The sequence below is a fragment of the Meriones unguiculatus genome, chromosome 5 (assembly GCF_030254825.1).
Source record: "Meriones unguiculatus strain TT.TT164.6M chromosome 5, Bangor_MerUng_6.1, whole genome shotgun sequence".
NCBI lineage: Eukaryota > Metazoa > Chordata > Mammalia > Rodentia > Muridae > Meriones > Meriones unguiculatus.
This window is the reverse complement of record NC_083353.1, coordinates 116,015,864-116,087,551: the sequence shown is the minus strand read 5'-3', so window position 1 is coordinate 116,087,551 and position 71,688 is coordinate 116,015,864. Positions and strand designations below refer to the sequence as shown.

At 45.7% G+C, this 71,688-nt stretch overlaps 2 protein-coding genes across 2 annotated transcripts in view; both read right to left on the bottom strand.

The window, feature by feature from the left end:
- Positions 1-4,464, bottom strand: part of Fgf23 (fibroblast growth factor 23) — a 6,928-nt gene extending 2,464 nt beyond the window's left edge. Inside the window, exon 1 of the mRNA XM_021637074.2 lies at positions 4,254-4,464. Within this exon, the coding sequence (XP_021492749.1) occupies positions 4,254-4,464 (211 nt within the window). The remainder of the gene's footprint in view (positions 1-4,253) is intronic.
- A 39,838-nt stretch (positions 4,465-44,302) lies between these two features.
- Positions 44,303-53,676, bottom strand: Fgf6 (fibroblast growth factor 6). The gene is made up of 3 exons (XM_021637042.1): positions 53,287-53,676; positions 52,130-52,233; positions 44,303-44,872 (listed from the first exon to the last, which is right to left on the bottom strand). The coding sequence occupies exons 1-3, from the start codon at positions 53,630-53,632 to the stop codon at positions 44,696-44,698; spliced, it is 627 nt and encodes a 208-aa protein (XP_021492717.1). The 5' UTR covers positions 53,633-53,676; the 3' UTR covers positions 44,303-44,695.
- Between the last annotated feature and the right edge of the window lie 18,012 nt (positions 53,677-71,688).

Below are 71,688 nucleotides of genomic sequence, written 5' to 3'. Positions count from 1 at the left end.
CAATCTGCCAATAATCCTACCTCTGTGAAGCATCCACCTGGCTGCCTTTTTCCTCTCTGCCTGGCTTGTATCTCTTAGTGCTTGGGACAGCACGCATGTCCTTCTAAGACGGCTGCTTCTATCATTCCTAAATCTACATTGAAATGCTATGCGACGACCCAGCTTGTAGAGAGCCCAGTTCTCCAGCACCGTCCCAATCTGTACGCTCTCTTCGCTGCCTGTTGAGGTTGCTTAAGCTTCAAGGCCAGCTGTGGCCACCTTACCTTCTTACGTCCTCATCAGAACGGATGGATCTTTGGTACAGTACCCCTGCCATTACTACGGTATGTGTCCCTCGCCTGGCTTTACCATATTTGCTTGCCTAAAACTTCTCCCCAGAGAAGCAACATCCTTCCAGTGTATAATTGATACTGGGGATAGATAGAATTTGCTTTCTGAACCCAGGCTTTTGTGCTTTTCTCACATGGAAATGCTCTTTGTATATGCTGATCCTGGACATCTTTCAATAGGCCTCTTACAAACTTGCCTTTGGCTAAGGCCCGAAGCATATGTGTGTCATCTGTACCCTTAACCAGGGCCAATACCTTTAAGAGGACATTCTGCAAGAAAGGTAAAATTATGCCACCTTGTTTTGTAAAATAAGTGATAATTCAGCCAGACTTGACATGGGTCTTTGAGGATGCTTTCAATGACCTGCTGCAGAACTTCACAGCTCCAAGGAGGCTGCCCGGACAGGGCTTCTAATCCCTCTTGAGAGAACACAGATAACTTCCTGGGGTGATGTGAAGCCTACAGCCTCTTTTCTACCCCATGTAGGCTCAGAAAGAGGTGGGTGGGCAGGCAGAGGTCAGATATGGCTTGACTACAGAGCCTGGTACAGGTTGCAACTGGATGATGTGGTCAGAGGGAATGAAGGTGTACCCGAGCCCAGGACAATGACAGCAGAAAAGGACCAGCAGAAAAGGGGAAATTCACTTGTTTCAAAGTTTGCCTATGAGTTAGCTTTCAGGACAACTGACAAGTGGGGAGACTGTTCTTCCAAAATGATGTTGGCCTGTGTGCTTCAAATATATAGCTCATTTTATGTAAATGCAGACAGACATAAGAAATACAGAATTTATGTCCTGAGGGATTTTCATTTCAATCTGGGGGTGGGGGCAGGGAATTACATTTAGTGCTATTTTCTTTCTTTCTTTCTTTCTTTCTTTCTTTCTTTCTTTCTTTCTTTCTCTCTCTCTCTCTCTCTCTCTCTCTCTCTTTCCTTCAAGTGGCTAGCCTTTGAATTCTCAAAACAACTGTTGTGTTGTTGAAATTAACATAATTATATTTTAGTAGCTGTTGAAACATCTTTAAGAGATAAAACAGGATTCAAACTCAGTTCAAACAGGCATACATGCAAACAAGACAGTCATATAGGTGAAACAAAATAAATGAATAAAACAGATCAATGAAACCATAATTAAACCAAGTTCTGCTGTAAGTATGTAATTAGCAGGGGGAAGAAGGTTATATTAATAATATGTAAGAATAAGAACACGGTCAGTGACATCTTCCCTCCTTGCAGCTGTGGCCTCCAACAGAAAAAAAAAAATGCTTAAATGCAACAAGGACAAGCTTCTGTGCCCACGAGAAATGATAGTGCCAGTTTGGCTTCTTAAGAACCCCGTAGCCATGGGAATCTCATTGCTGCAGCTCCTGCCTCTGGAGCAGTCTGTGAGGTGAGCATCGCATAGCAGTTCCTCAGGGTCACTACCAATCAAGTGGGATAATGACTTAAAAAAAAAAAAAGCAGCCTGCCTGATGTGGAAGCCCTGCAGGCAGTGAGCAAATTACATACCTGCCCTCACTCTAGGGCCAGTCCTAATAGAAAGCACACTGCAGAATGTGTGAGTGGCTTCCAGAGGGGGTACTTGGGCTTTCGAATGAAACCCGACAGAGGCCAGCGGAAATGTTTCACTTGGCCAAGCACATGCTAAGATACGCACCAGAAGAAAGCAGTGGGCAATTAAACAAGGGGGATAGGCAACCCTTTCCCACCGTTTCCAAAAAAGCAAGCGTGATGGGGAATCGGAAGCTGGCCTTGTTCATATTAGAAAAAGCATACTGAGCCTTGGTGAGGTCCCAAGAGCCTTCTGAGCTCAGGGGAGCTTGGGGCGTCCTTGGGGCAGATCAGTCCATCTTGTTAAGACCTGAGCAGGAGTTGGAACTCTTAACTAAGAATTTACTAACTTTTAAGTGGGACAGCAGACACTCTTGTCTCATTTTGTCTTCTTGAAATGTAGTGAGATGTCCTGACCTCCCCTGGCACTGCACTGATGTGGCCCACAGGCATCCATGCAAACAAGACAGTCATGCAGATGAAGTAAAATAAGTGAACAAAATAGATCAATGAGACCATAAGTAAACCAAGTTCTGCTGTAAATATGTAATTAATTAGGGGGAAGATCACATTAATAATACGTAAAGATAAGAACAAGATAAACGATTGTGCTCATGGAGATGCACATGATAACTGAGTGTTACTCCATCAGGATTAGTGTTACTGTCACAAAACCGCACACGGAAACTAAAGTCAGGCCAATTCATTTTACTGCTTCTCAGGCATAGTCATTGCTTCAGGCATCCTCCAGCCCCGATGTCTGTGGTACTGGAGGAAAAACTTCTGCCATTCAAGACTGCTTTTCAAAGTAGGCTGATCTCACACATCCTCCCCACTGCTGGCCTGGACTGTTCTAGACTGACTTCTTGGCCTCTGCAGAGAGGCCACCTTTCAGCAAAGGGATTCTATGATTCTAGGAAAGTTTTATGTGTATTCACTACTTGTAAGCAAATTTCCAATCTCTGGAACCAAAATAGTTTACCCTTAGCCACTGTCCAGCCTTTGAAATCACAGCGGAAGTCAGGGCAGTCTTCCAGGGGAGAAACACAATGACCTTTCCTAGAAGTTTGCTAATGCACTGGGAGATAAGAGGTCTGTGAAGAACTATGTCACTCTTCCAGTGACAGAGGCTTGTGTGGTGTCAGGTACTGTGTAGGGCCTGCTCCACAGAGGACAAGCAGTTCTGGGGACCAGTGAAGTATACCCAGATTTACACCAGATTCTCCCCATCAGGCTCAAACCTGACTCCCACGAGGTAAATCCAAGGCCTTGCTTCATTCCCCTGAGATCGGGAGCATGTGTGATATTTGGAGAAAGCCTTTCTCCTCACATCTGTCCACGTAGCCCTTAGGCAGGTGTAAGCTGCTGGCTTTTCGAGGGCCTATATCTGGTTGCTTGGTTTAAGATATGTTGGTTTCTAGCAGAGAGGATGGCATGTGCACATCAAGGTCACACCCAGAAAATCGGCTCACCAATTGTAGCAGCACAGAGGAGATTGTATGCTGGAAGGGGCTCTCAGTTTAGTATATCTAGTTGACTGACAGCTATGGCTTGTGAGCCAATTTTCCATAGCCTCCATCCTTACGAATGTTCTAATTGTTTCACATCACCAGTGAGTTCACAGCCAGTTCAGATTGTTAGCAAGTAAACACATTTCAGCATACCAAACCATCCTGGATGCCTCTGAAGCATCCAGCGTGCCTGCTGGGTGATGCATTCAGTCAACTTTGCCAAGACAGCACATCTTGGTGATCTGTCTTTAACTCCTGTCTCTTGAGACAGTTTTGTTTTGTTTTGAGACAGAGTCTCACTATGCAGCCCTGACTAGCCTGGAACTCACAATGTAGACCAGGCTGGCCTTGAACTATATTAAGGGTGTGCCTGGCTCCTGGGAGTTTTTACAAATCCAGAACACTAGGAATGTGAAGTTGAAAAGAGCCCCTTATTTGATCTATTCTAAATCTTGGGATACTGGAATCTTTCCAACAATTTCCCCCAGTTAAGTTTTATTCTCTTTGGTTCTGTCTGGGTTATTCTCCTCTTTGAGTCCCTGTCTTTCTACCCATCTTTCCAGAAAATTCTTGACCAGAAAGAAAGACAATTGCCTCTCACTATTGGAAATGGATTATGATAGCAATTATTCAGGTAGAGAAAGACCTGTAAATTTAATTAAAGAGGAGGGGGAAATCTTCCTCTTAGGTTCCTCTCTCTCTCTCTCTCTCTCTCTCTCTCTCTCTCTCTCTCTCTCACACACACACACACACACACACAGACACACAACTATGCACACAAGAAGCAAGAAAATTAGGTCCAACCTCTCGTCTGGCCCAAGGCTTCCCCAACACCCTCTTCCCAACCTGAGACCCATACTCACTGTAGATGGTCTGATGGGGTGTGCCATCTATGTGGCCATCCTTATGGATCTGTAGGTGGTAGCTGTTCCTGGCTGTGGCCGTGTACAGGTGGGTCAGGCTTCCCCAGTTGGAGCTAAGCATTGGGGAGGAGTCCGGGTAGGCTCTAACAGTGTCCAAGCTGCAGACGCTGCACAGAGCACCCACCAGCAGTCTGAGGCAGGTCCCCAGCATTGCACTGCTCTCTGAGTGGCTGGTGCTGAGTTTGAAATCTGACACTCCCAGAGAGGCTGGGACCTTGCCGGCCTTTCTTTCTTCCTAGGAAGGAACTGAGAACTGAGGTGGGGATCCTGGGCTGGATTCCCTCCTTTTTTTCTCTGGGACTTTTAAAGGGTAGTGGAGTGACATCAAACAGGAAAAACAACGATGCCACATCCTCTGTGTTGTAATCATTCATTGGAAGAAAAATCCCAGACTTCTTAGGCTTGCGGAAGGCATGCAGGTTCCAGGCACACACATACATACATGCACGCACACACCCCTCAATTTCAAGCCAGTGTTCCCAAAAGTGAACAACGCGTGGGCAAAAGTTATCTGTGACCCTGGGTCATCCGTTGACCTGCCCCACTTCCATCAGGAAATGTGAAGGCAGCCAGCAGTCCTAAAAAAAACCCAAAAATCTCAACGCCTCCTCAGCTACTCATCTCCCTTCAGTGCACTCATTTTGTTTTGCTCAGGACTTTTGTCTCCAATTGCCAAGCATGTTCCCAGAGCTGGCATTAGGCAGGCATTGTGATTGATATGGAAATGTGTGATGCCATCAGGTAAATGAGATCCCCCCACATACACAGCTCAGGAAGGGTGTATTAGGTGGGAGCAAAAGCTCAATACCCCCCTGCTCCCCATTACCAGTTGCAAAGACTTCAAGACAAGAAGAAAGAAAACAAGGTCTTGAGGTCAGCAAAAATGGCAAGATCTGGTTTCTCAGTTTCCCTCTTTTGGATGATGCAGGGAGCTAAACTGGCAATTATGGCTTTGCCAATAGGAAGGAGACTCATTCGGAGGATTGGAATGGCACTGTTGGGCCATGAGCAGAAGTGCCAGAGGGCAGGAAGCATCCAGAAGCTACGGGACAGGGCATCTCCACAGCCAGTGTCCACACGCTGGGATCTGGTTGTGTGAGTGGATGTCTCATTACAGAAACTGCTCTCTGCATGCTCTCTTCGGAGGTGCAACTAATGCAGGGTGGGGTGGTGGTGGTGGGAAGGAGTGGGGCTAAAACTAACACATACATCCCATTGGACACCAGGCTGCTGTAATGGACATCAGAAATACATGGCCGCACGGAGAGCGCTGCTCGTCCAGAGTTGCAGTTTCCTGAGTCTCTACCATGGATGGGTATCCCACAAGCCAGATGTCAAAGATGAAAGAGTGAGATGGGATAAATCCAATAGAGGAAGCAGATAAAGACGAGTAGCAGCCACCACATGATGCACTGGTTGAGGCAAGCAGAGATGCCAATTCCACCTTCAATCGGGTCCGGGCTTGTGGAGTTTTCAGTGGGTTTCTCCTCAGCTAATTCTTTGAATGTTACTGCAGCTCTGTGTAAGACAGGTGCACCATGATGTTATGATGTTGGTGTTTTTTTTTAATTTACTTGTTTGTGAAGACAGGGACTCATTATGTAGCCGTGGCTGGCCTCAAACTCACAGAGATCTGCCTGCTTCTGTCTTCTGCCTGATTGCTGGGATTAAAGATGTGTTTGCCATGGCTGGCCTTTTTAAAAAAAATTAGTGTGTGTGTGTGTGTGTGTGTGTGTGTGTGCGTGTTGCCATGTGTGGAGGTGTTCATGTGTGTATGTATGTGCAGTCAAGTAATGGTCAGCAGACAACCTCATGGTTGCTCCCCAGGCACTCTCCGCCTTATTTCTTGAGACCGGGTCTCTGACTGGGATCTAGTATTTATTTGCTAGCTAGGCTTAGGCTGTCTGGCCAGCAGATCCCTGGGATCCTCTAGTTTCTTCTTCTCCAGCCCTGGAATTACAAGCTTGTAGGTGGGTCCTGGGCATCAAACTGCAGTCTTCATGCTGACGTGGCAAGTGCTTTGCCAACTGAGCCATCTCCCCAGCTTTAGCATATTAATGTTAGACATGGAGAAATGGAGAGCTGGGGTGTGTAATTCCAAAGCCACTAAGTGATACCTAGTAGAGCTAGAACAAAGTCTACTGATGCCCCAGGATGCTTCTTCAGGAGGAATCACAGCCACAGCTAACGCTCACCGAGAGACCACGAGTCCACTCAATATCCTGTTTATTTTCACGTGTACTAACTCATTTAATAATCCTCCAAAGAGACAGAGATTTCCTATCTATACATAAGGAAACCATTGGGAAGGGTATAAATAACTCGCCCAAATACAGGCAGCCATTGCACAGGGAGACCAGGCTGGACTCTGGATCTCCCAAACTCTTTGAATGATGCATGAACTCCCACAAGCCATCAAATCCAGACTTGTGTGACCTACCCCTTCGTGAGAAAGAGCAGGCAGCAAAGAGATGACTTTTTTATTAGTAAACCAAGATTTCTCCCTGGATATATCTTTAGGGAATATGTGCTTGTCACTCCAAGGTTAGATAGAAGTTGCCTGACATTAATTGTTTATTTCTGAGCCTTATTAAATGGACTATTAACTAACATTCAATATTTATCGGTCATAAGAAAGAGTTGTAGCCAACATGGGTAATCCCAGCATTTTGGAAATAGAGGCAGGGGAAGCAGAAGTTCAAAGTCATTATCAGCCATAGAGGAAGTTGGAGGCAGGCCTGGGCTACCTGAGCCCCTGTATCCAAAACTTAATAGATGCTTTCAGCTCCTGGTGCTCTCAGACTTGGGATGCTCTTGGTGTTGGTTAGAAAAGCTTCAATTGGCAGTGAAATGCAAAGACTGATGCAGAAAAGTATCTGAGCAAAGCACCGACAATGAGAGACCAAGTGTTCAGTCCTAAACTGGACATCTATATTAACACCCACCCGCATCGAGGCATAGAGGAAACCACAGAGGAAAAGGAGGAGAAAGGGCGAGGGCTGGAGGATGGGGAGGAACACAGTGAGCTGCTTATGTCTAGACCAGACACCACGCTTGCTCTCACAAACTCAGAGCAACTGTAGCTGCCTGCACAAGGTCAAACCAACCAACCCCCTTATCCTCCCACCATAGAGGGAATAGAAGATTTCCAGGCTTCACTCTTTCCTGAGGAGCTGCTAGTTGCTGGGGGAAGGGGAGACATGCTTTTCTTTTTCTTTTTCTGTGGATGTAGTCACTGGTAGGTTTCCCATGTTCCAGTGGATGGTCCCACACCCATACTCACATGGGCAACACTGACTGGACTTGGTGGATTATCAAGAGAAAAGATAAGGTATTAAGTTGGGAGGCTGTATACTGAGAGATATTTGGAGAGCTGAGGGGGTTGATGTAGATACGATCAAAGCCTGTTACCTATCAGGCTTTTGATAATTTTTGTATGAAATTATCAAAAATGAAGAAAAAATTAAAAACAAAAACCCACCACCGACAATACCAGCAGCCGCAAAGTAGTCTATAAATATAGTGGAATACTTTAGCTAATGGAAGGAATAGCTTGGCTCTCAGGCTGAAAAGCAAATTTCTCAGAAGCATTTGCTAATTGGTAACCCCAAATTTCCTCTTCTGGTTAAGAATGGCAAAGGGCTGCAAAGTTCCCAAGAGCCAGTCCATGGCTTCCAAGAACCTTCTCTGAGAAGAGAGGTGAGAAGGAGGGTGTTTTAGGAATAAAGAACAGAACAAATATTCTTCCAGGCTGCCAATACCACCGAGAAGGGCTTTGCTCACTCCCAGGCTCTGTAGAAGGACCAAATTAGTGAGATGTAAGAAATGTTAAGGGCATTCACAGAGGCAAGGCCACCAGAGGGGAAATGCAGCCCTCCAGCTTTGAAGGAAAGGGAGAGTTGAATAAGCTTTGCCAGAAGGACAGGAAAGTTTGAACCCACTGGCTGGGTTCTTGGAGAGACTGTTGTGACAACCCTCTGGACCTTTCCTCTTGTCTTAGGAGGAAATGGATGAGCCTTGGGAGCAGCCCTTCAGGCACGTTGATTTTGAGTCCTTGCATCTAGAGGGCACTGCACTGTCACAGTTCAGAGTCCGAGAACTGGTATGAGCTTCTGACTTCAAAGTGAAGCTCGCAGACACCAGATGTGAGGGAACTTCCGTGTTGTAGGTTTCTTTTTTTTTTTTTTTTACACGATTCCCAGTGGATGCCTGGATGTGGCAGAAAGGTCAGTCCTGTGTCTACCCTGTCCTGGAAGCCCTGGGCCTGGCCTCAGGAGCATTTGCTGGGGAGCTGTGTGGCGGCCTTTGTTGTAGTCCCTGCCATTATACTCACAGATCCAGGCTTCAAATATGGATGGAGACAAAGAGGCTGTCTTCAGTTTTCTTTTTTCTCATCCATCATGATTATTAGAAATAGTCTTAACATTAAACTTAAAGCAGTTTATTTTTATTTTAAATGTGGTACCTGGGTCTTCGTATGTGTAACACATGCATGTAGCTGTCTGTGGAGGCCAAAGAGGGTGTCACATACCTTGGATTTCAAGTTCCAGGCAGCTTTGAGCTGCCTAACACGGACCCTGGGCACTGAACCGGGGTCCTCTGAAAGAGCAGCAAGTGTTCTTAAAGGCTGAGCCATCTTTCCAGCCCGACATGAGACATTTTTTAAGGGAATTAAAGAAATAGTAAACAAACAACTCACTTCTGCTGTTCTAGCCAGCTATTCTAGTCAGCTCTAAAGGCACAGAGTTTAGCTGCAAATGGTTAAACAAGAATTCCAAAGCTGCCACAGCCCCAAGAAGAGCAGAGAACTGCCAGCCACAATTAAACTGCCAAGATAGTTTAATACAGAATGGCTCTGAATGACCTCATGTGAGCCCAGGTAATTCAAAAGAAAAGAGTTACAAATATCTTATGAAAAAAAAATAAACTCTATCAAAACTATTTAAAATATTTAAATGCAGAAGTCTCAGTTTTCCTGCCAGGTCAGAAACCATCACACACAAGAATCATAGCCACAGTCACAAATAGAATGAAGGGAATGTTTGTGTTTAGGCCAAACAAAAACACTCCATGTTAGAAATAGTCCCTGTTCCCCTTACTAGGGAAACCCTCTTGGTTATTGAGCTACCATGGGCTACATCCGAGCAGAGGTTCTAGGTTATATCCATACACGGTCCTTGGTTGGAGAAACAGTCTCAACTAATAATAAAAATAAATAATAAAAAAAAAAATTCTGTGTATCTTTTCAGTATAATCTTTTGCTCAGATACACTGCAGATGAGAGTGGGCAACACTGGAAGCACCGATAAATTTGAAAGTGAAATTTTTAGAAGTTGACTGAATCAATCCCGTCCCATACTGTGGATGCAAAAGGACAGACAGTCGTGATGCACTTGAGAGTTCCGGTCATCTTCAGCCTCATGGCTCTGCAAGGTGCTCACTCTTGCTGCCGGAGGATGCTGCCCATTCTGTGGACCGATGGGCTAAGGAGGGACTGGATCCTCTTATATTAGGAGGTCCCAGGGAAAGCAAAGTCACTGCCAGAACCATCCAGGTCTTTGAAGACAAGACTGACGCTGTTGTCACCAGGGGGTCTGGCTAATCTGCAGGCATTCTGGGTGCAGCTACTAGGGTGGGGACCAGCATGGCGGAGGGATCAGCCATCTCATCCCACAAGAGCAAACCCGTGCACAGGAATTCACCCATCTCCTCTCACAGTTATCGGGCTTGATGGCATTTGATTGTTTAAACTGAGCACGCACAGCGTGCCAGCCACCTCTGAAATAACATCTTAGAATAAAAAAAATATGTCGTTATGATGTCCTCATTCTTCTCTTATTGCCTTTGATCGTAGTCAGTCTCCCATACCCACCCCCAACCTCCTAGTTGTTTGTTTTTGTCAACTTGATACAAGTCACAGTTATTTGGGAAGAGGAACCACAGTTGAGAAAATGCCTTCATCAGATTGCCTGTAGGCAAGTCATTTTCTTGAATAATGATTAGTGGGGGAGGGCCCAACCAACAAGCAAGGAATTCCTCTCCTTGGGCAGGTGGCTCCAAGGTGTCTATGAAAACAGGCCGAGCAAGTCATGAGGAGCAAGGCAGTTTCTCCATGGCTTCTGCTTCAGTTCCTGCCTCCAGATTCCTTACTTGAGTCCCTGCCCTGACTTTGTTTGATGATGGAGTGTGATGTGTCCATGTAAGATGAAATAAATTCTTTCCTCCTCAAGAAACAGTTTCTTTTATGATAGCTGTAGAAACCCTAACTAAGACATCTCTCATGATGTTCTCTCTTTGGTCCTCACTTCCCTTCATCTTCAACTTTTTTTTTTCTCAGACTGTCTTGTTCTCTCAATGTAAAGACTCTACAACGATTTAAACAATGACAGCATTCGCTTGACTGTCAATAGGCCGTGATGGAAGATGCTAGAAGAATCAAGATGACATAAATCCTGAGAGAGAGAGAGAGTGTCATACCCAGTTCTCGAGCCCCCAAAAGATCTCCAGGAATCGACTCTGTTGCAAAACACATGAGGGTCTTTTTATTGTAAATTACAAGCTGCAGCTTGGGCCTACACAGCCCCACCACCAAAGCGGTGGGAGCTGAGCGCGCCGTCCCCTGGTTAGTTGGGTGATATATAGATTCTGGTCCATCCCAGCATGCCCAAGGCAGGGGCAATTCCTGCCTGGCAGGCATCTATTGGTCAAAATGCTACACTTTGAATCGATTGGCTATAGGAAGGTTCCCAGACCATTAATGACCAGGTGTCCCTCCCCAGGGGGATGGTCCAGTTTCCTAGCAACTGTATCTCTAGTGGGTGGGGAAAGAATGCAGCGAGGTAGCTCTCTCTCTCAGGGCATTTACTAACTACTTTACCGCACCTACTCTACATCTTAACGATCGCTGCTACTCGCTGCTACTTTATCTTTTGGTCTCTCAAGAGGAGGTGGTCCATGGTGGATCTCAGTCTTCTTTCCTTCTCCATGCACTGATAATAGGACCCGATACTTCCTGTTGATTCTTTTTCCATCATAAACTTCATGACACCCCACTGCTTTGGTGGTTAGCACACGCAGTCCCTCAATCCAGGCAAATGGACGTCTTAGCCATCCTGGACAAATGCTTGTTCCTCGGGTCTTCGAAGTTCTCAAGGGAGATGCCAGCTCCTTCCTGAAGATGCCAATATGTCCACTTGACAGTAAATTCAGGCTAAGGGGGCAGCTTCAGAGGCAGAGTACACACCTAGCACTTGCAAGAACTGGAGTCTCACTTCTAATACCACAGGATCCCAACCAACTAAACTGTCTCAAGACATGGGTCTTTCTAGCCAAGCAGAGTCACACTTAAGGCCTCAGTCAGCACTTTCAGAGAGTTCTGCAAATGAAGGGCACAGCCTCAATCCACCGAGGAGCTTGCAGCTCTCCAGATGGAATATATTATGCATTTCCCGTGCTTCTTGCTGATAATGCCTAGTTATTGATCATCTGTTTATGGTCAATACAGCCCCATGAGCTGGGCTGGAGGGGCCGTGGCATTTGCGGGAGCTCCTTAAGAGCTTCCTGGCTCCTGATACATGTGTTCTCCATTGTAGGGACCTAAAGGAAAAGAAGAAGAAGAAAGCACTGTTTTCAGTTGGGATTTATTAAAGTGCAAATCAACAAAGAATCTCTGAAATAGAAAGTGAAAAATTTCCCATACTTTCAGGAGATACGGTGTTATTAAAAGTAAGATGAAGATCTAGAGGACAGTGCCATTTCTCCCTATATATTAGGTTATGTGATAAATAGATATATATTCATCCGCAAGCATTTAAAAGCCAATGGCAGGTATGTACTATATTTGATATAAGTTTATTCTGATCATCATCATTCCAGGTCATAATGAATCTCTCCTGCTCCTTTCCCTTCTCTTCCTCTTCTTCCTTTCCTCCCTAAAGTCTTGCTATGTTAGTAAGAGCCTAGCTTTGAACTCACTATGTCTGGCTCTGTCCAGCTTCGAGTGCACAAACCTCTTGCCTCAGCCTACGGAAGGCAGCATTCCAGGCCTGCACCACCAAGCCAAATTACATCTTTTTAATAGCTACAGCAGCATCTATTTATCTTGTGCCTCTTGCCCCTGTAAAGCAAGACATGAATAAGTCACTCACCAAACCCTTTCATGTGTGCTAGCTTTTCTGTCAGTAACCATGCCTCGTTCCCCTGAAACACGTCATGCAATCCTATGCAGACACTTTCAGGATCTCCAGTGGTCAATGGAGGAGGCGGGGATGATGGATGGGAGCCTTTATCAAGGTTCCACCCACTGTAGTGCTCTGGAAATTTCCCTTGTCTTCTGTCCTTTCCGTTGCCCCCATTCATCTATTTGTGTTATCCACTTCCTAGCTTACGTCTCTGTTACTGCAGTAAACACCACAACCAAAAGCACTTGGGGGAGGAAAGGGTTTATCCATGTATCTTCAGTACTGAAGCCACCAGGGCCACTCCATGGCAGGCAGGTGACAATGACAGGGAGATTCAATGTACTGGGGACAAGGTCCCTTTGGGTGAACTTTGGAGGATGGCACAGAATCTTGAGCCCTGGGTGACCAGTCCCTCAGAGTGCTCCCAGCCTGCATTTACTGTCCACCTTCCCCCTCTCTTCCTTTGTCCAACAGCATGGAAGACAAGCATCCTTCCAAGATGGGGTTCTGTGTAGGGAGGCAACAGTAGAAGCTTGGGACTGCAGAGGAACTCTCTCTCTTTCTGTCTCTCTCTCTCTGTGCTCTCACAGCTTATCTCATCAGATCAGTGCTCAGGGGTCACCTGTGGGTCCCAGCCCACCCTTTCAGGATGTCTGGGTTCGTCACGAAGCCCACGTAAGGGAGCAGATATCCTGGTTCCCACTCACTTCTTTGGAACCAGTGACCTGAGCTAGCCTACCCACACTCAGGACGCTACACTTCCGGACCCAGGTTATCACAGGGTCCTGGGACTCCTTGCCTGCCCCACCTCCTCTCCACCCCGTGGACACGTAGCCACTGCATACTTCTCGGAGGACTATTTCTAGTTCAAGGGCCAGTAATTCCCTCCCAGCCTGTCAGTTTGGGCTGTCCATGTTTCAGCTGGGACAGGCAGCTGAATGGGTTGTGGGGTTCAGCAGAGTGCACGATGTTTAGGCTTCCGGAGGCAGGCATCCCTTTAGCCTTAGAGGTCAGGACTGGGGGTGGGGATGGAAAGAGCTGGATTGCAAGGGAGAGTCCAAACCCTCGCTGCTGTGACAGCACCTTCCGTGGTGAGATTTCTTTGTCCTCAGCTGAGAAGAAAGTTAGCATTATCCTGTGGCTGAATGCAGGCTCTGGGGTCAGACAATCTTGATCAGAAATGAAATTCTTCCTGCACCAGGCAAGTCAAACTGCTAAAGCATCCACTTAGGGCTGGAGGGAGGGATGGCTCAGTGGTTATCGTAACATTGAGCACTAACCTCCTGGAAACTGCTCTTTCAAGGAGACCAGAATTGGGTCCTTAGCATCCACGTTTGAACCGATCACAACTTTCCATAAATCCAGTCCAGAGCTTCAACACCCTCTTAATTATATACACATAAATAAAGCTAGAGATGAACGTCTTTAAAAAGAAAAGGCATCCACTAAGTAAAAGGATGAATTCTTCCTTAGCGTGAGACTGAAGAAAAACCGCCAAATTAAAAAAACAAACAAACAAACAAAAAACAAAAACAAAAAAAAGTGAAAAACAGTAAACAAACCCGGGCTCCCATTCTAGCTGCCATGTTTGGCCTGTGCTGCACTGTGACCAAGTGAGCCTTGCTCACGTCTTGTGGCGTATACTAGCTGTGTCTCTTGTTCCTGCAATAAAACACACAAGAGAAGAAACTCAAGAGAGGAGCTGTTCATGAAGATGTAGAGACATGGGTGGATGCCTCTTGGAATCTCAGCAGCTGCACACTTGAGGACAGTTTAAGTGCTGTCTCCAGTGACTTTTTATTTCAGGGATTCTCAGTTCTTCCCGGGTACCATGTTTTTAGCAAGCACTGAGGAGTGCCTTAGCCACGCCATGGCTCTTCCTTCCACTTCTCCCTCAAAACACAGGGCTCTCTGTTTTCCAAACAGAGTCAATTCACTACATAAGGTGAGATTTCTCCTCATGGTATTTCCTAACCCCCTAATCACTGTTTCCACACATTCCTCAGTCGAGGTGGTGGTAGCACACTTTCTTCTCCATTGTCTGTGCCCCATTTCTGAAGGATGCAGCCATCCTCCATAACTTCATGGCAGCTGTGTGGGCGCCTTTCATGTCCTGATTGCTTCCAAATCCAAGTCACCTGATCACACCAAACTTCCCAACAGCTCTGTGAGAAGGTAAGAGCCATGTTTCTACTCCTTTATTTTATTTTTTTAATGCATGAGAACACTGAGATTTAAAACAAGCCGTTGAGTGAATCGAGATCTTGTGGACAACGAGCTGTGTCCTGTTCTCCAGTGTTCTGTGTTTTATAGTTATGTAATCCTGAGGGAGAAAGGTGTGTCAATTTCTCCTGTGACATGATACGGTATGGGTTTCTGGCTCTATAGCTAATCTATCTGAGGATTTCCAACTCAACTTGCTTCTCCTGGGTCAGCTAAAATTTCTTGGTCATTTCAGATTAGGCAATGTGTCTATAAAACAAGGATATGCTAGCTACCACATACGTCAAGTATCTGGCTCATTGTACCTCTTCAGAACTTCCATTCTTTATACTTCCTACAACCATCTGTTTTAGTGTGCTTTCTGTTTGGGTGATAAGACACTCTGTCTAAAAGCAAAGTGTTGTGGGGGGGGCAGTATATTTGGCTTACATCACCAGGCCATCATCTATCACTGAAGGAAATCAGGGCAGGAACTTAAGCAGAAGCAGAAGGAACCATGGAAAACTGCTGCACTAGCAGCACCCAGACTCATGTTCTGCAGGCTCACCTGCCTAGGCATGCTACCTACCATACAGGGCTGGACCCTGCTACATCAATTAGCAAACAAGAAAATGCTGCACAGATACGCCCATAGGCCAATACGATAGAGACAGTTCTTCATTTAACCAAGATTAGCCTCTGTTTAACCAAGATTAGCCATCACAACATCCAACTGTCTCTGCAAAGTGTGTGCACATTAAAACCATGTCCACCTCTAGTCCACAAAAGCCTTTCAGGGTTAAAAAAAAAAACACCCAAATATCCAATTACCTAATGCATGTTTATTGAATTTCTAATATATTCTAGACACTACTAAATTCAGGCATACAAGGGTAAAAGGACAAAGAGAAGAAAGAAAGAAAGAAAGAAAGAAAGAAAGAAAGAAAGAAAGAAAGAAAGAAAGAAAGAAAGAAAGGAAAACACCTCAGCCGCTTTTAACTGATGTGTAAATAGGCCCAGTAAATATGTTTCTATCTGTTGTCCTTGCATATGGCTGTGGAGATGGTGTCTGGAGCATGGAATGACATTGTTTTCACTGAGGTATCTGGGAGCCAGGAGATAAGGACCCAGAAAGAAGGCTGAGATTGTCCCAGCTTTTGAGGCTTCTGTGTGACAGTCTCAAGCGAGCTGTGAAATAAGACCTAACCCTGAGGCCACAAACTTCTGCTGGGGCCGCTTCACGGAGGGTCACTTCATTAATTCTTTATTGATATTTACAGCTGTGTGTGTGTGTGTGTGTGTGTGTGTGTGTGTGTGTGCACGGGTGTGCATGGGGACGAGTGTATGCGTTGTGAGGCTGGACGCCAGAGGTTGACATCTGGTGTCGCCATTGTTCTCCACCGCGTTATTTATATATTCATATCTTGTTTTATTGTTTTTTGTGTTTGAGTGTTTTGCCTACGTGTACATCTGTGTACCATATGCATGCCTGGAGCTTGAGAGGGTCGGGAGAGGACATTGGGGTCTCCTGGGATTACGGTTGGTTGTTAGCCACCATGTGGGTGCTGAGAATCAGACCCTGGTCCTCTGTAAGAGCAACAAGTGCTGTTAGCCAGCGAACCAATTCTCCATCCCCAGCCTCCTTATATTTTGAGAAATGGTCATTCACTGAATTTGGTCCTAGACTGCATCCTCACACAGCTTCTACCTTCTAATACTAGCACACCAGGAATAGGGATCGAAGCATAGAGTTGGGGTCTGGGAGAGCAAGTCAGTCACTCCATATCACCAAGGCCTGATCTCCATCCGAACTCAGTGTAAATGCAAATGCTTCCCAAGACACAGCAACAGGAAAACCTCAGTGGCTTTCTGTGCCTCAGGCATTTACATACATGGTCACTGTTCTAGTTTCCTTTCTGTTTCTGTGATAAAACACCATAACTAAAAGCAACTTGGGGAGGAAAGGGTTTATTTGGTTTACACTTGTGCACCACAGTCCATCGAGGGAAGTCAGAACAGGAACTTAAGCAGGAACCTAGGGGCAGGAACTGAAGCAGAAGGCACAGGGGAGTGATACTTACTGTTTTGTAAGTATCTTATTGGTTTCCTCAGTTTGCGTTCTTAATACAACCAGGACCACTTGCCCTAGAATGATGTCTCCCACAGTGAGCTGGACCTGTGTACATTCATCATTAATCTAGAAAATGCCCCCATAGAGTTGCCTACAGACCAATCTGATAGAGGCATTTCCTCAATGTTTCTCAAAGGTTCCCTCTTTCCAAGTGTCCCAAGCTTGTATCAAGTTGACAAAAACTAACCAGCAAAGTCTCATTTCATGCTCACAATAGCCCTGAAAAATTGATGTCAGGGTTCCAGTTGTAGAGGGGATGAGTTCAGATGGTATAAGAAATCTGCTGGGTTATCTCTAGAACCTAGCTGCTGCAGCCAGCCAGAGTGTGCTGTGTGAGAGATGCCTGCCTGTGTACACTGTGGATATGAGTGGCTTCACTGTGGGCAAAGCTAGCCAAGGATACATAGAAAGACCCTATAATTGCAGCATGTAGCAACACAAAACAATGATTACTATCAGGTAAAACTCAAGTGATGCGTCTTATCTCAAAACAAGCCCACAGCCCAGGCAGTTGTCAGGCAAGCTAACAGCAGGGATGGCTGGGCAGCTGGGAGGGTGCTCCTCCATTCTGACCACCACACATCACGTCCTACAAGTTTCTGACTCTGCTGGCTGTTCCTGGGTGAGGGCCATTCCAATCAATTCCATGCAGCACCCCAAATGACTGTGGGGCATGTAGTGTTGGTCCTGACCTCCATCTTGAGTCTCCAGTAAGGTTCATCTCCAAGACACCTTCCTGATTAACATGGGCCCCTCTGACTCTTGATGGATTTCACGTTCTTCAATGCTTGTACAAGAAAAGAAGCTACTGAAAGGATGTTGGAAGCCCCAGTACGGACAAGGAAAGTTCAGTAAGACGTGATGCACAGAGGTTTCTTTTTGGAGCCCCAGAGTTACCCTGTGACATCTGTCCCTGTTTCTCCCAACAGCTCCGGAAGATGGTTTCTTAGCATGGTTGAGGATGAAGGGACTTAGAAACTTTCCAGATAGATCAACCCTTTGCCCTACAGGTGAAGTACCAAGTATCTGGGGCTCAGAGAGGGTGAGTGACATGTCTGAGTGTTCACAGCAGAGAAGTGAAGACAAAAATTGGGTGAGGACAGACCCCTTTTTTGGCTGCTAGCCTTTCATGCCAACTGATCCCAAACATCTCCAGTATGACAACTCATTCACTGACCTATTGAAATTTGTTTTTAGGCTCATTTGTCAATCTACATCAACATTAGTTATTATACATCTTTTGACTTTACCATGTGTGTTAAACATCTTAGCACTTTGCATTTATTTTCATTTTTTTTTCTAGAACTTTTAAAGACGTTAACAATGGGACTTAAAAGTTTTAAGATTTGGTTAATTTTTAATTGTTTGTGTGTGTGTGTACCGGCATGTGTTTGTGGATGCAGGTACCCCTGAAGGCCAGATGAGGGCGTTGGATCCCCTGGAGCCATGGGAAGAGGCAGTTATAAGCCACCCAACATGGGTGCTGGGAACCAAACTCAGGGCCTCTGCAAGAGCAGTGTGTGTTCTTAACTGCTGAGCCAAGTCTCCAACTCAAAATTCTACTACTTTGAGCTTTGCTATGTAAGCCCAAGATTTAGCCTAATTTTCCTTAGTTTTAGGCTTTGATCAGATTGTATCCCTGCCTTTTTATTGATACTAGTTGTTATCTTTTTTCTTTAGACTTAAGCTACAGACGTGTTGAGTTCAAAGGATCATAAAATGTAAAAGCCAAAAAGGATCATGGGACTTGACAAAACCTTCTATAGCATTGAAGGCATCTTCCTCATAGACTTTAAAAGAGTAATTTACTTAGTATGTTTATAGTGCAATTTTTAATGCACTAATTTTTAAGATTTTTATTTTTACTAAAATTGTTTTGAATGTAGTTTTTATGAAGACAGTTAGCATATAGGATAATGTTTTAAGATTATACATAAGATAACATTAACATATAAGATGATGTTTTTCAGGGCTGAAAAGATGCCTCTGTGCTTAAGAGCACTTGCAAAGGACTTCTCACTTCCCAGCTCCAACACTGCAGCTCACAACCACTTGAAACTCCAGTTCCAGAGGATCTGATGCTCTTGTCTGGCCACTGAGGGCACTGAACACACATGGTGCACAGATATGCATGCAGGTAAAACACTCATGAACATACACTAACAATTTCCTAACTTAAGAATGTATTCTGCTCTAGTTTCTTGGAAGCATCCTCTTATTTACCTTCAAATTCCTTTCCACATGTGCTGTCTTTCTGACATGACTGACCCCCACACCCCACTGAAGGGTGAGGATTTAACCTAAGTGTTGGTAACCATAACCCTCTCTGTCGTACCAATACCTATAAGAGTTCATCAGAAGCAATGTCTAACTGGACAATGGACTAAGCAAGTGCACGCCGTTCCCTGAGGATGATGGGTAAAGAGGAGTGAGGAAGGAGTGACATGCTGATTCCAGCAAGGGCAACAAGGATGCCATTCCTGTAAAGACAAGAGAATGCTTTGTTTCTGGCCAGCATCTGCCAAAGATGGTCCAGGAAGGAGCGCAGGGATGCTGACCATTTCTCAGAAAATGTTTTTGTTCAGGCGTGAATTCATTTGGCCTGGGGGAGCAAAACCATGCAAGGGAGCAGGGTCTTTCTGGTTAATCTCCCTTTCCCTCGCTCTAGCTTCTCCTGCCTTTCCCCACTGTCTTGTTAGTGGTGAACCCCGGGTTTGGATTCTAAGAATCATTGTGACTCAGGAAGACCTTGGATTATGAGGAAAGAGAGGCTACAGCCAAAGGCCTTGACTGTTGCAGAGGGTAGCATTGCTGACTGTAAACTCTCATTTCCTTGTTTAATGAAAAGTGACAAGTATGGCTCATATGGACAAGGAGAAACCAGAAACCACATGAAGAAAAACCCAGGGAGCATTTCAACAATGCTGGAAGTGCTATTTGAAGCATATTGGTTGAGGAAGGGGTCTCTATCAGAAAAATCCAGTTGAGCTGATGTAGTGAGGCCTGATCAGAAGAAAGTCACTTGGGTAGCAGTGTGTCTCCATGACGGCTAGCTTTTATTTTGATTGTTCAGTAAGCTGTCTAGCCCTGAGTGTGTAAGTTCTCTCATGTGTATTTCATCACCTCTGAGTGATTCTGTCATCTTGGTTATTTTAAAAGAGTGCAACCAAGCATAAAAATCATATAACCATTTGCTCTAATTTTAAGAAAAAAATTCAAATACTTGACTAAGCTCCTAAAGACATCCTCAGCCAAAACCTTTGCCTCTGTGGCATAAGATAGAAACTGTTGAACACTTCCAATTTTTATTTTTCAGGATTTATAAAATTATGACAAGTACAATTTTTTTTCCCTTATGTGTACAGAGGGTTGGATGAACTCAAGGGTGACCTGGAGGGGTAAATAGTGGAAAGTCAGGAGCATTCCAGCATTTCCTTGAGCTCAAAGGGAAAGTTGAAATTCATTGTGGTGTAATTACGGTCTGTTCCAATGAAGCCTTGAAGTTCACATGTGGGAGCCAGATGGACCTCCTGCAAGCCCAAAAAACAGCATTGTCCCCTCAAAATTAGAAGTCATATCAGGTGGTGCACACCCCTACCCCAACACACATAGGGCCTCAGTTTTCCTGCCTGTAGAATGAGGCTATTGGTGAAGATTATCAGTTCTGTATGCAAGCTATCCATTGTGTTCCCTGGGCAGGGAGTTACTAAGCCTAATTGAACTCGAGACCGGCATTGAAAAGCCCTGCCATAGTTTGCACCGTGAATGTCTCTAAAGATCCACATGCTAGGAAACTGATCTTCAGATGGTAGAACCTTGTCAGCCCTACGAGTAGCATGCTCTTGAAGGGGACTGTGGGACTCCAGCCTCTTCTTCCCTTCAGGAGCTCAACAGTGAGATGACCTTGCTTCATCACGCAATCCCTGTCATGGTCCACTGCCTCACCATGGTCCCCAGAGCTCTGGGATGGCCAACTACTGACTGAAACCTCTAAACACGAGCCAGATAAACCTTCTCTCTTTATAAGTTGATTGTCCAGGTGTCTGTTACAAGATGGGAAGCCGACTAACACATTCGCAGGGTGACTAACAGGCAGCTGGGGCTGACAGAGTAACCTCCATGGTCTCACACACGAGCAACGTGCTATCACCATGGCTGGTTTACCAGGGATGGAGGAATGTCAGTGCACACATGCAATCCTCTCTCTCCAGTCTGTAAGAGACTGCGGAAGGTATTTCACGATTAATGATTGTTAGTTGCATCAGTTACTCAGTTTGGCGTTGTAGCAAAAATAACTGACAGGAGTAGCTTTAGGTGAGAACAGTTTACTGGGATGCGTGTTTTCAAAGATTTTTATCTGCAGTCTGGTAGATTCATTGGTCCTGGGCCCATGGTGAATCAGACCATCATGGCAGAGGGGAAAAAGTGAAGCGTGAGAGGCAGAGAGAGTCAAAAAGAGGGGCTTGGGAAGAGATTCAGCCCCCAAGGACATGCTCCTAATGACCTACTGTCATTGACTATTCCCCACAGCCTGAATTTCCCCAAATAGTGCCACCACTTAGGGACTGAACTTTCAAACACAAGAGCTCATTGGCGGAGGGGGCATAATATCAATCAAGGATGTTCCTTTCGTTTTATTTCTCTTCCACCAGCTCAATGGGCATGATTGACCCGTCTGACCATTCTGACCACATTTTCTCTTAAAAATTTTTGTGTGTCTCCTTTAGTTTATCTTTGGTTTTCTTGGTTTGAACTGCCTGGTCTAGACTCTTGTTTTTTTTTTTGGGGGGGGGTGTTAGTTTTGAATTTTAGGGAGCAGAGATCTTGGATTCATATTTCTTCATACTCTTTTCAGAGGACAACAATATTAACCCCGACTTATACCTGCAGTTCTTATTTTATGATTGCATTCTTCTCTGAACTTCTAAGCAAACTCCAAATGTGTTTTATCTCCTGTAGTTGTGGACTACACCATGTGAACACAGGTGTGCAAAGCCGACAGCTCCTTCAGATTCTGGTTCTGGAAGGTATTTGCTCTTAACCTACACACAGACACGCGTACATATTCATACACATGCACACACGCATGCACATATGCACACGTGTGCTCCTCTTGCTGCAAGCATAATTCTTTACTGGGCATATATATTTTCTAGCTCCACTTCTCCCTTTCATCAAGCCTTTCTAAATCTGTTCGAAGACTATCCTGCTCTATCTCAGCATCCACATTCAAGATACCCAATGAAGGTCTCTTTGTTCAAGACCATATATGGGCTGGTCTTCTAAAAAAAAGATTGGCAGAGGGGTGGGTCTTGATTTCAACTTGGGCCCACTGTCCATGTGTGTTCTTTCTCATGTGGGGTGTACATGTGAACATTCTTCTGTGACTCTGGAAATTATTTTGGGCAGAAAAAGCATAATCCAATTAAAAAATGTTTGGTAATTTAGTTAATAAGATAAACAAGAGACCTCAAGGAACAACTTTGTAGACCACCCGATTAGCCATCTACCAAAATGGTGGTAACTTACCACTTACTAAATGATTACCCTTTATGTAAGACACTGTGCCAATCACTTTCTTTGGGCATCAAAGAGAGACTTGTGAGCAGAGACAGCCATGTCTCAGGGCTAGCCTAGCTGTCCTGCTCTTTGATGCTGTACCTGCTTTCCAGAGGACGGCACAGGTCCACCTTTGACCCGCACAAGTGTTTCTGCCTGTGCAACATCAGAACAGCAGCAGGTAACTCTCAGACACACTCAGTGTGTGTCTTAGTTAGGTTTACTATTGTTGTGAGGAAACACCATGACCAAAGGCAGCATGGGAGGAAAAGGTTTATTTGGCTTATGCTTTATGTTCTACAAATTTGCATAAAGCTTGATCAGCTGAGCGCCCCACCTCATGACTCTAGCTGTGTCAAGTTAACATAAAACTAGCCACCAAGGTGTGTATCTGTGCTGTGCTTCGCATGAGTTGCCTCTGTGTCTTCCTAATCACTCCAGCAAACAGTCTTAGTTATTGTTCTGAGATGAATGCTTGTACTCCCACCTTTAAGTAACTGTATTAACCTGATCTCCCATGTGATGAGCATCTGAAGACTGGGTTTGGGGAAGGAGATTAGGGTTCAATGAGACCTTTGCAATGGGATTTATGCATTTATGAAAGAAAGAGATGACTCAAGATCTCCCTGAAGGCTTTCTTTTTGGAAAGCCATGTCAAGAACCTCTTAATGGAGTCATCCTCATCCCAGCTCTTCAGCCTCCGAATCTCTGAAAAGACCCCTTATCTGGGGACAGGCCTCTACCTCAGTGACAGGGAAGGAAGAGCATGGCAAAACAGAGTCGAGACAATGCGCCTTGGAGAAGATAAACCATGTCCACCAGATGTTACTGCTGTTTGCCCAGTGATGGAGAAGAACTGCAGTAAGAATGAGAAGCCACGAGTTCAGCCAGGCGGGGAAGGCTCAGCCAGGAGTTCCAGCTAACTGCCTCAACTTCCCTGGTCAGTGTTTTGATAAATCTTAGAAGTGCCCAGCTGGGCAATTTCATCTTGCTGCAGTTGCTTGGTTTTTTCTTTGGAAGGCTTTGTCTGAGGGGTCATTGTTTCAGCACAGTTTACGGACTGGGAGAACCAGCTGGCTGCCTTGAAGGAGCTTCCCCAGGTGATTTCTGCTGGATATTTAAAGCGCAGGATCTGGTATTTTGCATGATCTCCGCCCCCCAGCCTCATCCTGGATGTTTATTCTTCTACTTTGCTTGTTAAACTTTGAACAAACTCACTCATTCAACACCAAGAGTTATGGTAGATCATTCCAAGGCTCACGTAGCATGCAGTGTCATTTGAACGCTCATGTGTGGGAAAATGAGTGTTCTGAAAAGATCCTAAGCATTGTAAGCTTTACCAATTGAGGTTTTTTTTTAAAAAAAAAAAAAACTAGAATATTCCATTTTACGTATATGGATTTTTGCCTGCATGTGTGTCTGTGTACCACATGCAAGAAGAACCCTTAGAACTGGGGTTCTAGACAATTGTGAGCCACCACATTGGTGCTTGGAATCAAACCTGAGAACCAAATCGCTCTGGAAGAGCGATCAGTCTTCTTAACCGTTGAAGCATTTCTCCGGCTCTGTTCACCAGTTGTTTTTACGTGGCTCAGCATGTGTCTCCCCACCTCATGAAACCGCAGGAGCAATAAGAGGCAGATCTGTTTTCTGGAACTTGTAGTTTCTGTCAGAAATAGGATTCGCAAGCTTGACTAGTTACATAAAGACTGAGAGCCAAGGAAGCAACCAAATTGTTCAGAGTCCAACAGCCAATACCTGTCAAGGTCAAGACTATAATTTGGGCCTCTCAACGAAGCTAATGCCTTTAAGACATAAGCATCTCGGCAGAGCAGGGTTTTACTCTATTTGGGGTCTGCACTCTTTCAGTGTCTCCCCAGATGCTGTGTGACAGATAGATAACACTTCACCCAAAGTTTCTACATCCACCAATGAAAGAGCAAGAAAAAAAAAAAAAAAAACACATTTTTTTTTTTTTCAGTGAGATTTTCTTCAGTGTTAGGAATGAACCCAGGGCACACCCTGACAGCCACCTTGCAAGCAAGGAAAGTGCTCTACCACTGAGCTACACGTCCACCCCCATCTGGATGCGCCTCTCTTTTCTTCTGTGGATATGAGCATTCATGTGTGTGCAGTCCTGTACTGCCTGCGTCCTGACAGGGAGACAGGCACTTTGAGGGAGAGTAAGGAACCCGAGGATCAAATCCCAACCTCTATTGTTGCTAAAGTGTGGATGAGAGGAAGATTCTCTCCGCAAAAGCATGGATGTATATGAGGTTCTAAACTTACTCTCAGCTTGAAACAGCTAGCCTTATTGCTTATTCTTCTTAGATGAGACACAGAGGGAAAAATTACCCTGTCGTGTAGGATAGGCATCGTCACACTGGTGTTGTTAGCGACCAGTTTGTACTTATTTGAATTCCACAAAGGGCTGTAATGAGGGCTGACCTGATCTGAAGGATGCTTACGGGCTAAGACCTGTTCTAAGCAATTTAGTGTTAATTCATAGGTCCACAGGGAAGCTATTTCACGATCACATCCATCTTACAGAGAGGGAAACGGAGTCTCGGAATGAAGTGACTTGTCCAAGAGCATATATATCTAAGAAGGGATAGAGCCAGGACTTGGACTCAAGTGGTCTGTGTCTGGCACCTGTGCTCTGTTCTCGTCTCGTTTGGTTTCCCCTTGGCGCTGGGACTGTGTGTGCATTATTCTCTGCCTCCCCTGTCATCACAGGGAGACAGCAACAGAGCCAGATGGAACTGAGTGGGGAAAGGTGCCGGCTTTAAGTGAACTTTTTCCCTTAGAAGCTTCCAGAACAGATGCTTCAAGTCAACTCTCAGCAACGCCCTAAAGACAACTCAGAAGGCTATGGTGTTTGGGGTGGGTTCAGCCTGAAGGGAACATTTCAGCCCATCAGCTCCTGTCAGTCCCCCCCCCCCAAGTAATAAGGATTCATTGTTCCCCTTGATTCCTAGATCTGTTTGTTGGCTGAAAGAGAAAGACTTACCATAAACCACAGCAGAGGAACCAAAGGTGACAGGAACCATGCATTATCTGGTGGCCCAGTCAACAACGGACACCTATTTACTAGCTTTCCACAGCTGTGCAGGGCCCTCCCCCAACCCCCCAGCTTCCTTTTGTATTACTCACAACCACTGTAAGCAGGAGGAAGGGCTTGTGGGGAAGGGATCCATCTGTCCCCGGAGTGCCTCCGTGGCAGAAAGCCAAAGGGGTCTTAGGACCGCTGAACCTTGCTGCCTGGACAAGAACACTTGGCAGTCCACATAGACAGCTCAGAACCCGGAGCTGACTTAGCCATTCGTGGACCACTTGGCTCAACCAATAAGAAGGGTTCTTTCATGTCCTGACTAGGAGCACTGGTTTCTCAGCCATTTTTTCTAGCTAAGTCCTGTGTACTCTCCGTGTATCTGCCTACTCATGTACTCTTCCCATGAGGGTTTGTCAGTGAGCACCTGTCAGTCCTGGTAATGGATTGGGGATATAATGATACGCAGAGGCAAAGTCAAACAGAAGAAAGTGTGGGCAGAGCAAAATCAGGAATGTTGGCCATCTTGATTTAAAATTTAGATTTTTTTTATTGTGCAATATTATACTTTCAGATTTTTAAAAACTTCACACTGAAGTGTATTTATATTGATTATGGAACCTTTGGAGATCCTCTTTAAATGTTTACCCTCGAGGATAAAACTTCTCTCCCTTCATGTCCATCCTGGTCTTGACTCCACAGGACAGGGCTGAAGTAGCATGACCCTGCAGCCTGGGAAAAGGCCCAGATACAAGGTTAGCCCCTCCTTGCAACAGTCAATTACCAAGAGACAATTTCTGTGGGCAGATTGGATGCCTGATGGAGAATGGATACTGATAATGGGGCGTTTCTGGCTTTCCTCTGGTATATCTGGATGTGTACGTACATGATGAATTTCCACACAGAAGTAGGATATTTTTTTCATGTAAGCGCTTGTGCTTATTTGTGGGGAGGGTGGTTAAGGAACTTGTAAGTCTGAGCAAGACTTGCACTCATGTAGTATATTTGGAATCCGGAGATCAGGGTCAGGCCACTCTTCTCATTTACTATGACATGCCTGCACACGTGTCTGCTAGAGTTCCCTCACCTGGGAAAAAGCAAGTGCACGCTTCACCGAGGAGCCTTTGGCTTGAAGCAGACATTCCAGTACTCTGAGGTCCAGAAATCCTCCCAGAACCTCTACCCTTCCAATGGGCTCAGCAGCTCAGCAGCGATGCCAAGAAGCCTGGCATCCTGGAGATGCTGCCAGCAAGCCACCTAGCATCAGGGTGATGACAGAAGTCTCCTCCAGTGCCTCCCTCTGCCAGGGACCTCTATGGGCTGGGTAGGTGCAGACTTAAAGATGCATCCGGGCAATAGAGGGAGGTGCTTGAGGGGATTCTCTGAGTCCTGCCTGACTCTCAAAGGGGGTTCCCATGACTCAAAATTCTGAGTACTAGGCCAGGACGGGATCATTTTAATGGTGTATGAGAAAACCCTCAGACCTCCTTTCTAGCCATCCATTGTCAGCACTCCAAGGCAGCCATCCATACCACGGAAGGGGCAGGAGGCTGCCAGCGTGATTGTCATTCTGGAGCTCTCAGGGGCCTGTCAATCGAGTCTCTCTCCCATCAATCATGCAGCACATAATTTCTGTAAATGCTGGTGACATGAGGGTGGACAGAATCTCCTCTTTCTTTCTTTCTTTCTTTCTTTCTTTCTTTCTTTCTTTCTTTCTTTCTTTCTTTCTTTCTTTCTCTCCTTTGTTCAATCTTTCTGTTTTTGTCTCCGTCTCTCTATTTTTCTCTCTTTCTGCCAGGGTCTCTCTATATAGTCCTGGCTGTCCAAGAATTCACTATGTAGACCAGGCTGGCCTTGAACTCTCAGAGATTCTCCTGCCTCTGCATCTAGAGTGCTGGGATTAAAGGAGTACACCACTACACCTGACTCTTCAAAAATATATTTTTTTTAATTTATGTGTATATAGGTCTGTGTGTGAGTGCAGGTGCCTGTGGGGGTCAAAAGAGGACATTGGATTCCCTGAAACTGAAGTTATGAGCCACCCAGCATGTGTGATGGGAATCAAACTCAGGTTTTCTGCCACAGCATCAGGCACTCGTGACCATGGAGCCACTGTTCCAGACCCATGTTTACCTATTTCATACTGTTTCTCCTTACAGCCTCTCTGGGCAAGCATATCATCATCAAACAAAGTCAATGACATTGAGGGACCAGTTAATTGCTCGCCAGCTGCAAATGGAGCTGAGATTTGCACTGAGGGCCGCCTCCCTTCACAGGGGCATAAGGCTGAAGTTGGGAAAGCAAGCTGAGGGCAAGGGACTGCGGAAGACATGAAGGGACACCGAGATGGGGCTCTCAGGGAAGACACAAGGCATCCAGGTAAATTAGGATTCTGGATAAAGAGGGAGCGATTTCAGGCCATCTAGGTAACTCAGCAGATAAGGACCTGTGCCACCAAGCTTGGTGATCGGAGTTTGGTCCCTGGGAATCACATGGTAGAAGGAAGGAATTGGCTCCTTCAAGATGTCCTTTGACCTCCCCATGTACCCTGTGGCATGTATGTACTCACACCACTACCCACACCCACATAAATAAATAACTAGATAGATAGATGGATAGATAGATAGATAGATAGATAGATAGATAGATAGATAGATAGATAGATGCAATGAAATTTTCTAGAAAAAAAGAACGGCTAATTTATTTCATTATTGATAGTAGTAATAGAGAATAGTAATTGTTATTGTCATAAGTGATACAGTCTCATGTAGCCCAGGCTGGCTTAAATACACAGGAGCAAGCTTACATGGGAAAAGTGGCCTCAAAACCTGGGAGAAACTTGCTGTTGGTCTGAAGCCTGCACTGAGTCTCCCCTTCTCTTTTCTGCATCTAGCAGCCTGACAGGAGGTGCAGGAAAGGCTGCACAGCAGTCGAGACCAGGGACCCTGAAGACAAACTTAATGAGAGTTGAGCTAGTGCGCACCCCACGTCACCTGCGTCATCTGCAAGGAAGGGAGCTATCAGCTGGATGTGGGGTGCTTTCTTTTAGATGTGAGAAGAGGGCTTTGGATTCAGTGTGCAGCTACACTGGCGGATGAGCCTTGACGCCATCACGCTAATGGAAAAGGTCAGATAAAGAAGTACAGATGTAGGATCCTCCCTCCAGGAACTACTTAGAAGAGGCAGGCAGTTCCTAGAGACGGGAAGTGGAGTGGTGGTTGCCAGGAACTGGGAAGAGAGGAGCAATTGGGAATTAGTGTTTTTACAGGGCACAGAATTTAGTGTGTGGCAGCAAAAGAGTCATAAAAAGGAATGGTAAATGATGGTTACACATGATAAGTATTTACCGAATGCCACCAACGTGCTGCATATATCAGTACTGCATTACTACAACAAAGTACCTGAAACAGCTAACTTACATGGATAAAAAGGTTTTGAGGATCACTGCCTTTGAGTTTCAACATCTAAGATTGGGCATGGTTGGAGTCTCTGTTGGTTTTGGCCTCTGGTGAGGACAATGGATTATGGTGGAAGCCTACTGGAGCAAGAGGCCACATATCAAACAAGAGCTTGCAGAAGGAAGATGGGTAGGGCTTCATTCTTTCAGAAAAATCTTCCAAGAAGGTCTACCTCAGGACTTCCTGATAATCCCCCACCCCACCCCACAGGTTCTACTGCCGTCCACAGGATCACCATGCAGACCAAGCCTTCAACGGGCATGGACCCTTGGCAGACGTCCCCAAACCATAGCCGCCCTAAGTACATATTTTTAACCAGGCATGGTGAAGGCATCTAAAGTCCCAGCTATATCCAGTAGGTCAGGGTCAGCCTGGGCAACACAGAAAGATCCAATTTCTTTCTTTCTTTTTTTTTTTTTTAAAGGAATCCTATCCTGTATGTATCTATACGGAGCAATAGAGAAAGCTCCAGATGGGGCCACAGCCAGCTTGCAGCAGGTTGCAGCGACAAGGAGAAATGCAGAGTCACAGAAGCAGCAGATTCTTCCCTGAGGTTGCAGATGCCCGTCCCTGGACCAAGAGCCCAGTGCTAGCCGGGACGAGGGAGGCTGACGCAACTCTGTGAAGGTCACACTGCAGACAGAAGCCAGGGGGGTCTCTAACCTCCACACCAGCTCACTCTTCTGCCTTACAGGGATGGGAGCGCCAGCCTCTGGCTCCCTCACTCCCCTCCACCCCTGCTGCAATGAGCTAATCTCCAAAAAGAGCCTTCAGTCTTCCCAGAAAGATGGTCTATAAATACAGCATCTTCTTGCAAACCAGGACTCCAAGGTGATGGGCAGATCAGCAGACATATCCTGATGGGGAAGGAAGGATCCCAGTGTGCTTAAATTTAGTCCTGGCCATTTAGCTCAGATCCCTGGCTTCCTCAGCTTGATGAAAGAAACCAGTGTGCAGAAGTCTGTACATTGTCTGTGACTCAGGGATCCATCCTCAGTCTCAAGCAGAAGCCTCATAGATTAATGTGGGGTTTATAATGTGAGTAAAAGTTTTTATCTGCACTATTGGTACAACGCCCCCCCTCCCCAGGTCGCTATTTTGGACACTCCATCTCTGCTAAATTCAGGCCAGATATAGTTATCTGCTAATCAGACAAAACCTTACAAGAAAGCATCAGGGCCAGACCAGGTAGGGTGGTGGATCACTTGGTGATGGGTCTCCATCTTCTCTAGTAACAAGGTTCATCAGTTCTCTCCCCCATCATAGCAAAAGCACTTTTAATAACAAAAATTCATAATACCATCTTTACTACGTGCAATGAAGCTCATGCTGCTACAGCACATCTACACATTCATAAAAGCTTCAACTGCAGGAAGGGGAGGGGCAGATAGCTTAACATACTCTGTAGTCAAATGTCCTACATCCAAATGTGAAATGTAGGGGACAGCTACATTTTGGGACACTGCTGTGTGCTGGCACATGCTTCTAATTCCAGTCTAGCAACCGGGGCCTCAAGAGCTGGAGTTCCAGAACAAGGGCTATAGGAAGATCTCCTGTATCAGGCAACAGAGACAAGAAGACCACAGCTTTCACAGATACTCATATGAAGTTACACAGACTCATCTGGAGTTATGAAGGACAAGAAAATTTCATGCTAAAAATTATCTACATTTTTTGACATTTGAAATAGGGGTTAAATAGAAGTGTGTGTGTGTGTGTGTATGAGAGAGAGAGAGCCTCTGTCAGTGTGACACTGTGATTATATTTATATGATTTTTCCAAAATAGTAAATGATTCAAGAGTTTCGAATCAGACCAACGATCGTTTCCCCTCCATTCAAGATCTAGTCAGAAAGTTCAATGCACGGTGACTTGACTTTGAGGCAGATTTGACTCTGTCTCAGATTCACAAGCAAGTGGTTCAGACATGTGACATTCTGAAAGCTGAGCAGAGTGATTCTTCTTCACGAGGACTCGCCCGTCATGCGAAGAGATAGTTGTTTTCCCTGTCTGTCACTGACCATCATTGTCCCCAGTCACTGTGACAAACACACACCTTGCCCAGAGTGCCTGAGGACTCCTTTGAGAACCTAGTGTAACCTGTCTGCAAGCATCTGGCCCTCGCAGAGTGATCTTCTCTTCCTAGCTTCATTTGGACTTCTTTACTTTGGAGCAATGGAAGGAGACAAAACCATTCCATCTTGCTGTGTTGAAAGGGCAGCTGGACAAGCCCACTGTGAGGACATTTCAGGTCATCACACCATTTAACCCACTCTCATCCTTGCCCCTACAGTAACTGAGCATTCTAGAGACATCTTTTTTTTTTTTTTTTTTTTTGCATGTGGTTTCATCAGATCCACTGATGGATTCTGCAAGGCAGCAGGGCAAGGATCCAGGCCATACTGAAGAGCTGACACGCAGAGAGCTCACATGAGACTCCAGGACTTGTCTCCTTGACAGCTTCCCATGCCATATGACCACATGTACTGTGAGGTGGGTGTCATGTAGACACAATGTAGATGTGTCTGCTTTGTTAGATAAGCAGTTTCCAACAACACGGGCTTCCGATGGCTCTCTCCTGCACATCATGCTTAATAAGCGCGTTGCCATTATTTTCCATGAGTAGGCGGACAAATAAATATTTATGAAACGAGTTAGCACCTTCCGATCTTTTATCCTCTCCACAGGATTCTCTCCAGCTCCTGTTGCTTGGTGACAAACACCCACAGCAGCTCACCACTGCCTAAAAGGTTAAGGTATGCCTGTGAATGCTACCTGAATGCCCCTTGGCTTTGATTCCAGAAGGCCATATATTACAGATTGCTTTTTTTTTTTCTTTTCAGCAATACAGCCTTCTACTTCATATAAACACAAAGGTTTAATTTTGGAAAACAGACTTGTAATTTCTTACTGTCAGTTCACAGCACATATCAATGCTTTGGGATTGGATTGAGTGAGACAGACAAGTGCAGTCATCTCTCATTAGTATGCAAATTAGCTCTCAGCCTTAATAAATGGTAAAGTCACATCTGTGCCTGTGCTAGTTTGATTTCTGTTGCTGTGATAAAACAAAACACCACTCTGGCTAAAAGCAATTTAGGGGAAGACAGGGTTTGTTGGATTTCACTTTCAGGTCACAGTCCTGAGGGAGTTTGGGTAGGTCTCAGTCCATCACTGAGAGAAGCTGGACAGGAGCTTAGGCAGGAGGACCGCGATGCTGGCTCACCCACTCACGTGCTCATATGTAGCTAGCTTTTCTATCCAGCCTAGAATCACCTAGAGATGGTGCCGCCCATCATGAGCTGCGTCCTCCTGCATCAAAACTCACTAGCCAAGTCTAGTCTCCATGTACACCCTCACAGAGAGGTCAGAACCAGGCAGATCCCCAGTGGGGGCTTCCTGCTCAGATAATTCTAGGCTGTGTCAAGTTGACAGTTAAAGCCAGCGAGGGTAATACCAATGGGTCATTTAAAAATAAATGCCCTTAGGAGTTGTTATCAGCAAACGTCTTGTCTGAACACCTGTTTTATCTACCCTTCTCTGAACTGTCTGTGCCACTTGCCACCAGAAGCTCCATTAACTCATTATGAGGCCAAGTAAAATACGCGGAATTCTCAACATTTAACTTCCACATGGACTCAGGAGGCAGGCACTGTTACCAAGCCCGTTTCTATGGAAGAGGAAACTGGGGATTACATATCTTACCTATGACCAGGTATCTCTAGAACGGCACCCTCAAGTCTCTGACTGCTGCTGTCTACCCCTTTGGTCCATGCCCTCAGCCTTCCATTGAGCTGAACCCACACATCACTGGGCCCTTCCGTCCAGAATGTTCCCTCTTCCTCCCAGCTCAGTGCATGTCTTCTGTAACTCTTGTCACCATCTTCTCCTAGTGAATCAGCTTCTCTTCAGCAAGCTGAAATGGAGTCTGATTTTAAGCATCCCAGGTCTCTTTCTAGGCAGAGACTCATATATGTATTCCTAACCCAGCATCCAAGTCCCCACTCACAGTTGGTAGTCCTTAGGCTCTAGTGAGGAGGACTAGCTAGGAAACAACCACTAGGGGGCAGAAACAGCGGCTCTGGAGGTGAATTGCCCTGACTGGGGCAAAGGAAGTGAGGTTTGGACAAGTGAAATGTGTTTATCCAGAAAAAATAAGCAGTGAAGCATATGAAGATCACAGGAGTAAGGCTAGAAAAAACAATTTGGGGGAAGCTCTTGGAGTTTTCAAAACGTTTGAAAACCATGGAGAAATGTAGCATTTTCTTACGGACAGATTCTTATACTTTATAAAATGCTTTCATTTTTAGCTTCTCAAATAGGAATTTACCAACCAACCAACCAAGAAACTCACAACCCATTTGGTATCTTTATGGAAAGCATACATTTATATCTCCAAGAATGGCTGAAAATTATTAACATTCTTTTCTACAGTTCTTACCCTAATTTGGCTACCGATCTTATTTCCCAGTTGCTGCTTATGAACTTAAAATGTTTTAAAGCTAGAATTATCCAGGGCAGGGCTACACAGAGAAGGCTACAGAGGGACACTGTTCAGTGGCCCTATGGGTCTACATTTAAGAATTTATAGGATTTATCTATTGTGAGAGCCAGACAAGAATTTTAAAGGGGGGGGGGGGTGTTTTAGATGAAATCACTCTAGGAGCTTAAGGGGGCCTGGAATCCTTTCCCGAGTAAAAAGAGATTTCAGCAGCACAGAGCCATCTGCCACCCCAAGTGGCTGAATGTAGCGGGCTGCTTTGAGATCCCTACCTGTGAAATCCCACTGCTCCGGGCTATACTCATTCGTGGAGTTTGCTGGAGGAGGAGTTTCTGCATATTTCCTGGGAACCTAGCTACATCTGTGAGGGAAGATGGCGGAGGGCGGAGACCCCGCCCAATACCTTTGCCTAGGGAAGTACCATAGAGCGCAGAAAAAAAGCATCAGCGAATGGCTGGCTTTCTAAGGAGGCAGGGTGAGGGGGAAAGGCCCCACAGATGATAAAGTCACCAGATCCCAGATGTTGTATTCAAGGCAGGAGGCTCTGGGTAATCCAAAGTCGCTCCTAATGATGGAGTGGGGTTTAGGCTTTTCTGTAGCCCAGAAAGCACAAGCCTGTCTTGTGCATTCAGGCCTGCTCAGGAGAGAGCCTCGCTTTCACCTGCTTTCCTCCCAGCCAGTCTCTGTTGGTTCAGAGTCGGGGACTGGAGAGAGGGAAGACAGCAGCCACAATCTCCCTTCCTCCTTGCCTCTGGGGAAGGAGCCTTACTATAAATGAAGATCAGTGTGTGTCGCTGCACTGGTACCTGTATCGTTTCTGACGTGCCACAGCGTTTTGCAGCTTGAGAGGACTCCACAGCTCTGCAGCTAGCCATGAGGGGACAGACAATTCCTCAGGCTGCCTACTTTTGCATCCAGAGACACTAAGCTCGCTGACCGAATTTAAAAAGAGCAACGAGGGATAGAAATAAAATTGCTCTGCAATTGCACCCTTCAGCTGTGCTTGCCCGTGTACTAAATTTGTTTTGTGTATGGAAGGCTGGGAAAGCTGTGACATCTGAGCCGCAATGGCCCTTGGGAGGGGAGATTACAAGTGGAGATTATTTCTTAATTTCTCCGGGCTTTAGCCAGCTTGTTGACAAATCACCCGAGATAAATCAACTTAAAAGGAGAAAGGTATACTTTGACAGAGGCTTCAGCCCATCACACACTATGGGAGAAGCGTGTGGATAGGGTCTGCTCCCTTTGTGGTGGCTGGGAAGCAAAGAGGATGAATGCAACATTCCCTTCAAAGGTACAACCCTCAATCCTGAACGTTCTCACCCATCGAGACCCCCATCTTTTTATACTAGAGACAGAACCCAGGGTCTTGTGGATGCTACGCAAGTGTCTACCACGAAGTCACCTTTCCAGCGTAGCTCTCATCTCTTGAAGACGTCACCACCCCCCCAGTGGTGCCACAGGCCGGTGAGCAAACCTTTAGCAGAGCTGCCTTGGGGGGACATGTAAGATTCGAGCCATAATGATGGAGCTTTCTAAATTTTTGACCAAGGTCATGTCTTAATTTTATAATCAGGACGGTGGTGTAGTGGGGTGGTGCTGGGGTGCTGGGGATCTGGCTTAGTGGTGAAGAGTACTGGCTGCCCTTCCAGAGGAAGGGGAACCATGGTGGCTCACGGCTGTCTGTTACTCCTCTTCCAGGGAATATAATGCCATCTTCTGGCCTCCAAAGGCACCAGGAATACGCATGGTACGCAGACATACACTAAGGAAAAATATCAATAAATATAAAATTAAAAAGTTAAAGAAAATTTAAAATAAATAAAAATAAACAGTCTTTAAAAAAATGAAATTGAAGTTATATAAGGAGAAATCCTACTTGGCTAAAGTTCAGAAACAAAGTCCTGCTGGCCTGTGATGGAGGGTGAGAGGAGGGCTAGAGGTGGAGGCCTGATTCCCATACGGTAAAAGAAAAAGTGATGTCTCTGTGAGTTTGAGGGCAGCCTGGTCTACACAGTGAGTTCTGGGACAGCCAGAGCTACACAAAGAAACCCTGTCTTGGAAAAAAAAAAACAACACCAAAAACCAAAAACCAAACCAAAACAAACAAAACAAAAAGAAAGAAAGAAAGAAAGAAAGAAAGAAAGAAAGAAAGAAAGAAAGAAAGAAAGAAAAAGAAAGGAAAAGAAAAGGAAAAACATGAAGGAGAGCATGAAAAAAAAAAGTGAGCTTCCATTTCCCTTGCCCATGACCCTGGTCTCTCATGCTGCTCTATCTGCCCTGGATCTTTTCCCTCAATGCCAATTTATGACCCTTCCACTCTAGACAGACCTTGATAGCCCCAAACCCTTAGCAATTCTAGGTGGGACTTGCTTAGGATGGGAATGTCCATGCTAACCTGGACACTAACATCTAACTAAGGTGCTTCTTTCCTAGCCTTCCTTCCCTGCCCAGGGTTTCCGTGAGAGGGTCTTCCATAGCGAAGTTGATACAAATCACATGGCTGTTACCCCACAGCACAGGGCTTTTTGACCTTGGCTCCACTGCCATTTTGGACTGGATAGTTCTCTGTGGTGGAGCTATTCAGCAGATGTAAGGTGATCAATCGTATCCCTAGCCAGTTCCTCCTGGATACCAGTAGTATCCATCAAGTGGTTCTGATAACCAGGATAGTCTTTGGACACTATCAAATGTCCCCGAGATATCAAAATCCCTGCTTTTGATGTAACAGTCTATCTCACTTATCCACAGAAACAGGGTCTTCAATTTGGAGCTATTTATATGGACAATAGATCTTTCAGAGTCTGATCAGTGTGCTGACCGACTGCTGACTCCTTCCTGGAATGTTATTAAAATGACATCAGATATGAGGTCAGGCTTGCCCAGGTAGCAGTGAGGCTCTGCGCTCAGTCGACTGTTTTCTTTCATCCAGCAGCTCTTAGGTTGAAGCCCTAGTCTCACATGTGACTGTATTTGGAGATGGGTTCATTAAGGAGTTCACTAAGCTTAAATGAAGCCATGAGGTAGGGTCTTGGTCTGACAACTGTGGGCTTGTTAGAAGAGGAAGAGACACTGATGGAGGGTCCGTATCCTCACACACAGGGGAAAATCTGTGGGCAGACATACAGGAAACCACAGCAGTAGGAGAGGACTCAGTAGTTACCAATGCTGTCTGCCTTTGATCTTGTACTCTGGCCTCCAGAACGGTGAGAAAATTAGCCTGTTGTCTAAGATGGCACCTGCAGGATTTTGTGGTGATGGTTTAAGCTGATTAACACAGGCATTCAATGCACTTCCAGGGAAAGAGGCAGCATCTGTGACCTGGAGCCCTGAAGTAGCCTTGAATCAAGAGGTTTACAGGACCTGAGGGAGAGAGCGTTGCCCACCAAAACAAGAAGGGAGGGATGTTGTAGTTTTGAAATTTTTTAAATTTATTACAAAAATTATTCACTTTGTACCCCAGCTGTAGCCCCCTCCCTCATCCCTTCCCAATCCTGCTCTCCCTCCCTCTTCTCCCATGCCCCTTCCCCAGTCTGCTGATAGGGGAAGTCCTTCTCTCCTTCCATCTGACCCTAGCTTATCAGGTCTCATCAGGACTGTCTACATTGTCCTCCTCTGTAGCCTGGTAAGGCTGTTCCTCCCTCAGAAGGAGATGATCAAAGAGCCATGTCAGAGACAGCCCCTGTTCCCCTTACTAGTGTACCCACTTGGACACTGAGCTACCATGCTACATCTGTGCAGGAGTTCTCGGTTATATCCAAGAATGGTCCTTGGTTGGAGTACCAGTCTCAGAAAACACGCCTGGGCCCAGATATTTTTGATTCTGTTGCTCTGTTTGTGAAGCTCCAGTCCCCTCCAGGTCTTTCTATCTTTCCCTTCGTTCATAAGATTCTCTGAACTCTGCCCAAAGTTTGGTCAGCATCTGCTTTAATACCCTGCTGGGTAGAGTCTTTCAGAGGCCCTCTGTGGTAGGCTCCTGTCTTGTTCCTTGTTTTCACCTTCTTCCGACATCTATCCCATTTGCCTTTCTGGATGAGGATTGAACATCTTACCCAGGGTCCTCCTTCATGCTTAGCTTCTTTAGGTGTACAGATTTTAGTATATTTATCCTATATAATATGTCTAATATCCACTTATAAGTGAGTATATACCATGTGTGTCTTTCTGTTTCTGGGATACCTTACTCAGGATGATCTTTTCTGGTTCCCACCGTTTGCCTGCAAATTTCATGACTTCCTTGTTTTTAATTGCTGAGTAGTTTTCCATTGTGTAAATGTACCACAATTTTTTGTATCCATTTCTCAACTGAGGGACATCTGAGTTGTTTCCAGATTCTGGCTGTTATGAATAAAGCTGCTACGAACATGGTTGAGCAAATGTCCTTGTTGTGTACTTGAGCATATTTTGGATATATGCTTAGGAATGTTGTAGTTTTAGTGAAATAACTATTAATCATTGATACAGATAATAAGTCCCTCATTTGACCAGCCCTGAGAATCCCCAGGCCCTCTTCAGTTCAAGCTTCCAAAGTCATGGTCCTTTACCCACCTCTTCTACCTCAGGAACCCTCCATATTTTGGTTGTATGATTTTTTTTTTCTAAATTAAGCATTGAAATCTTTGTGGGGTGGGGGTCAGGGATGTGTCCAAAGTTTTGTGTTGAAATATCCGTTGAAATACCCCTGACAATTGAGAATTTTACATGTCTTGCAGTTTCATTCTCAGCATTTCTGAATGACAAGACCGGTGGAAAAGCTGGGCATAGTGGCGGACACTCAGAATTCTGGGTTGGGGAGGCTGAAGTAGGAGAATATTAGCTTAAGGACAGTCTGGGCTATTAGGCCCTGCTTGTCTCCAGGAAGTGGGTAGGGTAAGGGTAGGGGTAACAGTAGAGAACAGAGGACAGGCATTCTGACTGGATGGACAGAGTAGAGAATAATCATGGATATTGTTATCTCAACAACAAAACAACTGGATATCTGCTATGTAATTGTTCCTTGGCACTGTGGCTCTTTTTTCCTAAGACTTAAGGGAAGGAAGGACAGTTGTTATTCTGTGGGGTATCTGTTTTTCCGGTGAGACAAGAGGGCCCTTTGACCTATATTCATGTCAACACTTGTTCGGTCTGAGAATCTCAAAAGTAGGCATTCATGATGACATGGAAATGGTGAACCAGTTTCCTTTGACCCATTTATGGAACAAGAATGGTCATAAAGAGAATCAAAACCCTCCAGGCTTCATCTCAGTGGTGGGGGCTGGCTCTTGAGGTTTGGATTCACCATGTAAGCAGCATCCTGGAGTCAGGGCTGTGGTTGAGATGGTGGGTCAGATGTCTCTCCATCCCTCCACCACTACACTGTCCTTCTCAAATCTCCTCTAACCAGGGATACTCCAATTGGAAGCCTCCAATTTGTTCATGCTTCCTAAGTTATTTCAAGCCCATCCTTAGTGACACACTTCCTAAGTTTGACCCAAAAGCTCTATCATCTGGAGATTAAGTATTCAATCATTGGAGTCTATGGGTGTGTGTGTGGCATTCTTACTTACACAACCATGACACAATACATTTTTTTTTTTTAATCATAGAGCTTTAACTTCACTTATCATGGTGAGGAGGTTACAGATATGAAGATAGGAGTCTCAGAAAGAACATGCATGATGGGGTCAAAGAAAAACTCTCGGGCATGGCTTCTCACTGCCCATCTTGAGTCCCATCAACCCCCTCCCAGGTCTCCTATTATTAAGCACCGGCAACAATGGCCACATTTTAGATCAAAGAAGATGCTGTTTCCTCCCCCTTCCCTAGTAGCATCGCTTGTAGTCTTTCCCCAGACAACCCCCTCATTCTTGCCTTCCAGCCCCCAGCCTCACCCCTGCTCTCAATCTAACACCCTAAGATTTCAGCTTCCTCCAGGATGGATTCTCTGAGCCACTTGGGTGAGGTCAGAGCCTCCTTCTAAGCTCCCCAAGACATTGCAAATTCCTTCTTCGTATCCTCAATACTCCTTGCCGGAATTGTTTCACCTCTGCCTTCCTTGCCAGTTGATAAACCCAGGTAAAATTTGTCAAAAACGACATTCCAAAGGGTCCGGCATGATTGCTGGAACATGGTAGGAAGTCAGGAATACGAATTGCATGATTCAATGCAGGACTGTGCCAGGAAACAGGAGGTACTTCCAAGAGTGACTCCATGTATTCAGAACACAGAATTACTTAAACGAAGGCATGTATTCTTCTCCCCACGTGGTGAGCACAAGAGGAAGCACATGAGAAAGGGCATGGCTGGAGAAACAACGTGCAAGGGAGGCAATGAGATGGATGACGGGAGGCCCAGGAAAGGCATGTTTAAGGGAAGGGACTTGCTGTCATTTGCTGTTCATTATCTTGATACTATGTTCATTGCTTAGTACTATGAAAGGACTTTATAACAGATGACGGCTCTCCTGGCTCAAATGTTCTGCAGCTCCACTCCTCCTACTACACAATAACTTTCAGCATCAGGGCTGCCTAGATACATGTACTAAGCATGGATTCCTGAACCGTTGTCAGATCCCATCAGAGTCTGTGGAGTGGATTTGGGGAGCTACAAGATAATGTACTCGTCAGTAATATTTTATTTTTGTCCTCATCCAAAATGTTTTTAATTTTTAATATTGGTGGTGGTGGTGGGGAAAGGGGGGAAGTTGGGGAGAAGAGAGGGATTACATTATTTCCTCTTCTATGTCTTCTCTGCAACTCCTCCCACCCCCACCAGGTGAGAATTTTAAAAGATGTATATATTTTTATTTTATGTGTATGAGCGTTTTGCCTTCATGTATGTCGGTACACCGTGTACATGCAATGCCTTCAGGCCGGGAGAGGTTGTTAGATCCCTGGAAGTTGGAGTTACAGACACGTGTGAGCTGTGGATGCTGGGAAACTGAACCCAGGTCTGCTGGAAGAGCGGCAAGTTCTCTTAACCGCTAAGCCACCTCTCCATCCAGGAATGAGCTTTCGTAATGAACATCTACGAAAGGATGGGTGGTGTCTACTGTGTCTCTCATGCATCATCCAAACTTAGCCCAGTTCAGGCTCATTAGGTGGTTCTAGGTGGGTGAATGAGTGAATGGATTCAAGGCAGAAAAATGCTCATAACTTAGCTGGAGGCAGGAAGGGGACTATCACCTTCTTATGTTTGGTCATGTTCTTTCCCCTTCTTGGACAAATACCCTAATAGTAAGTGGAGCAATGGGATTTCCACAAGTTCTTCCTGCCTTCATCATCCACAGTACGAGAAACCCCACCCCACCCCAGCTTCCTGGCTCCCAGAAAGGGGGGTAGAAAATTGACACAAAAATCAGCTACAAGCCAGAGATTAGTTGTCAGTTTTAATAGGAGGGGCAGAGTCAAACAGTTTAGAGAAACGTATAAAAAACAAACAAACCTTTAACTTTTTGCTGGAACATGTTATGGTTTGTGCATAGCACATACATATTAAAAAATAGAAGCATCACATTTCACAAGCACATGACTGAACAGCTTCTGGATTTCCTACCTACTGTCCTTGAGGACAGTTCTGCACCAGGGCCCAACCTGAGGTCCTTAACCATGAAGACAAGGTGAGCTGTTGTCTGAGGCTGGGGTTTCAGTAGTTCATGAGGTAAACAAAAATGGTTCTGTATGGGCTATCTGCATGCTGCCCTAGAGTCAGGATCTGGTTGGGGGTAGCCATTCTCCTCCTGTTCCAGGAAGAGGCTCTCTTCACTCAGATATAAGCGTAGGCTGGAGTATTTCTGTAGATTCTAGCCTTGTCCCCATCATTCCTATCTCTGGTGTTTTTCAGTGACATGAGTGGCTGGTTCATTGCGGAGAGGGAGGGTAGGAGTAACTCATTCAGACCCATTGTACAGAGGAATAGTCACTTGTTCTGTGCCTTGGAGCTTTTCTTAGGGGAAAACAGGACAGAAAATCGTATGAGGTTTCTAGCTTAGCTCTGTACAGAAGAAGGGACAGAAGAGAATCTCAGAAGAGATGCTCTACTAGAGTCTTGGGGAATGCTAACCACAAGTGATAACTGTGTTTGCCCCAACAACCACAGCACTAGTGACAAAGGGAATGGGCATCATGGACTCTTCAGTGCTCTTCCTTCCTCAAAACTCACAGAGTAAAAGTCTGGAGAATCTGTGATCTTAGGACAAGAAAGGGGGATGGAGGCCATATGAGAAAAACACCAAACTTCAGAAGCTAGGACTGGGGACAGGATGGAATTTTGGGTCTGGGCTGTTCCTCCAGAGATAAGCTTATATGTCTAAAAAGGAGACGGGTTGTACTCTGATTCAGATGACAAGAGAAAAAAAAACATTCTTAAACCTTAGAACGGTTGTGACCAAGGGCTTGGAGCAATGTGTGAGGATACATTTATTTGTTGGAGAAACTGTGGGATGCGGCAGAGTCCGGGAAGGATGATGACTGGGTATTAATTATCAGGTTGCCTACAGTCTTCCAAGGGAAGGTCAAAATGTATCGGAAGTAGGGGGCAAAAAGGTGTCGTGAGGCAGTGGAACAACGAGATATTTTGCCTGCCTGTCTCTGCACCACATGTATGCAGTGTCCGCTTGGAGCCAGGAGTGTGTGTGTGTGTGGGGGGGATTGCGGATGAATTGTGGCCATCTTGTGGGTACTAGGAACTGAACCCAGGTCCTCTGAAAGAGCACCAAGTGCTTTTAGCCACTGAGTCAGCGCCCAGCCTGGCTCCCATTAATTTCTGTAACACACATACCTGTGAGAGAATTACTGACAACAGTCTCAGGGAGGGCGGGTGACCAAATAGGAAGGGACAGGACCCCCTTGCCTCCCAGCCCCACTAGCCTCCTACTCCTGTGCACAGTAGCAGGAGAGAAGGGATCAGCAGCAGTTCTCACTGATTTTTGTTTTTTTTTCTGCTTCTGCCCTTTACCTTGCCTGTGGATAGGGTCTGACTTGTGTCATGCCTAAGTCACTTCAGGCCAAAGAGAAACAAACCTCCTAAGAGAATTTTTTTACATGAAAAAAAGTTGAAAGTATCAACCATGCATTGAATGGATATGGCAAAATCCCCGGGATAGCTAGAGATCCCAGCTTCTCCTGGCTGATGTCAGTTATAGGAAATCCCCATGCCTGCGTTGCTACGAGGCTGGTGAACACCGGGCCCGCTCTATCCAGGGACTCTGTAGCTTCTCTTTCTTACCCCAAACATGAAAAATGGGAGTGGACATTTGATGAAACTCCTTGTCAGGATTTGAGCAGCTTCAAGAGCCTCAACAAAGAGACAGGAAAGATCTAGCAGCCCAGGGTCTTGCAGCCCAGGGTCTTCATTGGCTTAGGGGATGGGAACATAAAGATCTAGAAAGGAAGACTGGAAGAGGGGGGAAATAAAGGAAGAAGGGAGGCTGGTGGTTGACTGTTTTGAGCCTTGAAACGTTTTATCCTATCCCTATAGTAGTCCTCCAGGCCCAGCCATCATAGCCTTACAGTTCCACCAGGAATGAACACCCATGGAATACCACGCGACCCCATTTCTGACAAGCCTTGTAGCAAGATTGATGATAACTGGGAAAGTTGTCTCAAAAGAACGTGGCTTTCTCCTTCCCAGATGGCTTGAACTTCAACGTCCCAGCAGTTAAGAAGGACCAATTTTTCTCCCTTGGATGCCTGATCCAAGACTTGGTTCTTTCATCCAAAGCTTGAGGTCCACATGGTTGAACTCATACCATCTGTTAACTCTTATCTCATCTAGGTCTGGCCTTTTCTTCTTCATCTATCATATGTCTGCCCTGACACTTTCAGGGCAAAGGAGGAAGCCAGAGTGATGTCTGTCTTTTGCCTTGCCAACCCGCATCTTCAGCTCAGAATCCCTGAGTCTATATCTGTCTATATGTGCATCTACGAATAGAGAGGTATGTTGAAGACGGAGGTATTTGCAACAGATGAGAGATTGTCTTGCAGGTCAGGGCTCCCAAGAGTGGCAGAGGGTGTCAGGTCATTTTGTAACATATGCTGAAAATATTTGTGCACTGATATGGCTCTCTCTGGTGTCAGATTTAGGAACATTCCAACAGTTCAGGAATCTGCAGGCTCTAGGCAGACCACATTTATAGTCTCTCGGGGAACCTCGGTTTAAAATACTCTCAAAGGACAAGAGGCAAGAAGGCATTGTAGAGCAAGGAGCCGCTTCAGCTTGGCTGCCTGAATCCTGGGATTATGGCGTCTTTCCTACTGTAGCGAGAAAGAGGTGCACACACTGGAGGTCAGAGCACCCACATCCAGGCGGCATTGTGTATGTAAGATTAGGACGAGTGAGGAGGAAGTGAGAGTATCGGGTGAGAACTTGGGCGAGTTTCCTGGACATACTTGGAGAGGGATCACCATGGCAAGTCCAAAGCCTCTGGACTTCCTTCATGCCCTAATTTGCACACCGCCCTTCCTTGCCAGGGAGGTTGCCATTATTAGGATCCTTGTCATCTGAAGTTAAAATAAGACCTGGTTCAAAGTGAGGAAACGTTATGGGCAGGCAGCCTGGTGCTGGCCCGTTCTTGGAGCCACTCACAGCTTGAGTGGCAGAATGGCTCTCTACAGAACATCCAGTCCCTCTGCTTCCATAGCTCTCCCCAATGGCCCCAGACACTTTTCTATTACTTTTTTCCAAGGAGAGGATCCCCTTATCTCCCAGCTTCCTTAGCAATGCATCATAGCATTCCCTTGGCACGGAACGAGCGTGGAGTTCAGGGTGCCAGGTTGCCTTTTTTTCCCTACTCTACAGTCAGATTTTACACCCCCCCCCCACTTTCCTCCCTATACATTAAAGACAGCCACTCGCTGTCAGTCGGGCAACTGAAGCGATTCAACACCACCGGATGGATAGATGATCAGAAAAAGGCAGAATGTGGCACACCTCAGGCAGATCCGTGCAGCGACGATGTCAGGAGAGAGAACCTCAATATTCTGAAGCACCTTTGCTCTGAGAATCTACACAAGTATGTACAGGTGTGCACCCCGTCTTGGCTTTTTCTTATGCGCGGGGCTGCCTGCCACAAGTATCTTCTGCCCTGTCTCTGCTCAGGTGAGGTGGAAGCACAGGATCCGTTCTGAGACGTCAGCTGTAACCCCTCAGCCACTTGGGTTACACGCCATGCAGTCCAGTAGCCAAGGCCAACTTATCTCTTTGGGCACAAGATAAGCCAGGCTCAGAAGTCACAGGACTCCAGCAGAATTGTTCTCTTGTGTAAAATCCCAACAGAAAAGACGCCGCCACCGTCACCCTGTGCGTGAGTCTTCACCCATGGGTCCTTATATCCTGGGGAGGAAGTGAGTGACAGTCATGATTGGGGACACCTTGCTGCCCCGCTTTACCCGTCCGTGTTTGCTCAGGGCAATGTAGGCCCCTCTGTAGAGGTCTGACTCGTAGGCGTTGTAGTTGTTCGGAAGGAGGGTTTCTCTGAATTTGCATTCCTCTTGGAAGCTGGGCTGTGAAGATGAACAGACAACAGAGACCCGATGGTGAGTAAGAAGTGCCAACACACCAGCTGAGCCGCTCGGGAGAGGCCTTTCTGCCGAGTCCCTTCCCTTTGTGGAAACACTACCCCAGGGTATAAGCTGCAAGGAGGGGAAATGTGTGAGAGATTCGAAGGAGAGCCACTTGAGAGGCATCATGGTTCCTCCTCACTTGCCCTCTGACATCAGGATGGAGCTAAGGCCAGGGACACAAATGGGTGACATCTGAGTCCTGTGGGGAGGGCAAGTAGACCGCCCCCCGACCTCCAGGTGGGGATGCTTTCTACCAAGGCCTCAAGTGAGAATGTGTTCTATCCCCAGGAGGGATCAGGGAGGATGGCACTGAGCGATTTCAAGCCTAGGGTGAGAGGTGGTTTGGCGGAGCAGGATGGAGACTCAGAGCTCCACTCCGTGACTTTTCTACTTCCTGATAGTGTGGCTTGGGCAGGCTCCTCTCCTCAGAACCTCAGCTCTCCTTCATGCAAACTGGGCGGGTGCCAGGGAGCTGGTGGGGAAGTGGGTGGAGGGGCAGAGGAACAAACGAGCTGTAGAGTCCTTCCCAGTATTGTCTCTTTCCAGAGTCTGTGGCCCCTTAAAAAAAAAAAAAAAAGACTTCTTCTCAGTTTTGACTTTGAGCCCAGAAGGTGAGTGGAGCTTCATAACTCACACCATTCTCTGGGGCCACATGGGATCTGAGAAAGTAGCATTTGTTTTTAATAGGGGGGAAAAAACCTTGGGAAAGGGAATTGGGCAGAGAGCTGTAGAGGAAGTTGCCTTGTCCCCTTCTGGCTACCATGGGGGCATGTGCACACCCGCACACGCTCATGTACACACACACACACACACACACACACACACACACACACACACACCAGCAACCGCAGCTCAATGGCTTCTCCCTGGTACTGGAGACGTCGTCCTTTGGCTTTGGAAAGAAGTCTGTGCACCTAGCTTCACCAGCAGTGGGGACACATGGGGGGGGGTGTATTATCCCTTCATGTTGCTATTTTGAGGTGAGAGCCCACCATCAGTATTCTAGAGCCCTTGGCGAAGATGCCTCTAACAGCAGTTAAAGAGCAACTGAATCCTATGGACATGTATTTATTTCCCGGTAGACTCCAAGCCCGCTGGGATAAGGATCCTAGGAATCAATGGTCAGATTTGAGAGAGAAAGTTATTTGATACTGTAACTGGTGAGGGTTCAAAGACTAGGTTCTTAGTGGGTTTTTTTGTTTGTTTGTTTGTTTGTTTTGGTGCATAGTGTCATTACCTCTGGATAGAACAATTCAGTGTCTGCTAGAAATTTTTCTTTTAATGAAGGTAAGTCACGATCAGCAATTCTTCTCTTAGATCTTGACGTTACATTCCCACGTGTGTACGAAAGTAGGCACAGCACCTTTTTAATAGCATGAATCCCACACGGTCCATCTCCATTAGGAGGGGAGCAGTAGTCTCAACTAGGACCGAGCTGCCCTGTGGGGTGCTATAAGCCATGAAAAGAAAACCTTTTACACCTTGACACTGGACTGTCTCGGAGACATATTTATTTACAGGTGGAGATGCTCAGTTTGAATCCATGTTTTGCAGAGGACTAGGGTTTGAGTCCCAGCACCCGCATGGTAGCCCACATCTGTGTGTAACTCTGGTTCCAGCGGATCCAATACCCTCCTCTGGCCTCTGAGGGCATCAGGCACACAGGTAGTTCACAGAAGTATATGCAGGCAAAGCTCTCACACACATAAAATTTAAAGACACATCAAACCTCTGTAGTGTGACTTTTTTTTTAACACTACCTGTACGTATGCTCACGTCATACAGGTTATTCCCGGAATGGTCCACAAGAAACTGCTCACACAGGTTGCCTTTCAGGAGGAACTCATGGGCATCAAGACAATGGCAGGGGTGAGATTTAAGTTCTGTGGTAATTTTTCCTTTTTTCCCCCCTCCTTCTTATCTACCCACATAAGCAACTTATTTAAAACAGTAAAGGAGCTCAGGATACAAACTGGGCCAGGAAGTGGAAGGAAGAGCTTTATCAGAAGCGGTGGTCTCTCTCCATGACGCGGCCCCCTCCACCCACCTGCTTTCCCTCTGTTCTAACTATGTGTGTTCCGGAGAGGAACTCACCCAGCCGGTTTCCAGGAGAATTTATTTCTGATCTGGGTGGTGGTTAAGGGAGGGTTTTTATGTGTTGTTTGCAAACTGGTAAGAGGAAATCAAACCTTAGGGCAGAGAGCAGAGCAGAGTAGGGGAAGAGGAATGGGGAGGAGCTGAGCCACTGGGCTGAGGACTACGGGCATTGCTCACATCCCATTGTCTAGAATGAGTCCAGTTAAGAGGCAGCATTTTTGAAAACATCTGCATCATTGTGGGGGCATATACAGATTGCCATGCATTTCCAAGCATTCTGTACCCCTAGGGTCAACCGACCATGGACCAATAATATTTGAAAAAAAGATTGTGTCTGTGTGGAACATGCACAGACTTTTTATACGGTAATAAATTGTTTCCTAAAAAACCCCTAGTGTAGTAGCTATTTATGTAGCCTCTGCATTAAGTGTGAAAGCAATCAGACGGTGAGTTTAAGTGTCTAAGAGGATGCACATAGCTCATATGAAAAAGCATTTTTTTTAAATGAGGCACTTTGGCCCCTGGAGATTTGGGGGTCCATGGAGCTCCTGGAACCAGCTCCCTGGGGAATATCAAGAGAGGATACAATTCACTTTGTTCTCTGCTTCGCAGACATTTTGGCAGGGTCATGCTGGGGGGAAACCCAGGGTTTTGTGCTCTGGACCAGGTCCCAACCACACACCCCAGCCCTGCTCATCAGATTTTGATTTTTCAAGTCTGTCCCAATCCCCCAGCCTTTTTTCTTTTAAGTTGACTGCTCTTGTTTCCATCCTATCCTCTCTCTCCAGCCTATCTTCTATCCCTGGCCTTCCCAGCACTCTCTACAAACATAAAATGGAAACAAAAAGTTCATATTCTTTAGGAGCCTCCCCTCAGTCCCCCATCCTCCAGGACATTCAGGTGACATGAACGTGACATGACGTCATCATGATACAGTTCCCTGAAGGCACTGATGCATCATCTCCAGGCTTCTGGCTGATGGCGTTTTCCACAGGACTGTGGCAGTGCTTAGGGCCCAGCCTCTCTGTTGCCTTCATCACGCCCCTGGGCTCTGAGTCCTCATGGCTCAGGAACACTGGTTCTTTGGCTTGGTGAGAAAGGCCCCCAGCCAAGCGGACACCGTGTTAATAAAATCAGCCACCGTATATTATTACTTGAACAAATGAAAATAATTCCACCAGATCACATTTCCTGGGCCTGCCACTCTCAGGCACCAGCGTGACAATGTCTTGAATTCCATGTTAGGGCTAAGCGCAACCAAATCCATTTAAAAAGAAGTAGCCTTCCCCTCCCCTAGTGCAAAGGCGCTGTACAAAGTAAAAGCAGCCCAAGGGTGTTTGGGTAAAATACCTCTGGTAGAAATGGTCCCAAAAGTTGGAGAGGCAACTACCACACCCAGTCCCTTGTCTATATGTGGAGCTAAGCTACCTCTGTCTTTAACAATCTTTATCCTGAATGTGCTGTGGCCACATGACCCTATTGCTCCCAGTCATATGAGGAGAGGGGACAGAAGTGAGGTGAGTGTGTGTGGTGGGGTGAAGTCAGCCTCGTGGTTTGCATGTCACTGTACTCCTATTGATTAGAAGTAGGTAAACATGGAATAACTCCTTCAAAGTGCAACACGTGTTTTTCTCAATCAATGGACAGCCACAGAAACAACTCCAGGAGGGGCTCCAGGATGGCTTTCTGGATTTTAACGGAACTGAGCATGTTGGGTTCACTCATTCTGCTCCACTCTATGCCCACCATAGCAAAAATCCAGGCTTAGAGAAGCTGCAGCGGCTCTGCCCAAACTAAATCCAGCAACTAGAGAGCAGGACTGGGCAGCCATGGGAACTCTGGTCTCAGTCTGTCCTGCCTCGTGCATTTCCCCCACGGGCTTTCTGGGTGCTGTCTGCAGAGCCTAGAGATGTACGTAGCTGCAACTGGGGAAAGGGACAGAGCCAGAGACGGTAGACCCCATGTGTCTCTGTCTGCAATGGGAGGCTAAAGACCAAGTGCTCCTCCGGGACTCTGCTGGACAGTGTTTATCACCAAAAACCACTCAGGTAGGCGTTGCCATCTCAGTAAAGGAGGGCTGCTTATGTCACCAGCGGAGAGAGCCTAAAATAATGTTTAGGTTCTGGTATCCCTTTGTCTGAAAGAAGGAAGACCATGTCTAGGTAGCTTTTCTTTGCCCCTATTACCCCACCACTTGACGGCTGCCTTTTCCTCCTCATCAGCCCCCCTCCCCTCCCACCCCATGAGAAATGCCATTTAGAGGTGACAGCAGCTGATCTACTGAGGGTGGAGGCAGCTCAGGGGGCTTAAAGGGAAATAGTGTGAATGAAATCACCACCCAGCAGGAGTCTTCCTGGCTCCTCGGATCAGTTGGCAATTGTTTTTTTAGACTGTGATAACTGCTGCTGAGTGGTGGAGGGCGGGAGGGGAGGGGCTGGTTGTTCAGGAGCATCTGGTCCCCAGCCACACACAAAGCATCAGGTGGCCTAGCTGGGCCAGTGCTGTCCAGCCTACCCCACTCCCTGGCCTTAGGGCCTAGGACGAGGATCTTTAACCTGGAGCACATGCTCCCAGGATATGGAGACAAGGGGGTCTTCTCTCAGAGACGTCCCCCTTCTCCCCAACAACTGCTGTTTAGTGGGCACTCCAGATCCCTTTAGAACCATTGTCTTGATGAGCCTGGGGGCTCCCACACCTCAGAGAGATTCGCTACAGTGAGGGGGTCTACCCCTTGGGAACATTTTCTCTGATAGCCAAAATGTATGTTCCCGGTCCTCAGCCTGTCTTAGAACCAGAGATTTCAAGTGGGCTGTGGATGTATTTACCCTGTGTTTGTGACCCTCTCCCTTGCCGTTACCAAATTCTTTACTAACTGAGAAAAAAAAAATCTGTTAATTAAGGCGGCACAAGTGTTTATATAATTTGAGCTTCTGGCAGATTTGCCTGCTAAAATGACCATGCAGAGTCCTAGAGCCAGCTGCCTCAGACCTCCTGGCTGGTGGGATTCTGAATACCACGGAGAAGAAGCTCTTTGGGGGCCTGGAGAGATGACTCAGAGGTTAAGAGCGCTGGTTGTTCTTCCAAAGGTCCTGAGTTCAATTTTCAGCAACCGCATGGCGGCTCACAACCATCTATAATGAGACCTGGTGCTCTCTTCTGGCCTGCAGGCTCACATGCGGGCAGAATATTGTATAAATGTTCTACGACATTCTGTATTGTATAACATTCCGTATTATTTGTTTATTGTATAAATAATAAATGAATAAGAGAAGTCCTTTGGAGGACTCACTCCGTAAGAAGGCATGAACAGCCTGTTCCACCAAGGCCTCAGGTACCCACAGGCTGTTTGCTGCACTGCCACTTTCCCAGAGAGTAGTATGACCAACATCTGAGAGTTTCCCGTCTAAGCCTTGTCTTCTCCTGCTGCTCTGGGAGCTGTATTGCCCTAGGCACAACTGACATGATTCCTTGTTCTCCCCAGGTTATAGAGCCTGGTAGCAGCCACACCTATCTGAGCCTGAAAAAAAAAACACCTCATAACCTAAAGACAAAACAAAACAGAAATGGAGCTCTGAGCCAGCCAGACTGACAGTCTGCACCCCGCTGTGCCGAGCCTCTGAAGCAGGTACTGGAAACCCATATATCTAACAGGTCACAAAGTGAGGGCTGTGCATGGGTGTCCACAAAACTGCGCTGGAGAGGCACTGATTTTAGCCCACAGCTCGAACCAACCTTGAGACCCTTGCTTTAAAGGCTGGGAAGCAGAGACTCTCTGACTAGCTTGTTCTTGTGTTTTCCAGACCTCCTTTGCTGGGAGATTTTCCCGGGAACTCAGCGCTTGTTGCAGGTCCGAAGTTCCCTTTCTCACCCTCATCTTGTCCCCTCTAAGAGACAGAGGAATGGGCCCTACAATCTGCCTCTAGTGTATCCGAGGCTCCTTTCCCTGTAGCCACTGTTTCCTCCTCCTCTTCCTTTTTGGTACTAGGGCCTAGCACATACTAGGTAAGCATTCTAACATTTAGCAAGTCTGGATTTTTTTTTTATTTCTGTCAAAAGACCTCTTAGTTGTATCAACTTCACAAAATATATTTTTTCTAACAGATTTTGAAATAGGTCAAGTTGCAGGCCAGAGGCCTGGGAGTGAGTCGCTCAGAGAAAGCACAGCTTTTAGCAGACACATTCAATACTCTCCCTTACATCAGAGGGCCAGAATTTGCCTCTCAGCCTTCACCCTCCCACAGAGATTTATGGTTCAGAGAAAGGGGTCAGGCTCAATGCCTGCTGGGAAGTATGACTGAGGAAGATCAGAGAGTAAGAGAGGGGCGAGACCCAGTGCCTGCTAGGAAGGATGGCCGAGGAAGATATTAGCATAGACATTGGGATCCAAGACTAGAGGATGGAAAACTCAGGGTAGAGCTTCTGAAGACACTAATAATGAGGCTTCCTGCAGCACTCCAGTAGACACTCCTGGAGGGGTGTCATGGGGGCAGCTCACCAGGCTGACCCACAGGCCTGCCTTTCTGGACCTCTCCAGTTCAGCTACTCAGACCTGACAGGGAGCTTAAATGTCAGCTTTATGTCAGAATGCAAGCTTCCCCACCCAAGAGCTCTCTGAACTCTGGCTTATTTAAGGGCAAAGGTCCTGGCAGGAGGGAGAACTACAGGCCTGTACAGAAGCTTCACCATGAAACAGGGGAAGCATGAGTTTCAACGCACCTGGCCAGCAAGGGTGCCGTTCACAGCCCTTCACTCTTCTTTACAAAAACAAAGCACCCCCCCAAAAAAAACCCCCAAAAATCCTCAACTCTCAGTGTTGTGTGTGTGTGTTGTTTTCTTTCTTCTACTTCTTCCTCTCTCTCTCTCTGTCTCTCTCTGTCTCTGTCTCTCTTTCTCTCTCTCTTGGTTTTTTTTTAAGACAGGGTTTCTGTGTATAGCCTTGGCTGTCCTGGACGAACTTTGTAGACCAGGCTGGCCTCGAACCTCTGCCTTCCCGAGTGCTGGGATTACAGGCTCACACGCCGTGCCTGGCTGTGTTGTTTTCACCGGCGTAAACTCCAAGGCTCAGGCAGCCCCGAGCCTTCTGCCTCCAGAGGAACTCACCGTCGTGTACAGTCTTCCTTTCCTGTTCATAGCAATGAAGAGGGCACTTTTCACACCGAAGAGGCTTACCACTCCCCGCTCTACCGTAGAAATTTCCAGCAGGCCTGACAAGGGAACAGAGGACACACACTCGAACTCAGGTACACTAAAGGGAGGGCTCAGGTCCTGAGCCATCCAGCCGACCCCCTTCTCCTAGAAGCTCAGCCTCTCCATCACTTCTGCACTTCAACTCTCCAATCTTACAGCATCCCTTCCCCGCACTAGCTGCATCCTGTCGCATCCCGGTAGCACATTCAGTTCTAACATGGGAAAGCTTTACATCGGAACTAGGGATCGCCATGGACCCTGAAACATCTGTTTAAGATTATTAGCTTTGAATCTGGGCTTTCAGTGAACCTGTCACTTGAGGTGCTTGACTTGGGTGAAAAAGAATGGGGGCTCAGTGGTAGAGTACTTGCATGGATTTCCCTGGCTCCCTTGGTTTACTTCTCAGGGAAACACACACACACACACACTCACATGCACACATGCACGCATGCACGCACATCAATCAATCAATTTTGATTATCATTATTTAATGTCTACTCTACATGCTTCGACTCGCTTTGCAAACACTGGCTACACTGAGCTGGATGGCTTCTCTGGGACCCTACAGCCCTTACCCTCCTTTGGTTGGAAGACTGTGCATGCAGGCACCTAACGTGAGAGGAAGCGTGGTGAAAAGGATGTGTTTTAGATGGGCATTTTTCAGACCCCCTTGCCCTTCCCTTCCAAAGAGGACGGCTGAATAGGAATGTGTGGGTTTAACTAGGATGGAATATTGTCACTTATCTCCCCTACCAGTAAGGCTATCGCTTTCCAGGCTGATGGTTCCCAGTGGTCTTTCCGGGCCAGAGATGGACCACTGATACTAGAGTAATTAGGACCACTGATGGAGTTACCTGGGATGATGGCTGCAGACACCAGGATGCATAGGTCTGAGCCTACTGAGCTCGCACCTCTTCCTGGGCAGGGCAGGGTGGGATCAAGCCATCTCAACGGTGCCCAGCACATGTTCCCTTTAGAGCGCAGACCCACCCACCAGCACAAGGCCCCTTCATCTCTTGACACTGTGCCCAAGCCAGCAAGCACCCCAGATGTCTGCCAGGGACACTCACTGTAGGGGTTCTCCTCATGTGTCCCGCTGATCCGGCCGTCGGGGGGCACCTGGAGGTGGAAGCCGATGCCCACGTTGCAGTAGAGTCTCCGCTGCCTCTTGATGCCCACCAAGTAGCCACTCTCCCAATTCACGCCGGAAATCTCTCCAGCTAGCCCAGCTCGAGACCTGGATAAGAGGGTGCCCCAGCCTCTGGAGTCCAGCAGTGTGCCGTTGGCGCGGGCGCCAGCAGGTGAGGGCACCACCATGCCCACTAGGACGCCTAAGAAGAAGAGAGCCTGCAGCGTGCCCTGAGCACGTCCTGCTCCCCGGGACATAGTGATGAACAGCCTCTGTCCCAGGGCCATCCACCTTGCCTCTCAGGCACGTGGTCAGAATTAATGGCCCTAAAAATACCGCCCTTCTTGTTTTTCTCCCCTCGGCATGGCGGCAGGGGCTTATTTTTGGAAGGCAGATGAAGGCTGCTGACATGAAACCAAAGCCTGCTTCAGGCACTCGGGTTGAGAGCAGAGGGACCCAGGCTGAGCTGTGGCCGGTAGGGACCATGGCTTGGGGACGCTCTCTAGCCGGCTTGCGGCGCTCCGTCCCAAGGTGATTCTATTTGATTTGACTTATCATTATAGTTCAGTAACCTGGCCCTCCCCTCCACCCATCACCACCCTGACGTCAGCGGGCCCAGCTCACTTACCCAGGGCTGTAACATTAACCTGCTCCTGGGCCTGGCTGCCTCCCCAGACCCCCACCACCCTCCCCACTCCCCAGGGATTCTGACAGCCACTGTCATTCCAACTATGAGGCAGGAATGAAGTTAGGAGAGAGCATCTCTGCGGGAGGGTGGAGCTGGCTGGGGGCCCAGGGAAGAGGGAGGCAGGAGGCACCCAGGACCCAAATTGGGCAGCAGTCCTTGGCCTCACTGCACTGGCTTCCTTATTTAGAGGGCAAAGGGTAAAGATGGGGAAGACGTGGTGGCAGGTGATGATGGTGGCCTACAAGTGACTCTCAAGACCTATTCATGGAAAGAGCTCATGGCTGAGGAGGGCCCTTCTACCAGGACCATGCAGATTCTCTACTGGGCATATGGGAGACGGGTTGTTCAGCAAAATGAAGACTGTGGAGGCAGGGAGGGATGGGGTCACCTTCTCCTCCTCCTCATGGTTCTGGCCATGGCTTTCATCCAGAGGTGAAAGTGGTGCCAGGGCATTTTCCTGCTTCAGCTCACCTCTGGCCTCTAATTGATACTGCTTCCACTGGACAGTTGCAAAGGTTGAGTTGCAGAGAAGTTATGTGGCTTGCTTGAATTACCACAGACAGGCAGTAAGTGGCAGGACCAGAGCTTGCAGAGTCTTCTTCTCAGGTCCAAAGCCTGTTTGTGACATTGCTCATGAATAGATTTTCAGTGACCACCACTTCTTTTCCTTGTTATATACCGAGTAGACATTGAATGATTATTTCAGGAAGACAGTGTGTGTGTGTGTGTGTGTGTGTGTGTGTGTGTGTGTGTTTGCTTTTGTTTTAGAAAAAATCTCCATCTACCCCAAGATGACTTCAAATTCATTGGGTGCTCCCGTTTCCATCTCCCCAGAACCTGTATTACAGAAGCCTGATTTTGCGTGGTGCTGGGGACTGAAATTGGGACTTGACACATGTAAACAAGCAGTCTATCAGCTGACCTGTATCCCCAGCTGCAAAATGATTTCTCTGTTTCAAAATTGCTTATCAAAAGTCTCAGAGAATTTCTGTATTTTCCGCCAACTTGAAATGATTAAAAAATATAAATCGCTTGTGTGTATGTGTGTGTGTGTTTGTATCTGTGTGTAAGCATGTTTGTATGTGTGGGGGTACCCACAGAGTTTAGAAAAGAGGTTTGGATCTCCTGGAGCTGAAATTACAAGTGACTGTGAGTTAACCAGCAGGAGTTCTGGGAACCAAACTTGAGTCCTCTGTGGGGGTAGTAAGTGCTTCTGATGGCAGAGCCATCTCTTCAGCCCTTGCAGGTAACTTTGATTAGGTTAATATTAGTTAAAAACTACTAAAACATTCACACAGTTACTCCTACACCTAATTTATCTTTTCACATAACATTTAGGTAGACTGTGTATATTACCTGAGCTTAAAAAATCATTTAAAAGGGGATACAGAAAGAATCCTGGGCTGGTGAGATAGCTCAGTAAGAAACAGGGCTTACAACCAAACCTCATGACCCGAGTTTGAGCCCTGGGTCCCATCTGGTAGTAGGAGAGGACTCTGGCAAGTTGTCCTCTGATCTACACATATGCACCATGGCACATGCGGGAGGGCACACCACACACATACCACACACACGTATGCACTGCTACTCTAAATATATGCAATGAAAAGGAATGCTTACAAATGGTTACAGACATATAAGAAGGACTCACATCTCTGAGAGTGAAGTGAGTTAACAAGGGTCGCCCGAGGAGACAGCTTGAGTTTAACATCCAGTGTCCTTGTCCTACAATCCAGTTCTTAATCTGTTGGTGGAATGCCAGCGCAGGAATCGAAAGGGTATGTCTTGGGGGGAAATCGGGTGGGAACAGTGCTAAGGACAGTTTGCACATGGTAGGTGGCATCCGATCCAAGATCCTGTCCTGTGCGGGTAAGACCTGGATGCCACCTCACTCACATGACACCTTATCTGCATGTCATGCTCTCACTGAAGGCTGCTGGAAGCCTGGACAACATCGTCTGCAAGTCCCATGGCTCAGGGACACCAGAGTACCTCCCCTGGGGTCCCGAGTCGCCTACTCAGGTCTGGGGCTAGGCCTCCTGTTCATGGCTCCTATGTGTTTTCTGTCTCTGTCTTGTTCAATTGATTAAAGCTTTAATTAGCATGCTTTTCAGTTCTGTGTTCTAGACATGTGTTCTTAGAGCCCTTGAAGCCTTGTGGACATAGATGGAATCTGCTATATACACCTTCACAAAAGAAGAATAAATAAAGTAGGGCTTTTGGAAGCATCCTTCTGCAGAGTCGGAGGGTTTGAGTAACTCAGAGATGGAAGGATTTCACTTTGAACTCCCAGCTTGAGTTCCTAGATAAAGCTTTGAAGTGTCTGAGAGCAGAGGCACAGTATTCCTCATGAACATCTTGGAATCTTGCACTAACCACAGTCTTAACCACTTTGGGAACCAATATCCTGGTTGCTTGGTGGATGGTTCAGAGAATTCTATGGTCTTGCACATAGAATGGCCTGTAACGCCTGTGATGCTATTGGAAGATGGAAGAATCTTCTAAGAGGTAGAGTTCAAGACAAAAAAAAAGTTAGGTTTTTGAAGATGTGTTCTTGAGGGGGATCTTGGGATGACAGTCTCTTCCTGCCTCCTTTTCCCTACTTGCAGCCCAGAAAACCATGAAGTGTACAGACCTTCCCCGCTGTGTGTTCCCAGCATATGAAGCACCACGAGCTGAAACCACAGAGACCGTGAGCAGAAACAAAGGCTTCCTCCTTTTAATCTGATCAGCCCAGGCATTTTGTCACAGCAACAGAAAGCCGAGAGACGCAGAGAAATGCCTCATTAGCAAGGGCAAGTCAGAATCCCCGGGGTATTTCTTGGAACCCACCCACTTTCAAAATGGAACAAAAGTATCCTAAGGCCCACGCTGTATCCCAATGACAGGGGTGCCGCTCCTCAGATTTACCTCATTACCCATTCCTTTCTGTTCAGATGCTGAAGCTGCAATGCCGTTTTATAAAGCGATGGGCTTTGTTAAAGGAGCCCTGAACTTAAATTCTAAAGGTACCCTTTATTAGGCTATGTGATCTTGGGTAAGTTTTGGATCTCTCTGAGCCTTATTTCTTCTCATCTAAAGGTGAGGTGGTTACCTCATTTAGTTGTTTTTGTTGTTTTGTTTTGTTTTTTTGATAGTGAGTAGTGCCACATGCATAGGGGCATTGCCGAGCAGTGTGGTTCTTGGCCGGCCATTCTCTGAAACACATTGAAAATCTCTCACCCAATCAAGGACGGACAAACTCAAAGTGAGAAGGGCCATCTCTCATCTCAGGGGGTGGGAGTGACACATGGGCATCCAGTGCTTAACTACTGCCCTCCGGGGCACATGCAGTGATGTCTGTTAACATATGCAGGGGCAGGCAGTCCAGATTCCTAAAATATTCTGAAAACCAGTAATAGCCTTGGTGTCGTCCCCTGTTAAATATAAAACTTAAGTAACTCATTCTATTAAAAAAGCCCTAGTCTTATTTTTATCGGGTGATGTGATGGGGCCCTGCTCTAAATGCACCTCCTGTGTGTGTCTCTATAGCAACCCCACTCTGCTCAGATAGCCACATAATTTTCCTGAAGGCTAATTAACCTGACAACTGCTAGGGCGGCTTGGTTTACCAGATTTGCACTTGACCCTTCACTCGGGGCTTAGGGACCCCTCTGGATACGAAGTGATAAAGAAAAGAGTAACAGGTGGAGGAGGCCGCCTCTCCCCGGACCCCTCTTTCACATAGTTGCTCAGCAGCCTTTGGGGGCTGTCAATCACTCTTGCTTGATGAGCCAAGACTTAGTGGAAGTGAGTGGGAAAACGTCCATGCATATCTTCTTCCATGAGTGGGAGCAGCATGAACTACGGATGGCTCGGATTGAGAGCTGGGCTACACCAGCCTGTCATACCAGCTGCTCGGGGGACTGCTTCTGCATAGCACGTAGGCTGCCCTCAAGACTCTGCTTTATTACATAATATGTTTCAAGCGCTCCCCACACCAGGAGTGTCCAAAAGGAGAAAGCACAAGCAGGTCCTGAGAACCGTGCGTGTTGACTGCCGAGAACTGAGCTGCTTTTGCTTCTCACAGTTGCCTCTGGAAAAGCAGCATTGCCTTTTCCAAGGCCTGCTTGGAGAATGAGGAAAACTGGCAGGCAGAAAACAAAGCAGCCATTTGGGCTTACTGCATCTATACTGCCCGTCTTGGACTCTGGGCTCACTCTGTTTTGCTTCGAGCCTTGAGGTCCCCTCGTTGCTCCTCCCGTCTGCTCAGGCAGGCATGTAGTAGCTGCCGTAGGTTGTTCACAGTCTGGGCATGTAGAGAGGTGAGGGTTGAGAAAGGACCCCTGTTTTAGGCCTGAATAGAGATGGGCCCTTGAGAGTTCTTGTTCTTTGTGACAAGAGACTTCAAGAGAAGAGTCTGTTGTCCTGTGGCTGTCCTGTCCCACTGTGCTCTTCTGTTTCCTAGCAGAGCTCAACCAGTCCCAGGCCTCCAGCTTACAGTCTCCACCCAAATTCCCTGATCACCGTTACCAATCCATGTGTGATGTCACGCACTGCAGATCAACTCCCAAGGCATTTCTGGAGATGCCGAGCAGGTCTTGCGTGTGCACCTGAGCACATGACTGCAGGTGCCATTATGAGGCATCTGCTTGGACCACACACCCAGGATCTGACCGCAGCTCCATCCTTGAAGCTCACAAGGCACCCTGGCTGCTTTGTGTCTCCTTTCTAGGCAAGTGAGCACAAATGGCTGTTCTTCATGATGCTCCTACAAAAGGATGTACACAGCTGAATTTGACTTTCTGACAACTTCTCCATTGGAGGGCTATGTCTTTTGATGGGCCCAACTTATCAGGGTGAGCTCCCTCTCCCTTTAGGATGGCTTTTTCCCCCCCTTCAACAGGTCCATCAATCCTTAGGCACAGTTTAAGGATTAGTCTCTGCTAGAAACAGTCTATCATCGTCCTGACATGTCAGAATATTGACAGACCGTCAACTGCTCTACCCCTCATTCCCTGAACTTGGGGATGTGCCAAGGCAGACCTGGGTGTTCCTCTCAGTGGTGTGGCTGACCGCATTGTTTCCTCTGCTCCACCTCGGAAATCATCTGCTTGGGTTTGCATATTGTGGGATGCATTCCTTCAACTGGAGTCTCCATCTGGTTGTGTCTCTCAGGGTGATTGACATCCAGCTTCCCAGTTCTCTGATCTGATCTCTGCTATCCTATTTTTCTCCTGCCTCTCTCCCACTGTCCCCTCACTATGGCCCAGCTCCATTTGCTGATGTAAAGGGTCACCTGGTGCATGCTGGGGGCAGCGTGGAGGGCTGACCGCCATGATTGCACTCCTCAGCTGAATCTGCAAAGGGGCAGAGGAGTCAGATAACTTTCTGGAGCTTCATAACATAAGGGACCTTGGCTCTGCTCAGAGTTTGCAGTTTCTCAGGTTTGCCTTTCGTGGTCATCATCATCTAATAATACCTCATGGGAGCTGAGGCGGGCATGCCCCTGCCAGGCATCACAGAGAGTTATGTAAAACCCTCGTCCCTTAGTGGCAGGCTCCCCAGTGTGGCACAGAAGGCTCTCATGCCCTGACCTCCCCTGGCCTCTCTGGCTCTATCCCCTCTTCCCCTTCTCTGGGAACCTTTCCTTCACCCACCTAAAATGGCATTCTGCTCTCGGGCACACTTTGCACTGTTCCTGCTTCAGGGCTCTGCTCAAACTACTCTCTGCTCAAACTATTCTTTTTTTTTTTTCTGCTGGTGGATGGGGTCCCATTCTGAAAGACATCACCTCCAGAAGCAATCCTTGCCTTTCTTTCACGTGTCCCTAGCTGCTCTATGGTCCTGTTCCCATTCCTCTTGTTCTCACCTCATGAATGGTTTGTCTACAACTCTGCCACTGCCCTTACATGACTGACAGTATTCAAGTGAAGTACTCACTCCGATGGTGAACTCCATTAGCAGCCAGGGTGTACTCATCTGTGGATATGCAGGACTGTGCTATCCCTGCGACAAAATAAGGCCCAAGAGCCATCTGCATTACTATTGCATAAAAGGCTTGAAGCTATGCATTTCTGTAATCAGCGATGCTAAACAGTGGAGAAGCCCTCGCAGGAGGGGGATTGGAGATTTGATGGGACATATTAATTTGAAAAGCAAACCTTCAATGATAGAGTTATTTGCATTTTGTCATTAAGTGTGACAGTGGGAATAAGAAGAGTCAAGATAATCAAGAATAGATGATTCCATTTTTTTCACTAAATGGTTATTTTTTCAGGCACAAGATGTGCACAAGATTAGGCCAACCACAATTCTGGTATGGATGGGGGAATGGGCTCACAAAGTACCACCCCATAGCTGAGTTGCTGTTGACAATTATTGGCTTCTTGGGGTGGGAGAATTAGTTTTCTTCAGAGATGTGGCCCCTGGGAGTCATCTTTATGTTTCAGTAGGTGGCCATATACACCCCCACAGAGGCAGAACTAAGGGGGTTCAGTGGGTTTGCAGGGTATCAAGAGAGTGAGAGCATGAAGCTGAAAGGAAAAAAGTAGTAGGGCCAATAGGAAGGAGTTGGGGGGAAAACAAGAGTGGATATTATCAAAATACACATATACATGTACAAAATTCTCAATGAAATTCTCCTTGGAGGGGTGATTGGAACGTTGGTATTGGCGGGACACATCAACTTGAAAAACCTCTTTCAATAATAGTATCATTTGTATTTTGTCATCAAAAACAGTTGCACTAGGATTGAGAAGATTCAGGATAATCATGAACAAAGCATTCCCTAGACAGGAAGAGAGGAAGAACATTGGAAATCATCGAGTGGTTGACAGGACAGGTGACCAGGCAGAGAAACAGAGAGGGGACTCAGCAAAGAGAAGGGACGTGAGCTCCAGCCGCCTGACTCTCCTGCAGAAGCCTCATCCCTGCAGTAAGTCAGACAGCCTGTATGAAAAAGTCCCAGCCACTAGTTAAGCCATCAGCTCTTGAAGCCTCAAATCACTGCTAAGATAGTGAGTCCTCTGGTGGGAGGGGTCAGCAATTGGGGGAAGGAGGGTCCCCCAGCTCAGAGGGCTTTGGCTGGCAGCTTCATGAGAAAAAAAAAAAAAAAACAACAAAAAAAACCTATCTATTGTTTAAAAGCAAGTTAATCGGAAAGCCTGAGCAAAGAGGAAAAGATATCCAGAAGTCAGGGAGCCGGAAGTCAACCCACCACAGCCCCAGGGTGACATGCAGCCACCGGAAGCAGTTAGAGTGAGAAGGAGGGGCTGTGGCAGGCAAGCCAAACTGCAGGTATCAGGAGGCTTAGCCCAGGCAGTGAAGTTTCCAGAAGGAGGAAGTCCTGCCCTCCGAGGTTGACTACTGCTCTCATTCACTTGAGAATAAACCTGGAATCTGAAAGCCTTGAACGTCGTAAGTGGTCAGCAAGAGAACAAACCTCTGGGACCACTTATCTGCCACAAAGCACTCCAAGAACTCTACACTCTTAGCGGACGTCTTGAGTCTCATGATGTCAAACCTCCAGCAGGGTGCTTTAATGCCCAGTGAGTCGTGAGAGCACAGAGACAGGTCTCAGCACCATGGTTGCTTCCTCAAATCTCAGAGTATTTGTGATGTTATGGAAGTGTGGACAGCTCTAGAGGACGCTTGACACGTGTCCAGGACAGACTCAGCAGAAAATGCAGGAACCACAGAGCCTGCAGTTTAATTGCCCAACCCCTCCTCATCCGCCCAATAGGCTTCAATTTCAGAGAACCAAGGGGAAAAAAGTCGTCCCAACCCTGTATCTTTCTCTTTTTAACCCCTTTACATCTCCTCATTTTTTGTCTTTTTTTTTTTCTGTTATATTCTCAATAGTACGTGATTTTTTTTCAGTTCCAGGTTGATTTCTACATCTCATCCAACCAAAGTGTCTCCAGCAATAGGATCTTATCATCTAGTTCTAGTGAGTATCAAAGAGGAACAGTGAAAGCCCATGTTATTTTAGGCGTATCTAGGACCTCCATGGCCAAGGAGTTATCTCACACCTGGCTTTGAGGTTGAGCTTTTCCAGCCATACATAGTGCTCCGGTTTTTATTCTTCTGCTCTGATAAAACACTCTGACCAAAAGGCGCTTGGGGAGGAAAATGTAAAGGCTTACACTTCCAGGTCAACATCTATCATCAAGAGAAGTCATGGCAGGAGCTCAGGACAGACAGGAACTTGGAGGAACACTTGTTGGCTCACTCACCGGCTTATGCACAGCTACCTTTCTTAGACAGCTCGGGACCACCTGCACAAGGAATGGTACTGTCTACAGAGGTTGGATTCTCCTACATCAGTGAAGGCAATCAAGACAAGCCCTCACAGGTGTATCCATAGACCAGCCTCATGAAGACAATTATTCAATTAAGGCTCTTTCAGGTGATTCTGGGCTGGATCAAATTGAAGGTTGATGCTTCCTGCCATGATGATAATGGACTGAACCTGTGAAGATGTAAGCCAGCCCCAATGAAATGTTTTCTTTTATGAGAGTGGCCATGGTCATGGTGTCTTTTCACAGCAATAAAACCCTAAGACAGGTATGAAAGTGGATACGGGAATGCTAGAACACAGAGTATCTGACCTCCAACACTTTTCAGGGTGGAAATGGGGGAGGGGATGTGGTTACAAGATTGTAGTTCTCCAAATGGATTTTTCATACCCCTTTTAATTTGGTTGGTCCTCCCCGAACACCCCGTCTTCTTCATTCTCGCACCAGCTTCCTACTTAAGCCTTTCCATCCCCAGCATTCCCATATCCATTTTCATACCTGTCTTAGTGTTTTGTTTTGTTTTGTTTTGTTTTGTTTTTCACTGTGAAAAGACACCATGACCATGGCAACTCTCATAAAAGAAAACATTTCATTGGGGTGGGCTTACAGCTTCACAGGTTCAGTCCATTATCATCATAGCAGGAAGCATGGCATCCTGCAGGCAGACACGGTGCTGGAGAAGGAGCTGAGACTTCTACATCTTGATTAGCAGGTAGCAAGAAAGAGACTGGGCATGGCTTGAGCATATGAGACCTCAAAGCCCTCCTCCACAGGGAAACACTTCCTCCAACAAGGCCACACCTCCAAATAGTGTCCATTCCCTGTGGCTTAACATTCAAACACATTAATCTATGGGGACCATGCTTATTCAAACCACGACAGTACCCTCCCTGACTGCCCTTCTTTGAGTCCTCCTCACTCACAGTGCCCTCTTTCTAGGTTTCTGGCTTCTCTAGGAACTCTAGTTTGAGCATGCAGAATTAGAAATTAAGAGCTAGTATTACATATAAAGAATAGCATATGGCATTTGATTTTTATGCCTGGGAGTCCTCACTCAGTATAACTTTTTAAAAGTTTAATCCATAGTTTCATAGTTTTCCCCCATACAGTTGAATAAAATTCCATTTTGTATGGTTACCATATTTTAAAATTAAACTTCATCATTTGGTGGACGTTAAGCTTATATCTTATCTGTTGGGAATAGAATATCAACAAACATGAGTGAGCAAGAATCTCAGATGTAGGATGCAAAGTTTTTTGGGTATATGCCCAGGAGTGTTGTAACTGGGCTTACATGGTATATGCCCATTTATAAGTGGATATTAGACATATAATATAGGATAATCATACTAAAATCTGTACAACTAAGGAAGCTAATCAAGAAGGAGGACCCTGGGTAAGATGCTCAATCTTTATTCAGAAAGGCAAATGGGACAGATATCGGATGAGGGAGAAAACAGGGAACAGGACAGGAGCTTATCACAGAGGGCCTCTGAAAGACTCTACCCAGCAGGGTATCAAAACATATGCTGAGACTCATAGCCAAACTTTGGGCAGAGTTCAGGGAATCTTATGAGGGAAGGGGGAGATAGAAAGACCTGGAGGGAACAGGAGCTCTACAAGAATAGGAATGGAACCAAAAAATCTGTGCACAGGGGTCTTTTCTGAGACTAATACTCCAACCAAGTACCATTCATGGAGATAACCTAGAACCCCTGCATAGATGTAGCCCATGGTAGGTCAATGTCCAAGAGGGTTCCCCAGTAATAGGAACAGGACTGTCTCTAACATGAACTCAGTATCTGGCTCTTTGATCACCTCCACCTAATGGGGGAGCAGCCTTACAAGTTCACAGAGGAAGACAATGAAGCCAGTCCTGATGAGACCTGATAGACTAGGGTCAGATAGAAAGGGAGGAGGACCTCCCATATTATTGGACTGGGAGAGAGGCATAGGATAAGAAGAGGAAAGGAGGGTGGGATTGGGAGAGTATGGGAGAGGGGGCTACAGCTGGGATACAAAGTAAATAAACTGTAATTAATAAAAATGAAATATTTTTTTTAAAAAGCAGTATAGCATTTTTTAAAAAAAGTATTTAGCATTATTAGCTATCAGGGAAAACTAGAGTTGCTTTTGAGATTTGATATTACTCTAGCCAAAATGGCTATGATCAAAAATAAAAAATGGAAGTGCTGGTGACAATGCAGGAAAAGAGAAATTCATTCATTATTGGTGGTGGTGCAGACTGGAGAAGCCAGCGTAGAAAGACTTATGAGAATTTCTTTCAAAATCTACAAATAGAACTACCTACGGCCTAGATATTCTATTATTGGCTTCAAAAACAATCTTGGAAATATTCCTTTTATTTCCATTATGTAGAATAGTTTGAGGAGCATTGATTGTAGTTTCTCTTTAAAGGTCTTGTAGAGTTCTGCTATGAATCCATCTGAATTTTTCTATGAGGGGATAGTTTTTGTTGTTGTTTCTTTAATGTCTTTGCTTGTTATGGATCTGTTTAAATTATTTCTGTTATCTTCATTTAACTTTGGTGAATCAGATGTATCTGGAAACTCAGCCATTTAGTTTAGGCTTTCAAACTCAGTGCAATGTAGGCTTTTAAAAATTACACCCATATAATTTTCTAGATTTCTTTGATAATATGTTGTGATGTCTCCACTTATATCTAACTTAAGAGGTCTTCTCTCTCTGTGTGTCTCTCTTTCTGTCTCTGTCTCTGTGTCCAGTGTGTGGATGAAAATATGATCACTTGTCTTTCTGCTCCTGATGCATGTCTTCCCCAACATAATGGACTCTTATCACGCTGGATCCATAAACTAAAACAAACTTTCTTCCCCAAATTGTGTCTTTCAGGAATACTTTATCAAAGTAACAGAAAAGAAACCAAAGCAATACTGTTTTTCTGAACTCACTGAGGAAATAACAATCCTTAACTTGTTAAACGGTAAAATGCATTGATTGCTTTTAGAATGTTAAATTAAGGCTGCTTTCCTGAGAAACTCCCCGTGTAGTTGTGGTGTATTATCTTCTGATTAGGTTATACGTTATTTTGTTCTAAGTTCTTGTTAGGAAGTAGACGTGGTGGTTCAGTTCACGCCTGTAATCCCAGCACTCCACTACAAACTGACTTCGCGCGCAGCATGTGTGGCTGCAAGGCCAGTTTCAGCTACACAACATAGGCACATCCTGAATCAAGGCAGCAGCAGCATTTCTAAGAATGTCTGAATCTGGGGCTATGAGCAACATTGGTCTGCAATTGTGATTAGTATGGGAGTAGGTTTCCAGAAAGTTCTAAAATGATTTTCTGAAGAGGGACATATAGATCAATGGAGTAGTGGTGGAGGTCCAAAAATGAACACATATCTATAACCAGTAAACCCGTCATGTAATTTCAACAGAGAAAGGGTAGTCTTTTTCAAAAAGTGGTTCTGAGACAATTGCCATATGTAATAATATTGATTTAATATAGATTTAACCTCATACCATGCATAAAAATTTGATGAATTAGGCTTTATCTTAAGGAAAACTTCTGTGTTCCAGAAGGCATTATTAGGAGTGTAGAAGATGTGGGCCAGAGTGGAACACATTTGTTATGCCATTGTTGGGAAAACCAAAACAGGAGGAGCTTGAGTTTAATGCCAGCTTGGGCTACAAAACAAGATCCTATTTCAACAACTCTCTTCCCCCCTACACACATATTCTTCTATCACCAAAAACTAGTTTTCTTTTAACCAGAATAACAAACTCTCACAACTCATGAAAACCAATTATAAATCACGGAGAAGATTTTGTGTCCAACTGTGATGTTTAGTGTCAATAGTGACATTTGTGTCTGGGTGTTTACCATGATGACAGGACAATGAAGACTCATGAGAGAAGATATATAAATAACAAAAAAGGGAAGATGTTTGGCATCATTGGTCATTTGAGAAATATTAACACAACAGTTAGATACCCATTCCCATCTACTGAGAAAGCCTTATAAAAAAGATAGATATTATAAGGTTTGTGAGCTTATGACACAGTCAGAACTTTAATAAACTGCTGTTGGAATGTAAAATTGTATAGACTTAAAAAACTTTATTATCTTTAGTGGTTCCTTAACAAGTCAAATATAAACTTACCATGTGACCCATCAATTCCACTCCTAAATTTACCAGTTAGAAATGAAATGTATGCCCACACAGGACTTGCACATTAACGGACTTACAGCACTTACAGTAAACCAAAAGTGGAGACAAAATGACTTTCAATAGGTACAAGAACGTGTCAAATGATGAGAATGCAATTTTTTGCAATAACTATTTTATGAAATACCGATAGACATGAAAGAGTGAGAACATCTCGAAAACACACAAAATGGAAAAAGCTAGGTCCCCTTCTCAAAAAAAAAAAGCCATAATAAAAATTACATAGGTCTATTTACATGAAATGTCCATAAAAGGGGAATTGTAATGATAAAAAGTAGATTAGTGAGTATCAGGAACAAGGATTTGAGGAAGGGCAGTTACTATAAAGGAACATGAAATGTCTTTGGAGGATAAAAATCATTTGAGAATTGATTTGTGGAAAAGTGGGGAAAGTATCTACACACAAGCGTGACAACCTGTTTAGTTCCTGGAATTCACATAAAGGTGGAAGGGGAGAACCCGCTCCATACAGTTATCTCATGACCGCAATATCACTGCATGCAGATCCGTGTGCCATATACATAGTCATAATAATAATAGCATTAAAATTGAATTGTGAGGATTGTTGCATAACTATGAATTCACTAAAACTCTAAATTTTACACTTAAACAAGCAAATCCTGTAACATGAAAATTAGATTGCATTAAAGCTATTTTTAAAAGTCCAAAAGGGTTTAGTAAAAAAAAAAAAAAAAATTGACAATAAACTATTTAAAAAGGGAGAAATCAAAAAATAGTCAAGACAACTTTGAAAGGGAACAAAATTGAAAATGTGCGGTCTGAGTGGAAGACTTTTATGAAGCCACAGCAATGAAGAGACCGTGGTATCAGTGTAAGAAATATGAATAGGGGACCAGAGAGATGGTGTGGCAGTAAAGAGTGCTTGCTGCTTTTGCAGAGAGCTGGAGTTTAATTCCCAGTGCACACATCGGCAGCTTGCTACTGCCTGCTGCTTCAGCTTCAGGGGATCCAATGCTCTCTTTTGGTCTCTGTGGGCATGCCAAAACAAGAACACACACACACAAATAAATAGGTAGATAGATAGATAGATAGATAGATAGATAGATAGATAGATAAAAAAAAATATTGTAAAGGCAGGTATAGAAATGACTGCAGCTAGATACAATCCAGAAATAGATGCACCAAGCATTGACAACTGGTTTCAACAATGATCCCTAGGTTATTCAGTCAATATGTTGGGATAATACCACACTGATACCCTTTCCAAAGATGGCCGTGTTTTACTCCCAGAACTGGGAAATTGTCACCTTACATTGCAGAAAGAGGGAGGGCACATATAAGAACTGGTGAGAGCTGAGTTACAGCTTTTAGCTCTCCTTGTCGTGATGGTATAAGCCGACTTCTAATATTCTACATGCTGACCATTGCCACCTGCTAGTCCCTGGGTTATCTCTCCTAAGCACAGAATTCCAGCTGGGTTTGGGAATGAATAGAGTCTGGCAAAGGTGATGACCCATGACTTCTCAGAGCAGTTCAGGAAGAGCATTTCTGCTTCTGTCTTGCCTCCTTGGGTTGCTTCTCTGGGGGAAGTGAGCTTCATGTTGTAAGGACACCAAAACATCCTGGAAAGGCTCACGAGGAGTGGTACCAAGGCATCTGTCCCAAAGCTCTGGTTGTACGAAGCAGAGTATCTCAGCCCTGTGGAGCCCTGGGTCGAGGGAGGGTGGGGAGGGGCTGTAGTGTGGCTGACCCACAACTGTTCTGTATGAGAACCCATGAGCAAGACCACATGGCAAAGCTATTTTTGAATTTCTGACCCTCAAAACCAGTAGAAACAATAGACACTTAAGAATATAACAATAGGATTTAAGTTATGAAGTTTGAGATTAATTCATTACACAGAAATAGCTACCAGAGGTATCAATTTCTTTTATGTTAGGTTTCCAATTTTACTCATTAGCTCACAATCAGAGTTGCTTTTTTTACATAAATCCATGCTCCTAAATTTAGGGGAACCCTAAATTTATTCACAAATTAAGATGTTTATCCCTTTTTGGGCCATGGGCCCAAATACCTCAATATCTTCTTTCTCAGAACAGTATTTGTCTGTCTCCACCTCCACCTGTTAGTCCTTTCCTTCTCTGGCCTCTATGACTCTGAACTTATTCTAGATTTTTCAGAACAAGTTCTAATATGACGTACCTTGAAGCAAGATTCAGAAAATTATGGCCTGCCCAGTCGAAACCTCCTGTTTGCCCATTTTAGGAAAGGATGTTTTGTTGGGATATAGCTATCTCTAGTCTATGTGCAATCCTGGTCTGCCTTTGGTATAAGCTGGGCAGAATTGAGTGGCTGTAACAGAAACTATACAGCTTATGAAAGATAAGTGACTATCCTCTACATAAATAGTATGCTTCCCCCCCCTGCCCCCAGATTAAGGTTTCCAGGGTTTTGTACTGCATGCAACTCCACCCAGGACACCTACTACAAAATTCCTAGGAGGATCAAGCTGAGGTGTCCCCACATAGTGACAGTCACCTTCCTCATCTGGAGAGGCTGTCACACCAGCCTCTCCTAACAACCGATCCATCACTGCCCGCCTCACTTCCAGCTCCCTGTTTCAGGCATACCTATCTACATAGGATATTATGTCAGTGGGAGGGCATAGTGTTTTACTTTTTCCTTTTTTCCCCTCTCTCCTTCACTTTTTTTTCCACCAAGAATGAGTGACACGACAGAACAGTTCAGATTCTGAACACACACACACACACACACACACACACACGATTACAACACAAAACCAGAGCCCAGAAACTTTGGCATGGAGCCGTCATCCCCTGGTACATAATCACAGAGCACTCCTCAGCACTGGCCCTGCAAAGAGGAAGAGGAACAAGAGTAATTCCAGCTATTACAGGCTCCTGGGCACCAAATGAAACATTGCTGCAAATTGTATATAATCAGCACGGAAGGCTTGTTTCTCTGTGGTTCTGAATGGGACTTTTCCTTCCTCTTGTCTAGAGGAAAGAACTGGTTTAGATCATTCTGGGGGAGTTTCATCTGGCGGAGATGACCAGAACTCTCTCTCTCTCTCTCTCTCTCTCTCTGGATCTTAACAAGGCCCTTGTCCTATAATCAGGACCTGTGCAATGGAAATTCTGTGTCTCTTTTCTTATACCTCAGTCTCTCCTCTCGACAACACAATTTCAGTCCTTAGAACCTGGCCCATCAGCCACGAGATGACAGCTGGTTGAGAGGGATGTTACACAACATGAACACCTGCTCGTTCTATAACACCTTTTACAACTGTGTCCACATAGTCTCTGCCCTCTGAGAGCTCACCACTTTGCAGGGAAGTCCAATTAGTTATAGGAAGATGCAGTTGCAAGGGTCTAAATCCTTAAGAGGCATGGGGTTGAGGGAGATGTATGGTTGGGTCTTAAATATGTTCCATTTTTACCAAGGCAAGATGACAAGCTCCCTCTAAGTTATGCTTTTAGCAATGACCCTTCTAGGGGTGAGTAGTGATGCCCTACATGGTGGTGACAGTGGCAGCTGGAGGTTGGAGTGCTCTTGCTAGTCCAACTTACATGGCAAGGTCTTGAGCAAATCTTGTTAGCCCTACATAGGTGGGATGCTAAGGGCAGAGTGGAAAACCCACCTTCCCTGTGGACACTGCCTTTCAAAATGAAGAAGAGAACTGCATACACCAAGAAGTTAGAAAGCCAGACAGGCTGAAATAGATTTAAAAACTGTTAAAGACAGTCAGCAGGAAGTTCCTACCATGAGAAAGATGGAACCCCAGTCTGCACATCAGACAGAGACAAGAACCGCAGAGAACAGGCATGGTGTCTGCAGGAAGGAGGGTGGGGCTAGAATGGCAGCTTCATCCCCCATCCAAGACTGGACATGATTTAATAATACTCTATGCTTTCCCCCCTATATTTAAAGTTTTGTTCTGATTTGGTTGTAGATCTATTTGATCTATCAATTATATAATTTCATTGATTAATTTCGGCCATCATTTTTGATCTCTATAATGTTCTCATTTTGGAATGTATTTACTTCTTAAATTCTTTTTACTGTCTCCCCACCAATTTTTCTGTCAGTCATTCAGTTTACCTCTATCTACCATGAAATATCTGTTGACTTCCAATCTTATACCTTTTAAAAGTCTTCTTTGTTAGCTATCTCCCTTCAATTGTCTCTGTCCATGCATGACTCCTCATACACAAAATCCTAAAGGCTCTATCAAAACCTGTTAGAATTAGGAAGTGAATCCAGCAAAGCTGTAGGGTATAAAATCCACTTACGAAGTTAGCAACATTGCTATACACAAATAATGAACCATTTTTAGAGGCAATCAAGAAAATAATGCTTTATTGGTAGCATCAAGGAATGTAAATTGGTACTACCACATAGAAGGAAGTGTAAAGGGTCCTCAAAGACTTTAAATCAGAACTGTTGTGAGATCCAGCAGTCCTAGTTCTGGATATATATACATATACATATACATTTACATATACATATACATATACATATACATATACATATACATATACATATACATATACATATACATATGAAATAGAGTGTCCAGGAGTTGGAGAGATGAAATAGTGTGTCCAAGAGAAAGCATGCTGCCTATTGCAACACTATTCACATTAACCAATGTAATGAAATCATTTCAAGTATTCAGCAATAGATGACTAGATTAAAGAGTTTGAGATACACACACACACACAGTGGAATAATAAACAGCTTGAAAAAGAGAATGGGGCGGAGTGCTGGAGAGATGGCTCAGAGGTTAAGAGCACCGACTGCTCTTCCAGAGGTCCTGAGTTCAATTCCCAGCAACCACGTGGTGGTTCACAACCATCTATAATAAGATTTGGTGTCTTCTGGCCTGCATGCATACATTCAGGCAGAATACCGTATATGTAATAAATAAATCTTTAAAAAGGAAAGAAAGAAAGAAAGAAAGAAAGAAAGAAAGAAAGAAAGAAAGAAAGAAAGAAAGAAAGAAAAAGAGAGTGTCTGAGTTACTTTTCTATTGCTATGATAAAATACTATGGTTAAGGCAAATTACAGAAGGAAGTGTTTGGCTTTACAGTTCCAGAAGAGTAAGACTCCATCACCACCCCGGCAAAGACACATAGAAGCAGGTGGGTACTGCAGCTGGAGCATCTAGCTGAGTTCACATCCTG

What these genes read in the sequence shown, in the direction of transcription:
- Fgf6 (XM_021637042.1), bottom strand. Translation starts at nt 53,632, where the DNA reads ATGGCCCTGGGACAGAGGCTGTTCATCACTATGTCCCGGGGAGCAGGA. An exon ending in ACATGAGGAGAACCCCTACA is followed by an intron (nt 52,234 to 53,286) that starts GTGAGTGTCCCT and finishes TTCCCTTGTCAG; the next exon opens with GCCTGCTGGAAATTTCTACG. An exon ending in AAGGAAGACTGTACACGACG is followed by an intron (nt 44,873 to 52,129) that starts GTGAGTTCCTCT and finishes TCATCTTCACAG; the next exon opens with CCCAGCTTCCAAGAGGAATG.